Source organism: Myxine glutinosa, chromosome 13 (genome assembly GCF_964187855.1).
Source record: "Myxine glutinosa chromosome 13, kmMyxGlut1.1, whole genome shotgun sequence".
NCBI classification, from domain to species: domain Eukaryota; kingdom Metazoa; phylum Chordata; class Myxini; order Myxiniformes; family Myxinidae; genus Myxine; species Myxine glutinosa.
The window spans coordinates 27645770-27717858 of record NC_136273.1 but is presented as its reverse complement, the minus strand read 5'-3'; the positions used below and the strand labels follow the sequence as shown (position 1 = coordinate 27717858).

The following is a 72089-nucleotide window of genomic DNA, read 5'->3' as shown; positions in this document are numbered from 1 at the left end:
CTCCCTTCCTCCCCTCCTCCCTCCCTTCCTCCCCTCCTCCCTCCCTTCCTCCCCTCCTCCCTCCCTTCCTCCCTTCCTCCATTCTCCTCCCCCCCTCCCTCCCTTCCTCCATTCTCCTCCCCCCCTCCCTCCCTTCCTCCATTCTCCTCCCCCCCTCCCTCCCTTCCTCCATTCTCCTCCCCCCCTCCCTCCCTTCCTCCATTCTCCTCCCCCCCTCCCTCCCTTCCTCCATTCTCCTCCCCCCCTCCCTCCCTTCCTCCATTCTCCTCCCCCCTCCCTCCCTGCCTCCATTCTCCTCCCCCCCTCCCCCCTCCCTTCCTCCATTCTCCTCCCTCCCTTCCTCCATTCTCCTCCCTCCCTTCCTCCAGTCTCCTCCCCCCCTTCCTCCAGTCTCCTCCCCCCCTTCCCCCCTTCCTCCAGTCTCCTCCCCCCCTCCCCCCCTTCCTCCAGTCTCCTCCCCCCCTTCCTCCAGTCTCCTCCCCCCCTTCCTCCCTTCCTCCAGTCTCCTCCCCCCTCCCTCCCTTCCTCCAGTCTCCTCCCCCCCTCCCCCCCTTCCTCCAGTCTCCTCCCCCCCTTCCTCCAGTCTCCTCCCCCCCTTCCTCCCTTCCTCCAGTCTCCTCCCCCCCCTTCCTCCCTTCCTCCATTCTCCTCCACTCCCTCCCTCCTTTCCTCCATTCTCCTCCCCTCCCTTCCTCCATTCTCCTCCCCTCCCATCTCCCTCCCTTCATCCATTCTCCTCCCCTCCCTCCCTCCCTTCATCCATTCTCCTCCTCCTCCCTCCGTCCCTCCCTTCATCCATTCTCCTCCCCTCCCTCCCTTCCTCCCTCCCTCCCTTCATCCATTCTCCTCCCCTCCCTTCATCCATTCTCCTCCCCTCCTCCATTCTCCTCCCCTCCTCCGTCTGCAGCTCCCTCTGTGCACACCTTACATTTGAATGTAGCTGCCACACTGGTTAATGACCCTCTCAGACCACTACATTTTTGATGAACCCACTCAGCGCAGATTGTACACTGAATGGAGTTCACTCCGACACCCTTCCTACACACAGCACAGGGCCACTTCCCAGTTCTTTCCACCTCACCACATGCTTTACCACTTGCCATCACCTTCGTCTTTCCGATATTCACCTTCAGACCTTTTGTCTCCATACATTCCTTCCACGTGTTCATATTTTCCTTCAGTCCATCCATACTTTCCGCAATCAACACCAGATCATCTGCATACAACAACTCCCACGGTAAACCCTCCTTTACGTTCTGAGCCAGCACCTCCATCACAGCTACAAATAGTAGTGGACTCAGTACCGACCCCTGATGCACTCCCACCTTCACCTCAAACTCACCACTGTTCCCGTCCTTCGTCCTTACAGCTGTGCGCGCTCTTTTGTACATTGCCATCACTACTCTGATCAACCATTCCTCCACTCCTAACTTCCTCAATGCCCATGTCAATACTTTGCGTGGAACCCGATCAAATGCTTTCTCCAGATCAACAAACCCAAGAAACAACTTCTTCCTCTTCTCCATGTACTTCTCCTGCAACTGCCTCACAATGAAAAGCGCGTGTGTCGTTCCTCTTCCTGGCATAAATCCAAACTGCATTTTGTCGATCTTCACTTTCTTCCTTATCCTCCTCTCCAACACCCTTTCCAATACCTTCATTCCATGCTCCAATAACTTTATCGCTCGGTACGAGCCACACTCCAGAGGGTCACCTTTCCCCTTGTATAGAGGGACGAGGGTACTCAGTTCCCAAGCCACTGGAATGCGGCCTTCTTTCACCACCAGATTACAGATCTCTGTCATTCTCTTCACACCCCAACTTCCTGCTGCCTTCAACATATCTCCCACAACTCCTGTCGGCCCTCCCGCTTTTCTACCCTTCATTGCTTTTATCGCTTCCTCAACTTCCTTCTCAGTTATCTTCTCTGCCGGTCCTAAAACTGGGTTACTCTCTATGTTGCCATCCCATTCATTCTCTGTATTCAACAGCATTTCCATATATCTTTTCCATCTTCCTTTAATTCCATCTGGTTCGACAACGATTTGTCCCACTTCATCCTTCAAGCAGCTCACCCCCATCACATCACACCTCTCTTTCGCTATCTGCTTTGCAATCCTGAATACCGCTCTCTGACCCTCTTCCGAATCCAAGCGTTCTCCGAACATTTTCCTACATGCCTCCTGCGCCTTTGCTACCTCTTTCTTTGCAGCCTTCCTGGCTGCCTTATAACTTTCATGCTCTGCTGTTTTTGCTCCCGTACCCTTCGCCTTCTGCCACTCCTTGAACTTCTTCCTCTTCTCGTCAATCCTCTTTCCAACTTCATCATCCCACCACCATGTTTCCGAGTGCCTCGGTGGTCCTTTTGTCCATCCACATACCTCACCAACGGCTCCCAACAGACTAGCTTTCATTGACATCCAACCACTTTCAAGCTCAACCACATCATCCTCGACCCTACTCAGCCTCTCTTTTAATGCCTCCCTTACTGTCACCTCTTTCAACCTCCACACCTTCATTCTCGTTTGGTACTTCACCCGCCGAGCTCTCCTCGCACCTTTCACCCTTACGTCGCAGACAACCAAGTGGTGCTGTGAAACAGCCTCCTCCCCCGGGATCACCTTTGTGTCTCGGAGGTGCCCCCTATCTCGCCTACGCACCATCAGGTAGTCAACGGTTTTCGTCGACCCACCTGACGTGTATGTAACAAGCTTATTATCCTCTTTCTGGAACTGAGTATTACAAATCAACAAATCAGCTCCATCAGCAAACTCCAAAATCCTTTCACCTTCTCCATTTCTCACACCATATCCGTAACCCCCATGAACTCAGTCAAAACCATCCATACTCCTTCCCACATGTCCATTTAGGTCTCCTCCTACCACAACAACTTCCTCATCTTTCACGTTTTCCATCAGCTTCTCTATCGCACACCAGAACTTTTCCTTCTCTTCATCGCTCCGACCAACCTGCGGAGCATATCCCGAGATGACGTTCACCAAGAGCTTTCCAATCATCATTTTCACCATCATCAACCTATCACTCACTCTAGTCACACTCACCACACTGTCTACAAACTCCTCAGAAAACAGGACACCAACACCATTCACGCCCTCCAGGCACCCTTGCCACACAAACTTGTATTTCTGTCCCTGCCTACCCTTCACCATTCTCACACCACTTCCCTTCCATCTCGTCTCTTGCACACAACATATGTCCACTCTTCTTCTGACCAATACTTCCACCACTTCTCCTGATCTCCCTGTCATTGTCCCTACATTCCATGTCCCAAACCTCAGAAACCGATCTCCACTTCGGGCTGTACCCTGCCCACATGTAGTTGTAATTGTTATGGTTCTCTTTTTGAGGCAATGTTTTTTATGGCCGGATGCCCTTCCTGATGCCAACCCTCTTAGTCGCCTCCTACGACACGCAGGGATACGGCGTACCTATTCTTATCCAGGGTAGACACTGGGAAACGTTTAAAACATCGAAATCCTGGGAGGGGGGGAGTAGGGGGGGGAGTGGGGGGGGGGGGGATCACCGCTGCAGTTTAAACATATTTAAATAAATATTTAACCAAAACCATGAAAACAATCTGGGAAAAGTCTCTAAGTGAGAACGTGGATTTGAGAAAGCAGGAGCAGAGGTGAAAGAACACGAGAATATAGGGGGCGGGGCACAAGTCGAGACGAGGAGGCCGCACGAGACACCAGGCCGCACGAGGCGCGGACAAAGAAACGACTAATTACACACAAATTTGCAACAACTACAAAACCAAAACCAAATAGAAACACACAATAACACATACACAACAAAATACGCAGCGGAAATTTGACAAAGAAACGAACGGGAAAACACTCAAACTTTGATGCCGTGGAGAGATAAAAGCAAGCCCCGTCGCTCGAGGGACCGGACCGGAACACAACATGCAATCATTGTGGTAAAATTAATTACTGGGAACACAGATAAAACCTTTAAGTTATAAAACTCTGTGCTCCATTAAATAAATAATTACAGTAGTAATATGTACATTGTACATACACAATATATGTTATAATAAAAGAGTAAAATGTTCGTTGAGCTAGAGTCTGCTAGACAATAAATGCTAAAATGAGATGTATCGCTGACCTGGGAACGCTTATCACCATAGTATCTAAAAGTAAACACTGTACATAGGTGTATCACAGAACACTATTTGAAAATAAAAACGAAGTTATCTCAGGCTTTGCAGAGAATCACAGACACAATGGGTGTACAAACATGGTATAATATTATCAGATTATAGAAGCATAATCATTGTGGTTCAACTGGTTCATATCTATTAATCCAACCAATCATCCGAATCCCATTGTTTTGCTGATAAATTGATAATGCAAATTTTCCATGAATTTATATTCCAGACATGTTCAGACTTGTTTACTGTTTGGACTCGCTTAGTCAGCATAGTCAGTCCATTAACAGCTGCAACACTGTTGCAGCAGTATGTTTGTGTAATTGCTTGAGGCATTGTGCTCACTGCTCAGTTATTAATAGAACTGTTTGAATTTTCTTGATTCTTAATTTCTTAATGCTATGTTCTACTTCTTTCAGATTCATATCTGATTGAAAATGTCATCTGTGGAAAAAGCAACAAGATCTCAAACCAAGTTGTATCTCCTTGGCGACTCTGTGACTGAATTAAGTGGCAGCAAGTTGCCATCATTGCGTATGGCTCTTGGATTCTTCCTACATCACCATCTCGATCTGAAGGAGACCGTAAGACAATCGTCGGATGTTACCATCATGGAAATAGCTAACTTTTGGAAGAAAGCTAGAATCCCGATGAGAGCTCATCCAAACTGCCAAACCAAGCTTGAGCAGACATTTGAAGAATGGCGTCTTCTGAAAAAGAACAAAGCGCGAACGTCACCAACTCAACTCGCGAGAGAGTCGGCTTTTGTTTCCAGGCTTGAAGACCTTTTTGATGTCGCTCACGCTGATGCTCTGACCAATACGTCAGTATTACAAGAAGACAACGATTTCTTGTTAGCCCAGCGAGAAAAGGGAAGAAGGGGGTCGCTGGCTGGAGTAGATGTAAAGCTTGCTGCAAAGGAGAAAACGGCGTCCAAAAGAGAGGAGGAAATGCTTGCCAGGCGACAGCGAATGGAGCAAATGAAACAGTTAGCAGCTTCTACAGCTGAACTGATTTCATCTGGTTCTGAATCTGAAAACAGCTCAGCAGAAGATAGTGAAAAGATGGAAACTGGAGACAATGCAAGTGAGGGAGCTGCTGGACGCATCACATTTCAGACACGAAAAAGAAAGAGGGGGCGAAAAACTGTCGTTACTGAAGAACTCGCAACCGCTCTAGATCGCACAAAAGTGTCAGACCGCAAAGCCGTTTTTGTTATAGCAGAAACTGCCAAAAGCTTGGGACAGAACATTGATGAACTTGCTCTAAACAGAGACTCAATTCGCCGACAAAGAGTACAACACCGAGTCCAGAGATCTGCAAATATAAAGGCGGAGTTTCAGGGTAACGTTCCCCTTGTTGTTCACTGGGACGGCAAACTGATCCTTGATCTAATTGGAAAAGAGGTTGATCGCCTGCCAGTATTGGTTTCAGGGAAAGGAGTTTCTCAGCTACTCACAGTTGCCAAGCTTCCATCTGGAACAGGCGAGGCTCAGGCTGCTGCTGTCTTTGGAGCCATTGAAGACTGGGGCGTAGCCGACAGCATCCGGGCTATGTGTTTTGACACGACCAGCTCAAACACTGGTCGGATTGCTGGTGCCTGTGTCCTAGAGCAGAAGCTTGAGAAGGAGCTCTTGTCACCAGCTTGCAGGCATCACATTATGGAATTGATAATTGGTGCAGTGTTCCAAGTGTGTATGGGATTGGGAGCCAAATCTTCTCCCGAGGTTCCACTCTTCAAACGCTTCCAGGAATACTGGGGATTCATAGACACGGCCAAGTATGAACCAGGGATTGCAGCTGATGACGTTGCAAGTCTAGTGGAAGACATAAAGCAAGGCACTATCGATTATGCCAACAAGCATCTTGAACAGAGTCAGCCGAGAGATGATTATAAAGAATTCTTGGAACTTGTGATTGTCTTTCTCGGTGCTGCTCCTGCCAGAGGAGTGCGATTCATGTCACCCGGAGCAATGCACCACGCCCGCTGGATGTCCAAAGTAATATACTGTTGCGGATATGGGATTTGGCCTCCATATCCGCTTGTAAATATTCCCCTATTTCCCCAATACTCCCCAACTATCCCCAATCCCCCATTCCCTAGTCCCATTGTCTGTAAACAACACTCTGTAGAACCGACCTTCCCCTTTTTCCCCCATTAACTGTCGTGCCCAGGTTCACCGCATCTCACGTAGACAACTATAGGACCTCTTGCTAGTTATTCTTAGTCTATGTCAGTTAAGGACTCGTTTCCATTAATTCTGACTCTTCGTTGCACCAGAATGTGATTGTATGGCACCAGTAGTGAGTTTAGGACCTCCCCATACCTCCTCCCATCTTCCTCATGAAACAATAACAACAACAACAACTACAACCATAGCGGGGGCGGCGCGGCCGCGGTGCGGGGAGTGTGCGTCCTCACACCGGCTTGGTTAGCCGCCATTGCCATGTGCGCCCACGGGGTTACCACGAAGGGGCTGGCTGTCAGCTCCTCGTCAAGGGCGGAGCCCGGTAACCCCCGCACCCAATAAGAAGCAACGGGCCGATTCCATCTGGGGCGGAGCTAACGAGCCGAGGGCGTGTCACTCCCCGCCGGATATACGCAGCGACTGACCGGACGTGACGTCAGATGCGCCCCGAGCTTGAAGAAGAACCAGTCGCCACCTCCGAGCGCTGAGAGACCTCCCTGCATCTTTCGGACCGTGTGGATCCTGTCCCTGAGCCAAGAGTGCACCTTGAGCCTCGACTACCTGCCTTTCCTTGCCATCAATCCCCGTGTGAGTCAGTCTTGTCCCGTTTATCTGTCGTCTGTCGGGGTTACTATAAGACCGTGATTAAGTGCCTACCTTACTATGCTGTCTCTCTTGTCCTTGTAATCTAACGTTCCGCAATATTATAACCTCCTCCGGAGGTCTTGAGAACTGTACCCCTGGTGTCGTGTCATTTTAACCCAGCCGCTGTGTCCTTTCCTCAATTGATTTAGCGTAGCGCGACTCGGCCAACGTTCGAGTATAATCGGGTAAACTGTGCAGACGCGGTCATACCAAACCGCTTGGTAAACCAACATCCACAACCGCGTCTGTAACATTTGGTGTCGAGGAGTTGGATTCGGACCTGGGACTAAATTCAGTTAGGCCCAAATTTTGGAACACCAATTGTACCATTAGGGTAACATTTTGGTGTCGGGAAGTGGAATTCGATCCGGAGCGCGTTTCACGCGCTCGAAATTATAACGGCGAAATTTGATTTTGTTTTACGAAAATAAAAACCCGAATTTTGAAAGTCGCGCTATGGCAGACCAAGACGGCTGGGTTCCGGTAGTAGGGAGTGAGGCAGGGTCGATCCAGGACCAAAATGAGGGACAAGAGGGGAGCGAAGCAGTGAGGGTAGCAGACGCACGAAATGGCGCCTCGCACATGGCCACGGCGACCACGCCCGCGACCGTGGTAGCGCCGCTGGTGGATTCGAACCTTTTCCTCCTGCAAATGAGGGCCCTTATGGAACAAATGGGTGAGCGATTGGAGGGCCAAATGGGGGTAATGGGAAACCAAATGGGGGTAATGGGGAACCGGATGGATGCTCAGGGTGAGCGATTGGAGGGCCAAATGGGGGCCCAGATCGGAGGGTTAGGGAGTAGAATAGAGGGATTAGACAATAGATTAGGGGAAATACAGGAGGGGCTAATGGGGGTGGAAAATAGAATGGCTGCCCAGGAGAATCAAATGGAAGGGATGCAAAAGGGGTTAGAAAACAGGATGGAAGGCAAATTGAGGGACATGAGGGACCAAGCGGAAAGGGAAGTTAAACAAATGGGGCAGCAGATAGAGGGGGTCAGAATGGGGGTAGAAACCAAACTGGATGCTCACAGGGAGGAAATGGAGCAGATGAGGGTGGCATCTGGGCAGGAGATGCAAGTGATGGGAGAGGAGATCAGAAGAGGTGTGAGTGAGGAGGTCGGAGGAGTGCGCGAGGAGGTGAGGCACTGTAAGGAGCACATGGAGAAGGAGGTGAGAAAGGGGACTGTAAAGTTACAAGGGGGCATAGAGGACCTGACGCAGGAGGTGGAACAGCTGACGGAGGGACAAAAAGGACTAACGGAGCAGGTTCAAAGGAACACTGCGGTATTAGGAGGGTTAAAGGCGACACAGAAAGAACTAAAAGATGACTTGATAGCGACGAAGAGGGAATGTCAGATGGTACGTGAGGGACTGACAACGAGGTTGGACGAGGTGACAGAGGTAATGGAGACGAAGGACCGGCAGGTGAGGATGCACATGGAAACGGTCAAGGTAGCCTTAGAGGACGAACTTGAGGAGACGTACCGGGACATAAAAGAGGTGAAGCAGAAATTAGAAGAAGTGGAAGAAGGGGTGAGCGAAATTAAGAAGCGACGGAGAGGGGATAAGAAAGAGATAAAAGAGGAGATAAAAGAATTGGTCCAAAGTCTGTGTTTGGATCGTGATGATGTGCTCATTAACCGGATGAGGGATTCGCAGGTGATGGAGGAGAAGCGAAGAGGAAGAGGACCCGGTGTAAGTGGTGACCAATATGGTCGTGCGTATGATGCGCCAGGGGATTTAAGAAGCTTGGGGGTCAAGATGGACCCGGGTGTTCGTGAGAGGCCGTTGGTAAAGTGTGCGACAGGTCTGGGGTGCGAAAAAGGAGGTGTGCGAGAAAGTCCGACTCTGGGGTGTGTGAGGAAAAAGTGTGTGCCAAGGAGTGAGGGTGCTGGCGAGAGTGAGTCGGTCGTAGCGTGTGTGCGAGGGAGCACATGGAAGCGCGGTGTGGTGAGTGTTACAGAGGGTGTGACGGGAGAGTGTGCGCGAGAAAGGTGTGTGACGGACAGGTGCATGGGGAAAGAGTGCGCTGTCAAAGGCAAGGAAGAATGCACACCTGTGGTGAGTGTTACAGAGGGTGTAACGGGAGAGTGTGCGCGAGAAAGGTGTGTGACGGACAGGTGCATGAGGAAAGAGTGCGCTGTCAAGAGTAAGGGTGAGTGCGCTGTCAAGAATGGAGGTGAGAGTAGTAAGTGTGACACGGAGCGTGAGTTGGTTGTGACAGGTGAGAAAGGAAGCACACCTGGAATGGTAGAGCGTGAGTGGGAATGCACGCTGGAATTGGTCCTGGCACGTGGTTGGGTGTGCGAATGAGAGCACACCTGTGATTGTCACAGAGGAGGTGACAGAGGAGGGGGCGCGAAGAGGTGTGTTGGTGAGGTGTGCGACCAACGAATGTGTGCCAAAGTGTTCGGTGGTCAGGTGTGTGACCAAGGCTGTGAGTGGAATGAGGGTACCTGGGTGTGTAAGGAAAGGTACGAGGAGCATGGGAACGGCTGGATGTGTGAGCAAGGAACGGGCTGCGGGGTGTAAGCATGCAGGTGAAGCATCGACGTTAAACGGGTTAGCGGTTAGAGCGACTTTTAGCCGAATCGGGCCCTCGGTGCGTGCCGGGCCTCGCTTTGAACGGCCGCGTCCGTGCTCCACTAGGCGGAGCAGGCAGCCCGATAGAAAGGGTCGTCATGGCGACCACTTTTTGTTGAGGCATTCCGGCAGGTCGAGATCGGGACATTGGATGGCTCCACGCCGAGATGGTGCGTGGGATCTCGGCCCGGGTAAGCCCCCGTCCCTGCACCGAGTGCCGGACGCATCCAGCCGCTGGCACAGAACAACCCGCATTCATGGCTTGGCTTTACGAAGCCGGGCTTTGGACAGGAATTGGCGCACCGAGAGGCATTAGTGAGTAGACTGGGTGATGAGGTTAGTGTTTTGGACCCAAAATTAGAGAAAAACAAAATTTGATGATTGGCAAGGGATTGGCAGTAGTGATTGGCAGATGATGGGTAGTGATTGGCAAATTTTTAATTTGTTGAAATTTGATGTGCAACATTGGTAGTGAGCGATGGGCCCGGTGGGTAAGGGTGGCATCCCTGCCACCCTTCCCATAGTGGTGGGGCAAAGGAGCTATAGTTTATGGGGTGTATGGCAGTGAAAACTAGCCCGGGTGGGTTAGGATATTGATAGGGCCCTAGAAGATGACATTAGGTGACGATAAGTTTAGTTAGTGACTGATACCTGTAGTGGGGACGCAGGTAGATTAGAATGGATGATAATGACGTGGGAGCGCAATAGTTTAAAGGGACGACTGGGAAGCGCAAGTTTCAGAAGGGAGTAGTTAGCTGAGATGATGCCGTGTGTGTGAGAATTGAACAGGTGTGATTGCACAGGTGTGCAACTGGACAGGTGTGTGGAGCAGTGTATGAGTAGTGAGTGTTGTGGATCAGCGCGAATGCGCTTGGGGAGAGAAGGGTGCAGGTGGCACCAGGTGTGAGAGCACAGGTGTGTGGAATATATGGAGCAGAGAATGAGTGGTGTGGAGAGAGTTGGAGTAAGTGGTACGGAGTGGTGTGCATGGTGCGAAGGGGTGGATGGGGGAAGAGTGGACCCCTTTCACGAGTACCCGGGGCGGGTAGTGTAAGTGTTAGGTAGAGGGTATAGGTAAATTGTGGTTGGATATTGGCATTTGTGGTGCGGTTGCAGAATGGTATTGTGGATGGGTGCATTAGTGTTGTGGAAATGGCTGGGCGTGTAGCCTGTTAGTGTGTGTAGTTGGTTGGGCACTCCACCACTGTGAGGATGTCGGCCAGGTGAGGCCGCAGGTGGGCTCTGGGAGCCGGTAGTTGTGAGTGGGTGCCTGAGGATCCCGGGTGTGGATCGGGCAGCCCAGTGCCAGAGAGGGCACCGAGTGGGGAGAGCGCCAGAGGGCCTTCCCCAGGTAGTTAGGTTAGGGTAAGGAGCAGGTAAGCTCGGAGGCAACTGCAGTGGTGGAGGTGTGCAGGTGGGTAGACCCGCTGGGAGAGGTACACGCCACAGCCCAGAAATTGTGCGAGGGCACCGGGAGATGAATCGGGGGAGTGAGACCCCAAATTGAAAAGCACCACAGTTTGGTCAATGGGAATTGGTTTTTAGAACCCATCGTGTAAGTTGGCCAATGGATTGGCAGGGAAAGACCCCGGGTAATGTAAAGTTGTTAAAGTCATTTAGGAAATAGTTAGGATTGATGAACCTGTCGCACCATACGCAGCCACTTGCCTGTGGTGATGATGATGACTCCACACCTGTGTTTTCTTTGTTCTGTGTGCAGGAAATGAGAATTGCTGTGTGGATTGGTGAGACGCATCACGACGTGGATGAGACATTGGGGTGATTCCATCTCTCCCTCCTTAGGAGGGACTGATGATGAATTGGTAATGGCAAATTATGATGTTGAGTTGGAGATGGCAAATTTTGATGAGAGTTGAAAATGGCAAATTTGATTGGTTAGGAGGGAGAGAAGACGAATTTGGTTTATGGGAGGAACGGGGAAGACAGTAGGGACGTTTGTTGATTTGTAAAGTAGATGTTTATGGGTAGTGTTGTGTTTTGTGGATACAGTAAGGGGTAAGGGAGGGGCCATGTAGGTTACCTGGTGGGGGGGGGGGGGTGTACGGTAGGAACGTACCTGTCTCACCTGGTTCCCATGTGCCCCCAGTGTGCATTACCTTACATTGCGTGCACTTTTGCGCCCTTACCACCTGACTCACTTGTCTGCTTCTTTTGTCTCCCACCTCCGAGGATTTGGCTTTGGGGCAGAGAGAGAGGAGAGAGAGGTGCTGGCTCCGCAGTTGTGGGCCTGCACTTTCGCTGCTTGCTGCCTGGATCGATACACCATATGGACCGCAATTTTGGTGGCCACCCACAATGGACCGCAGTTCTTTTGCGGCCAAGCACCACCCGTGGATGGACCTATGGGTCAACGTGGCACCTATGCCATACAGGTGAACCACTTTTAGTTGGCCCCCTGACGGCCACAATACAGAAATGGACGCGGTTGGCGCCTTTCTTTATTTTTAAAGAAGCCAGAAGGCCAAGTGCACCACATGAAGGCAAGACCAGCGGCAGAACATCGGCCGGCTGCGACACCACACCATGATTATTAAACATTTTATTGGTGCACCGGATGGTGCTGACTGTGTGATGGGGTGGTGCTTTTGGTGCTTGGAAGGGGTGCTCTGCACATTATTAAAGGCCGTAAGGCCACAGAGCACTCGTGGGTTGGTGTATCGATGCTGGCATGCGTGCTCTCTCTATGCATAACATCTGCATGTGTTCCTCCAAAAACAGGTCCTGGATCGTAGTGTAAATATCAGCGTAGTCTTGTAAATAATGCTCCCTACCGGCTGTATGTTTAGTTTGAGAATTCTTTCCGCGATTCGGTTATCCTGTGGGTGTGTTTCTGTGAGGAGAAGGGTGCAACGTCGCAGGGGGACATATTTACTCATTTGTGAACATCTGTAAAACTGTCGCACTCAGGGTAGAGTTCATAGTAGAGGGAACTACATCTGAGTGCCACACTAAAGTAGGTAAAAATTTATCGGGTCGGGACGCCCCGAGGGTAGAGAAGGGTGCAATGTTGCGGATATGGGATTTGGCCTCCATATCCGCTTGTAAATATTCCCCTATTTCCCCAATACTCCCCAACTATCCCCAATCCCCCATTCCCTAGTCCCATTGTCTGTAAACAACACTCTGTAGAACCGACCTTCCCCTTTTTCCCCCATTAACTGTCGTGCCCAGGTTCACCGCATCTCACGTAGACAACTATAGGACCTCTTGCTAGTTATTCTTAGTCTTTGTCAATTAAGGACTCGTTTCCATTAATTCTGACTCTTCGTTGCACCAGAATGTGATTGTATGGCACCAGTAGTGAGTTTAGGACCTCCCCATACCTCCTCCCATCTTCCTCATGAAACAATAACAACAACAACAACTACAACCATAGCGGGGGCGGCGCGGCCGCGGTGCGGGGAGTGTGCGTCCTCACACCGGCTTGGTTAGCCGCCATTGCCATGTGCGCCCACGGGGTTACCACGAAGGGGCTGGCTGTCAGCTCCTCGTCAAGGGCGGAGCCCGGTAACCCCCGCACCCAATAAGAAGCAACGGGCCGATTCCATCTGGGGCGGAGCTAACGAGCCGAGGGCGTGTCACTCCCCGCCGGATATACGCAGCGACTGACCGGACGTGACGTCAGATGCGCCCCGAGCTTGAAGAAGAACCAGTCGCCACCTCCGAGCGCTGAGAGACCTCCCTGCATCTTTCGGACCGTGTGGATCCTGTCCCTGAGCCAAGAGTGCACCTTGAGCCTCGACTACCTGCCTTTCCTTGCCATCAATCCCCGTGTGAGTCAGTCTTGTCCCGTTTATCTGTCGTCTGTCGGGGTTACTATAAGACCGTGATTAAGTGCCTACCTTACTATGCTGTCTCTCTTGTCCTTGTAATCTAACGTTCCGCAATATTATAACCTCCTCCGGAGGTCTTGAGAACTGTACCCCTGGTGTCGTGTCATTTTAACCCAGCCGCTGTGTCCTTTCCTCAATTGATTTAGCGTAGCGCGACTCGGCCAACGTTCGAGTATAATCGGGTAAACTGTGCAGACGCGGTCATACCAAACCGCTCGGTAAACCAACATCCACAACCGCGTCTGTAACAATACTGTCTCAGGATCTGGATGTTCAAGGCTCAATTCAAACTGACTTCTGCAGAAAAGAGAGGATTACGTGATGTGTGTGTATTCACAGTACGTGTCTACCTGACAGCCTGGATCTCTGCACCTCAAGCATCAGGTGCTCCTTACAGTGACCTGCTGCTGCTGAAGTCACTGCTTGAATACTCATCAATCCATCCAGCCATCTGAAAGTCAACATCACGCAAGTTTTCCAATCACGTGTGGTACTTGTCACAGGAACTTGTTAGCTTGGCTTTCTTCGACAGTCGGGTCAGTTCGTCAACCAAGAGACTGATGGTGAGTGCCATGAAGAATGAAGAAGACCAAGATCAGGATCATTCCAAGCGAATCACTGTTGCTCTTGATTCATTCAAGGACAAGAACTTGGAAGATTTCGTCACAGCAAGGTCAATGAAACTTCTGCGAATGATGGAACTTCCAGATGGATTTCTCGTGGTTGATCCGGACTTGTGGGATGACAGAGACGACTACAAGCAGGCTGCAGAAACAGTCAACTCTCTAAAAGTTGTCAATGACTACGCTGAACGTGGAGTGGCACTCATTCAGGAGTACAGTGGGTTGATAACCCGCGATGAAACGCAGCTGCAATTCCTGCTGCAAGTTGTCGAGGACCATCGCAGAATGTACCCTGATAGCAGAAAACATACACTGTCCGGGATGCCATGAAAATAATAAATTTGGGGTTTGCTGGACATTGTCAGGCTGATACTATGAACTCTGTCAGAAACTGAACAAAGAATTCACTATTCGTGTTCAAAAATAAATACTGTGTTCAAGTGTGTTGTTTAAAATAAATTAAGATATAGTCTGATATACTCGTAATTCGTTGAATTTTTATAATTTTCATAATCTTTGAGGCCCTTGAGCTACCCCTAAACATAATAATGTAGTGCTCAATGTTTCTATATATTATATGGAACAGATTAAAGGGGTAAGACTTCCAAAAATAAAAATTTAGTTTTTTAAAATTTTTAAAGCTCCACCCTGCTCCTCCCCTCCCTTCCTCCATTCTCCTCCCCTCCATCCCTTCCTCCTCCTTTCCTCCCCCTCCCTTCCTGCCTCACCCCTCCCTCCCCCTTCCTCCCTCCCTCCCCCCTTCCTCCCTCCCTCCCCCCTTCCTCCCTTCCTCCCTCCCTCCCTTCCTCCCTCCCTCCCTCCACCTCCCTCTCCCTCCCCCCTCCCACTCCCTCCCCCCTCCCACTCCCTCCCTCCTCCCACTCCCTCCCTTCCTCCCTCCATTCTCCTCCCCTCCCTCCCTCGCTTCCTCCATTCTCCTCCCCTCTCCCTTCCCCTCCCTCCATTCTCCTCCCCTCCCTCCCTCGCTTCCTCCATTCTCCTCCCCTCCCTCCCTTCCCCTCCCTCCTTCCCTTCCCCTCCCTCCCCCTCCTGCCTTTCCTCCTCCCCTCCCTCCCCCTCTCCCCCCTCCCTCCTTCCTTTTCTCCTCCTCCTCCCTCCTTCCTTCCTCCTTTCCTCACCTGCCTCCCCCTGATCTTGGTTGTTGTTTGCTGTGATTATTTTTTTTGTTACCCCCACCTTATTCCCTTTACTCCGATTTACCACATTGCAGGACTGTTAACAGTTGTGGCCTGTACTGGGCGACACTAGCCAGTGTACTGGGGTCGTTGTCCTTTGGTTTGGTGCTGGGTTATAGTTCACCTGCCCTCCCACAGTTGCAGGCGTTGAACTCCGCAGTACACCTTGATGCCACGCAGGCCTCCTGGTTTGGCGTACGTCCCTTCACTTTGCCTTCCACCAAAGCATCCTGTCCCGCATTTACACGCTATTCCTTTTCTTTTCTTTCAGTACCTCAGACAGTAACTTTACCTTTTCTTCCCTTCATCTCACAAATTCTCTACCATTCTGTGTGTTTGGACCTTGCGTTTCAGAGTCGATGCAAAATGCCAAGAGGGATTCAAATTGGTGTTCCACTCGATAGGCACTGATGATGTCGTGTTGTATTGATCAGGAGGGGAGGGATGTGTTTAACATTAACGGAGTCAAACTTCTTATACAAATCTATTTTAGTGTTTTATTTCTTTATAATTCTTTAACTGTTTATTCCCCAAACCACCCACCCTTTCCCCATCCCTCCACCCCCTCCAACGACACCTGCAACCCTCTCAGTCCTTGGTGACCGTGGGGGCCATGTTTGGTGCCCTCTTTGGCGGGATTCTGCTCGGTGTCTTTGGCCGTAAGACTTGCCTTCTAACATCTGTCCCGCTGTTCATGCTGGGGCAGCTGGTGGTGTGCGTGGCCACGTCTCCAGCGATGCTCTACACCGGGCGCCTCGTCCTGGGCATCGCGACGGGTTTTAGCTCCGTCACTGTACCAGTGGGTTTGATCACGTGATTTCCTCTGTTGCTTCATGTGCTTCCAACTCTGAACAATGACCACGCTTTCATGAGTTAAACCTTTGCTGTTATAACCGCGTCGTCGATACCTTTCCTTAATTGATTACTCTGGTGATTCCATCATTCTGGAGCCAGATCTGATGCTTCATGCTGTCTGTGACTGTTTTCCCCCCCCATGATTTCCAGGTGTACCTGTCAGAAGTGGCCCACCCGCCTGTCCGTGGTATACTCGGCTCCTGTATGCAGCTGATGGTTGTAACAGGAATCTTTTCGGCTTTTGTAGTCGGTATGCAACACAACACTCGCTTCCTACCGAACTCTCCGGGATTAATTTGTTGGGCATTTCCATTTACGCTGTTTCGGGAAAAGATGAACCCGCCCGGCTCCAGGACATCTCTTGCTTGCGTTCTCGGACTGACGAGAGCCAGAGGATACATCGTCAATCAATCGGTTTTTTACATGGCTCGTTTGGCATTTTCAAAATAGAAAATCGATCAAACAGGATAGTTACTGTTTTAAGGACGTTATAAAGGACACAAACAACAGGTACGAATAACTAATGCAGCGTGGTAAGGTGGTGTAAAAGACGCTGCATCAACGGCAGTACATTTCCGGAATTTGTTTTCTACGACCTTTAAAACCCTTATTTTATTTCAACCCTCTCACCTCGTTCTATCGTGGTGGCAGGAAATGTCGTGGTATTTTCCGTGTGTGTGTGTGTGTGTGTGTGTGTGTGTGTGTGTGTGTGTGTGTGTGTGTGTGTGTGTGTGTGTGTGTGTGTGTGTGTGTGTGTGTGTGTGTGTGTGTGTGTGTGTGTGCGCGTGTGTCAGTCACAGTAGATCTTGGCTCGGGCCCGTTGGTCTGCGATGGACGTGAGAAGCATACAAGGCCTCGGGTTTCCTTCCTTTCAGTTTAGTGTTAAATAGCAGACGGACTGTTGTAAACACAATTAAATTATTTATATACGTTAACACACCGTTTGTCCAAGGAGAATGAGTATGCCTTTCTGTGCAACCATTGGTCCGATTGCCAATAAATTGCCACCATAGGAGCGCCACCACCTGTATAATTTTTAATAATTGTGATGTCATATGTCACATGGTACAGGCGCCATCTTGGAAAAACCGAAAAACTTTGCACCTCTATATCTCCGAAACCACTCCATGGAAAACTAGAACAATGTTACTGTCACCAATATGCCTCCGCGTAGTCCCATAACGGGTAGATGCCATCACTCTGCCTATGTATGGGTAGTGGATCACGTTTGTGAAGTTTCGTGTTGATCGGATAAGGTTCGTTTTTCTATCCAAAATGGCTGCTAAACCACGTGACCTCTTTTGTATACAAGATCGAGGCTCGTGTCAGAGCATTGATCACAAACTGACATAAAATATAAAACATATGATAAAGGGAGCGGGATAACAAGATGGAGAGCAGGGGCATCGGGAGATCTGTAGGAGGGGGAGGGCTTGAGGGAGAGAAGGGATTGGAAGGGGGGGGGGGGTGACCTCTGACATCATCATTTTCAAACTATATGCAACAGTGCGGTTAGATGATATTTGTAAAATTTTGCATCGATACGGTGAGCGGTTTCAGAGATAGAATTATTTAATAGTCTCCTTCAATCCAAGATGGCTGCCAAACCATGTGACCTATGATGTCATAAATTTAATATTTCAATACTAATGGGTCATAGATCATGTGCATGCAATTTCAGATTTTTAGGATAAGGAATTAGATTAAAACATTTTTGGCTGGTATACCACTTCACCTACGATGTCATCATTATCATGCTTTTCTTCCCCATTGGGAGTACTTGACAATGTGGCAAGTTTCAAATTTTTCCATTTAGCGGTTTCTGAGAAATAAAATTTTAATTATTTGCTTTTAATCCAAGATGGCAGCCTTATCATGTGACCTATGACGTCACAATTATCACAAAATCATTCTGCATGGTTGTCACTCCTACCCTGAAAGTTTCGTCTCAATTGAATATATGGTTTTTGAGAAAAACTAGGTTTAGCCAGGAGGGAAGGACGGACGGACAACCTGAAAACATAATGCCTCTGGCGACTTTGTCAGTGAAGGCATAAAAATGAAACGTGGATCATTGTGAAGTACTTACTCCCCATGGGGAACACTATATATTCATGATGTCAAAGGTGCCTTCATTATGATGTCATAATTAGACAAATAGAACGCTTGATCCAATCGGTTTGAAAATTCTTGAGCATAATCTACACAAAAATATGGGAGAATTTAATTGATTATGTCATTGGTCACGTGTTTTGGCAGCCATATTGGATCGAACATAAATCTACATCTATCTATAATTCCAGTAATGTGTGTGTGTGTGTGTGTGTGTGTATGTGTGTGTATGTGTGTGTGTGTGTGTGTGTGTGTGTGTGTGTGTGTGTGTGTGTGTGTGTGTGTGTGTGTGTGTGTGTGTGTGTGTGTGTGTGTGTGTGTGTGTGTGTGTGTCTGTGTGTGTCTGTGACCGCTGTTTCTCGACAACTACCGGTCCGATATACTTGAAACTTGCCAGGTATATTGCTGGGGACCCGAGGATGTGCCTTTTCAAGGTTTCATATTAATCGGAGAAGTAGTTACCGAGCTATGGCGATTTCTTTACCAAACTCCGCAAGCCGTTCGCTTTGGACCAAACCATTTCATGTAAATAGAGGGGGGGGGGGGGGGGGGTTCTGTGGTCGTTGCGAATGGACCAAACCATTTCATGTAAATAGAGGGGGGGGGTTCTGTGGTCGTTACTGCCACGTGGTTTCAAAGTTTTTTTTTGTTGTTGTTGTTTGCACGCATGCTTTTTTGCACCCACGTACGGGCACCCACGTACGGGCACGTCCTAGTAATCGATAAACCACGCAAACACAGCAGCTAATGAACACCCCACAAAATGCACCACGCAAACACGTCCTGGTGAGGATCTGCAATCTCTGATTGTTCTTCCTTGTTACTGTTGTTGTCAGAAGCGGCCTTGGAAAAACACCACGATTAGCTGTCTTAACACAGATATTACTGCATTGCACCTCACGACCAATCAAATTTGGCGCTCGAGAAAACCGCAAATGTCCTTGTTTCCAAGACAACACTGGGTAATGTGTTCTATTAACTCTGTCGTTGTCGTTTTTGAGTGGAATCACAATCATAACCTCTCAAGTTGTCAGGAAAACTACTTTTTCATTTCGAATCGATAGACACCTGATACCCTCTGCAGCGTAGTCATCCGCCGTGATGACGCAACCAGCAAAGCAAACTATTACATTTCATACTTTAAGATGTTTGTGCTTGTCAGGACGTACAATTTACATCCAACATTTGTTATTGTTTTCCACCTCCAACATGAAAAAGGTGTGATTGATTTTTGATGAAACACGAGGCCACCTTTTAAATATCGTTTGTGGCTTTCAGGAAGTTTAAACCTTGTTGCTGGAACATTCCAGCAAGATCTTGACGCTCACATCCCTGGTCTCTTCTGCCTTGCTCTCACACCTTGCCAAGGAGGCTGGCTGCCCTGGCGATGGTTGGCCGCAGCCAGTGCCACCCCACCGATGTTGCAGTTCGTGATGCTGCTCATCGCCGCTCCCGAGTCTCCTCGTTGGCTCCTCGCAGCCGGTCGTGAGTCGGAAGCTTTAAGAGCGCTCCAGTACCTGCGCGGCAAAAACGCCAACGTCGCGCTCGAGGTTCGGGCTCTGCAGCGAGCCCAACAGGGGGAGCGGGTGAGTGTGAACCTTGCTTACTTTTGTGCCACTGCTCTTGGTTAACGCGCTACAGTTGTCCACTTTTGCCCAGTCCCGCGAGTGGAGTGCATTTATCAAACTTTTACAATGCGACTCGTGTTGTGCCAGCACACACCACCTGTGTGTTTACATTGGTGTTGCAGTCGATGTCTGTGATGGAGGTGATGCGAGGTGGACTCATGTGCCCCTTGTCCATGGCTGTTATTGTCATGGTTCTGCAACAAGCCACGGGGGTCAACGCCATCCTCTTCTACGCACAGAATATATTTGACAAGGCCAAGGTCACGGTAATGAACGACGGAAATCACTTTGCCCTGCTTACGCTCACTTTTGTAATCACCTTTGCTGTTTATCTCGTTCCTGCTTATTACTTCCACCACCGAAGGTTGACAGAGGTTGTGTTTTCACATCTGTCTGTCTGTGAGCAGGATATCTCAAAAGGTTGTAGCTGGAATCAGGTGAAATTTGGTGACAGAATCGGTGCGTGACTCTGATTTTTGTAATAATTCGATTTTTGGTGAAGATCTGGATCCGGATACAAGAATCTTTCAATTCCTAAGTGATTATTCACCATTGAGAGATGGGGCCAAAAACGATGTATAACATGATGGTTGGTGACCAAAAACGAGGTTACTGGTGACACCTCGTCTACTCTTCGTTAAGGACACAATGGGATCTTTAACGTCCACCAACTAATGCTGGAAGATGGGTCCTCCGGTTTAACGTCCTTCTGCCGGACGGCACACACACACACACATAGAGGCCTCGCCTTGCATGTGAAACACCAGGATGGAAATTTTTAGCTGGGTCGAGATTCAAACCCAGGATAGACGGCTCAGAGGTGAGTGTGCAATTGTGCATACCTGCAGACTGTCGTACTGAACCTCAAATTTGCATTACAGTTAAACAAGAAAATGTAGTTGCACGTATGTAGCCAACAAGTGGCATGAGTATATAACTTCCCATGCCACTGATAGCACAGTGGGATTCCAAAGAACTCTTTAATAAGGCCTAAATGGTTCTGTGTAAGCATATGGGGGAAAAGAAGGATCAAAGAAGGAATAAAATTACAGGAACGCCGGATTTTATTGGAAAATTGGTGCTCGGAGGTTGACGTGTCCTCAAATGATGAATCCCTGTGAGGTGAAGTGGACATGGAACCATCATCTTTATGTCAGACTGTGTCGAAAGATTGGCCCAAGAATGATTCGCTCATAGCATGCAGGAAAAGTGTGACGTTGCGAGTAGGGGATAAATGTTAGTTCTGGACCACCTCAAAAACCTTTCCGGGGGTGGGATTAAACTGGATTAAATTGGATTAAACTCCATACCTGGATGACCTGGAGATGACCTTTATTGAGTTTTCCCCATTAACTTGGCTTGGGTTCTGGCTCACCTTAAAATTTCACATTAAAGTCAATGGGGAAAGAGCTTTAAAAAACGTAACTCACTGGATTTTCAACCAGATTTCGCCATCTTTTGGGACAACCTATTTACAAATATTAAATCCTCAATAGACCTACTACTCAGGTTCTGGCTCACCTTAAAATTTAACATTGAACTCAATGGGTCAAATTAAGGTAACTTATTGACCACTCACTCTTGAGCACCCCCAAAAAAACCAAAAACCTTTTTTCTCCCCACTTTTTACTCCCCACTAAAACACATTTAACATTGGAGTCAATGGGGAAAGATCTAAAATAACTTAACTCCCCATTTTTCATTATACTCATACAGAGAACTCAATGGGTGCTGGAAGATGGGTCCCCCTTTTGGCTAACCCCCGCTCTAGCAGGGAAAATGGCCTTTAAAATGCATGTTGTTGTGGTGTGTGTGTGTGTCATTCAGAGACCCAACGAATATTTGTTTCATTTTTAGGTAATAATTTAATTCTCTTAAAAGAACAATCACCATCTAAAATATTGATAAATATTACATTCGAATTTGCCTGTAGATGTCGCTGTTGAGCTAATATGAAATGATATACTTTTCTTAATGATCTCATCTGACCCCCTCCCAAACCACATATCATTTTAAGATTATAGTAAATTATTTTCCCTTCAATCTCTTGGCAACAATCAAAGTTTTCAGTCCACTGAAGGATGTTGCCTCTTAGAGTCTCTAACTTATTCGTATTTAAATTTATTCGCTTATTTGTTTTAACTACTTTTACCCCTGTTATTTTTTTTCAATAAGACTTATTTGATATTTTTCACATTCATGATGTTTTCCATTTAAATACCAAGGTTGTTGTTTTCTCCACTCTTTGGTTTGGTTATTGCTTGGTTCTATCATTTATATATTAGTAAAAAAGGCAGCGGTAGCCCGTTAAAATCCCTAACCCCCCTTTTTATCTTATCACATATATTTATTTATCTTATCATTATCACTTATACTTATATATTTATCTTATCACTTATACTTATATATTTATCTTATCACTTATACTTATATATTTATCTTATCACTTATATTTATCTTATCACTTATATATTTATCTTATCACTTATACTTATATATTTATCTTATCACTTATACTTATATATTTATCTTATCACTTATATTTATCTTATCACTTATATATTTATCTTATCACTTATACTTATATATTTTATCAACTATATATTTATCTTATGCGACTACAAAAGATCGTTCTATTTATATGGATAAGCCTATTCATATTGGAACATCAATTCCTGACTTGTCAAAGTCATTAATGTATGATTACTTTTACAATAACTTAAGGAAGAAACATCAAAATGATGTCAATCTACTTTATATGGATACAGATAGTTTTGTTTTGAAAATTGATACAGAAGATGTTTATTCAGATATGATTGATGATATTGATATATACGATACAAGTAATTACAGGCCGGTGATAAGTTGTTTTCTTCAAAGAATAAAAAGGTTATCGGAAAGTTTAAGGATGAATTGGGGGGGGTAAGGTAATGAGTGAATTTGTGGGATTGAGAGCAAGGGCTAATGCTCATAAATATATTGATAGTAATATTGAAAAGAGTGATAAAAAGTTGAAAGGAACTAGAGGTTCCAGGGAACCTGAACTCAACTGGTCTATATCAATATGGTTAGAATATGCATAAATAGAACCACAAACTATATAGTTTATATGTGCTGAAGAGGTACAGTAACGTTGAAGGTATCTCATGTTTAAACAGGAAACTAGAAAAATTCGAGTTTTAAGTGAGGCATGAAAAGTAAAACTACAATTACTTTTCTCAGATTTCAGACTTGAATTTATTTAGAAAGACTTGGTCAAGACTTAGTCTTGGTCTTGGTTGGAAAGTTTCAGCCTTCTAGCTACATTAGGAAGTACCAGATTGACAAAAATTGATTTTTCAATATGGCCGCCCTGCCGCGCCCATTTTTGGGCGTGCAATGCCCAAATGCAATCCCAAACTAGTTTATGTCTTAAAGATGCTGTATAACAAGTTTCATCAAATTTAATCAATATTTGTGACTTAGAGCCTAGACGTCATTGTTTACAGACGACAGACGGACGACGGACACTGGGTGTCGACAAAAACTCAGCTGGACATAGTCCAGTTTAGTTAATAAAGAAAAATGTTATTAAAGAAACAATAAACTTTGAAAATTATTATAATTGTTTAACTTTAAAGAAAAAAGAGTTTAGAAAAATGTATACAATAAGAAGTTGTAAGCATCAATTATATACAGAGGAGGTGAATAAGAAGGCATTAGGAGCTTTTGATAAGAGGTTTATTTTGGAAAATGGAATTGATGGTGTCCCTTATGGGTATAAGTGTTAAGATAAATACTAGAGGTTCCAGGGAACCTGAACTCAACTGGTCTATATCAATATGGTTAGAATATGCCGAATAGAAGCACAAACTATATAGTTTATATGTGCTAAAAATATATGACAAAAATTGATTTTTCAATATGGCCGCCCTGCCGGTTTATGTCTTATCCCAAACTAATGCAATCCCAAACTAGTTTATGTCTTAAAGATGCTGCATAACAAGTTTCATCAAATTTTATCAATATTTGTGACTTTTAGAGCGTAGACGTCGAATTGTAGACACAGACAGACAGATGACAGACGGACGACGGATGACGGACACTGGGTGACGACAAAAACTCAGCTGGACATAGTCCAGTTGAGTTAATAAGTGATGAGATAAATATATGTGATAAGATAAAAAGGGGGGTTAGGGATTTTAACGGGCTACCGCTGCCTTTTTTACTAATATATAAATGATAGAACCAAGCAATAACCAAACCAAAGAGTGGAGAAAACAACAACCTTGGTATTTAAATGGAAAACATCATGAATGTGAAAAAATCAAATAAGTCTTATTGAAAAAAATAACAGGGGTAAAAGTAGTTAAAACAAATAAGCGAATAAATTTAAATACAAATAAGTTAGAGGCTCGAAGAGGCAACATCCTTCAGTGGACTGAAAACTTTGATTGTTGCCAAGAGATTGAGGGGAAAATAATTTACTATAATCTTAAAATGATATGTGGTTTGGGAGGAGGTCAGATGAGATCATTAAGAAAAGTATATCATTTCATATTAGCTCAACAGCGACATCTACAGGCAAATTCGAATGTAATATTTATCAATATTTTAGATGGTGATTGTTCTTTTAAGAGAATTAAATTATTACCTAAAAATGAAACACAAATATTAGTTGGGTTTCTGTATGAGTATAATGAAAAATGGGGGGAGTTAATAAGTTTTTTTAGCTCTTTCCCCATTGACTCCAATGTTAAATGTGTGTTTTAGTGGGGAGAAAAAAGTGGGCGGGACTTAGTAAAAAGGGTTGGTTTTTTTTTTGTATTTTTGGGGGTGCTCTAGAGACGTTCCACAACCTATGGGTCGCGAAGGAAGATACCCAAACATAGGGTCGCGAAGGATTTTCAATGGGTCGCACGATCGTTTCAGAAATCGAGGGAAAAAAAACTTTATCGACGATTTACTTCTCCCGACTGAACAGAACAGAGATCAAACGAACGCCGACACAAACTTTATAGTGTGTACTCTTCTACTGCGATGTACCGTGCGTGCATCGGGTCAGTCAGATCATACGTTTAGTTTCCGACACGCAAATGTCCATTGCTTTTCATTCGAAAGATTGAGCTGTGAGCGTAAGGTACTCGCCATGGCTAGAAAGTATCAGCCTGTGTTCCTGAACTATGGGTTCACCTTGAATATCGATAAGCACAATGTTCATCGACAACAGTGTGTGATATGCCTTGACGTGTTGGCCAACGAGTCCCTCGGGCCCCAAAAGCTGAAACGGCACCTCGAGAAGAAACATGGAGATCATGTCAACAAGTCGTGGGAGTTTTTTCTCCGGAAAGAACGCGAGATGAACAACAGCAAGGCAGTAATGAGTTCGGCTGTTTTTCCGTCGAAGGGACTGACCAAAGCCAGCTACCTGGTGGCGGAGAAGATAGCCAAAGAAAAGAAATTGTACACTCAATGGTGTACAACGTTTCTCAACGTTTCTCAACGGTGACATATCTGAAGTCCAAGTATCGAAACAAACTGGAGACAGTGGCCCTGTGCGCCAACCTGAAAATCGCATTGTCGCCGCTTCAAAGCCGAATCGATGATCTCGCAGCCAATATGCAAAGTCAACCATCGCACTGATGTGGATAATCCACATCTACAATGTTGCTAACGGAACATTTGAATTAGGCTTGTAAGTTTCACTTTCGGGTTTAATCAGTGAAAGTTGTTTATTTAACGTTGTTCATGATAACGGAACATTGAACCTGGATATAAGTTCAGATGCATATCGGGTTTTTTCAGTTAAAGTTGTTCTTGTTTTGTTTATCAGTTCATGTTACATTTTAAGTTCATCATCTATTCACGATGAAGATTAAAATAAAGTTCAAACACCTTATCTTGGCGTGTCACTTTAATAATTAAAGTTTTGTTCTATTTCACAAAAGATACACCGCCAATGAATGTTGTGAGATTAATCTTCATCTTCATCATCTTCTTCATCTTCATCATCATCTTCTTCATTAAATCTTCATCCGGATTCATCGTAGGGGCGGATTCATCTCTTCCGAAGCAGCTAACAAGGCAGGGAGGTTACGCCTGATTGGCTGACAATAACATCAAGTGGGCGGTGTCTGTGATCTAAGTCGCTGGTCATTCTCAAGGGGGGCGTGGTCTCTCGCTCTCTCTCTCCTCATGGTCGTGGAGATCCGAACAAAATAACAACAAAATAAGGACAGTGTTTGGTATGATTGTCGTCACTTTGCTTTATTGTTCAATTACGAATTGTACTACTGTACAAAGATGATGAACCGAACCCTTACCAAGATATTAACGTCATAAGCAATCGATATTTCCATGACGGTTTGTGGGGGGGAGGGGGGATTCGATGGGTTGCGCCTGGATGCCTGGGTTTTTTATTGGGGCTTGGGCTAAAAAGGTTGCGGAACGCAGCTCTAGAGTGAGTGGTCAATAAGTTTCCTTAATTTTCCCCATTGACTTCAATGTTAAATTTTAAGGTGAGCCAGAACCTGAGTAGTGGGTATATTGAGGATTTAATATTTGTAAATAGGTTGTCCCAAAAGATAGTGAAATCTGGTTGAAAATCCAGTGAGTTAAGTTTTTTTTCGCTCTTTCCCCATTGACTTCAATGTTTAATTTTAAGGTGAGCCAGAATCCAAGCCAAGTTAATGGGGAAAACTCAATAAAGGTCATCTCTAGGTCATCCAGGTATGGAGTTTAATCCAGTTTAATCCCACCCCCGGGAAGGTTTTTGATGTGGTCCAGAACCAACATTTATCCCCTACTGTTGTGCCCTGGACCAGGCCTGGCCATAGTGCCTCCCTCATTTTGCTTCATTTTTCTCTTGCCAGAAAATCTGCATCGCTGGTTTGGTGTCAAGCTAGTGTTCATTCATTTGTTAATTCATGTTCACTGCGTGACTGCTGGCTTGCATCCCCGCCGGGAGTATTGCTGTGCCGCTGATGCGATACACCGTGCAATTTAAGGCAGCGATTTTGTGATTGGTCAGGGTGTCGCGATCGCTTGTCTAATCTTTGTCAAAGCACACCCTGGGATTTTGAAGGTCCACCGACTAATGCGAGCAGAAGGGACACCCGGCTTAACATGCATTTGATGGTAGGAGTAGTTTTTATTATTATTATTATTTTTTTGTATACAGAATCGAGGCTCGTGAAAGAGCACACAAAACATTTATCACACAAAAAATCAAACAGACACAAAACATATAATAAGGGTAGCGGTAGACAAGATGGGGAGAGAAGGGGAAGCACAAACACAACATTTAAGAGCAGGGATATTGGGAGATCTGTGGGAGGGAGAGGGCTTGGGGGGGTGGAGGCGTGGGAAGGGGAGAGGGAGAAGTATAAAACACAAGGACACTGCAAGGACTTCCAGGAAAGAAGTTGGTATTTCAAAAAAGTGAATCTGGGGTGAAATTAGTGGGGGTAGAACAGATCAAGGTTTTGGATGGGGGAAGATAAGAGATGGTGGTGAACAGCTGTTTTAAAGACCTGGAGGGAGGAGTGGGATTGAAGGGAGTGTGGGAGTTTGTTCCAGAGGCGGGAGAAAAGAGGAATGAAAGAGTGAAGGTGAGTAGAGAGCCTATATTTTGGCAGTTTAACCATAAGAGGGTTGCAGGCAAATCTTGTGCGACCTGTAGGAATATTTGGGGGGCAGAGCCCAGAGAGCTGGGGGAGCAAGGCCGGAGAGGAATCTGTCGAAGACAGAAAGACCACCAACCTGCCTGCGGTGAGTAAGTGGAAGGCCCTCGGAGTTAGCTTCATAGCGGGAGATTCCAATGATTCTGAAAGCTTTGGTTTCAACAGCGTGAAGCCGAGCTCGGTGTGAGGCAGGAGCACCGGCCCAGAGGGGGTGAATAGTATTCCATTGAGCTGCGGATGAAAGCCTTGTATGTGGTGAGGAGCTCAGGTGTGCCAAGGAAGGACTTTGCACGACGGAGGATTCCCAGTCGGCGACTGGCTTTGGAGGCCAGCTTGGAAATGTGGTTTTCCCAGGAAAGATCATGGCAGATAGTGAGACCCAAAAGCTTGAGTGACAGAATTTATTGGAGAGGATTATTCAGAAAGTAGATGGGAGGGTTGGAATCTTGATTGCAATGCCCTGTCTATGTTTATTGCTGGGTCGGGAATCGAGCCCAGACTCGACAGCTTGCTTTTTCTCCAAACTACCGTTCACGATGGGGGTGTGCGGGGGGCGGCCAGAGGGAATGCTCCCTTTTGTATTATGTGTAATTTGATTCCACCGATTTTTCCATTAACAGGGAAATTATATTTGTTTTGCTGCAAATTATTCCTCTTCACTCCATGTTTATGCTTGCTTGGCCTCAGCCTCCAACCCTAGGTCCATTGTTGATTGCTGCAGTCCAAGTTGTAGCCACAGGACTGGCAGTATCCCTGGCTGACCGAGCAGGCCGCAAGACCCTTCTGGCTATATCAGGTACTTCACGAAAGTGTTATTGTCTTTGCAAAAAATTTATGTCATGTGGATTTAGCAGGCCGGGTGGAGAGGGAGGTTGTCGTCTGGTATGTCATCCAATGCACTGTTTACCAAATCATCGATGCATCACAATCTTATTTCTGGCCTTCACATTAAGCTTTTATTATTTCCTCCTTCATGCCACGGCTTCCCATCCCAGGTCTGACAATGACTATCAGCCTCATTACTTTTGGAGGTTACTTTCACCTGCAGGCTGCTGGGCATCCTGCTAATTTGACATTTGGACTTGCAGCACCTTCTCCAAGCATGGCGTTTGGCTTAGGTCATGGATCATTTACCTGGCTGGCCCTGTGCAGCATGATGACTTACATTGTTGGTGAGTTTTCTGTTCTCGTGAAGTCTAATAAAGGCGACGATGCTTTCTCCCGATAAGGTGTCAGGATCTCTTATGTTCCATAGAACCCGGTTGCTTGTTGGCGGAGAGCACTAGTGTTGCACCCGGAGCACTCGCTGTGAACTCCATTAGGTCTAAAGACAGCTTGAGCACGTGATGCAACAAACACAACAACAGGCAGTTTAAGGCCATTTTCCCTGCAAGAGCAGGGGTTAGCCTGCATGTGTACCAATGTGTTTTAACCTGCAAGTTTAAAGTTTGCCGGTGGATACCGAGTGGCACTTTGATACATTTTTGTGCTGTCTGCCTAGGTTTCTCGCTGGGCTGGGGACCTCTGCCCTGGGTTATCGTGGTGGAGTTGGCTCCGAATGCGGCACGTGGTGTAGTCGGTGCCGTGGGTACTTTATTCAACTGGCTTACTGCCTTTCTCGTCACCAAGGAGTTTTCAGACCTTACGGTAATGCCTGCTGGACCTATTGTCTTTCTTGCTTACGCTTTGACACTATCTAGATAGAATGGCATTCTGGGAATCTGGACTGTCGAGGCCATCCAGCAAGTGGGATAAACTAGTGTGCCTTGTTAGTTACTTGGCATGCCTACCTTGGCAAACTGGATTTTGATTAATGTCCCCTTTTTATTTTAAATACAAGGTCTAGGCTCATGCATGAGCTATGGCAAAGAACAGATCAGGACACAACATAAAGGGAACAGCAGGAGACGAGGGAGAGTGGGGGGTGGGGGGGGGTGGGGGGGGGGGGGAAATAGCACGGCGGAGGGAGAATGTAGATTGAACGGATAATGATAATAATGGGTAGGAGAGAACGCAAGGGTTAGACAAAATGGATACAGAAGCAAAATTTTGGGAGGGGTGGGGAAGGTGGTTCCACAGGTGGGAAATGGTTTAGCAGCCGTATTGGATTGAAGGAAAATATTAAATAATTATATCTCAGAAACCACTTACCATATCGATGTGAATCTTTATAAATGTTATCTAACACCATTGCTGTATATAGTTTGAAAATGATGATGTCGTATGTCAAGTGGTTTGGCAGCCACCTTGGATAGAAAAAGAACCTTAACCGATCAACACGAAACTTCACAAATGTGATCCCCTACCCATGCATATGCAGAGTGTACATTTTTGATGTCAAATGTCACGTGGTTTAGCAGCCATATTGGCTTGAAAGCCAATATTTTTAAAAATCCCTTCTCCGAAACTGCTTCACCGATCGATGTGAAACCTGTCATGTGGTAAAAATTTGATACTTGAGAACAGCAGAAGGGATTTACATCAAACTTGTATATTTTTAGGACAGTAAACGAGGGCATCTACCCATTGTCATGGGCACGGACTATGCGAGGGCATATGGGCAACGCAGTCAAATTGCTAGAGTTGTTAATTTTTCAAGTGATTCTTCACCATTGAGAGATGGGCCAAAAATTGATTAAATGCCACTTAGCCTTGATTTACTGGTTTTTTTTGTTTGTTTGTTTTTAATGTTGTGAAGAGATTTCAAGGAAGAGAAACGTTTTATTCAGTTTGGGAATATTGTGAAGAAGGTAAAGGAAAATGAGATAAGAGTTTGGTTAAACCCACCCCTTCCCCCTCTGCGCCCCCCCCCCCCCTTCCGATGCTGTTGTTTTTTGGGGGTTTTTTCCGACTGATTACTTTTGTTTTCCGAGTGAAGAAGAGATATTTTGTTAGAATTTTTGAGGAAAATGGGGAAATTGATTGAGCTGAGAGATCACTAGTAACAATAAATGGAATAAAAAGAGGAAAACGAAGTAAAGAACAGAGGGCAAGCACACTCGACTATCTCGGCACATAGGCCCCGACTAAACTCGAGAGGCAAATTGAATGATTCACCACAGCAGGATACAGTTTGGGACAGAATAATTGATGAAAAACAGGAGAAGCTTGGTAACATGGGGGTTGCAGTAAAAAAAGGGCCAGGGACTGAATAACGGGCCCTTAAATGATAAACTCTTTCAATCCAAGGAACTAATCGACCGAAAATATAAAGACATGATTTTGATTGGAATGGTGAGCACATCCAATTTGCACTTCACTGGCGGCATTCCATTTGACCCTGCGGTCTGAGGATCTTCACAGGGTCCAGAAGGGACATGAAAATTCCGCCTGCTCTGGAGGTATCATAAGGGCGGCAGAATCTTTAGGAGTGGGAGGGGATAATTTGAGGGTTGCCATCCATGGATGCATGATTAATGGTGCCAGATGTATTTTATTTCAGATGCAAATGTGGATTCATTTACTGTAAGTGCAACATTTTTTTTTTTTTTTTTTTTTTTTTTTTTTTTTGTATACAAGATCGAGGCTCGTGAAAGAGCGAACATTAATCACACAGAAAGACAAACCGACACATAAAACATATAACATCGGGAGCGGTAGACAAGATGGGGAGAGAGGGGGAAGGACACAAACACAACATTTGAGAGCAGGGACCGAGAGACATGGAGACATCGAGAGATCTGAGAGAGGGCGAGGGCTTTGAGGGGGGGGCATGGGAAGGGGGCGGTGGGAGAGGTATAAAGCATATGGACACTGCCAGGACTTCCAGGAAAGAAGTTGGAATTTCAAACAAGGTGGATCTGGGGTGAATTAGCGGGGGTAGAAAAGATCAAGGTTTTGGATGGGGGAAGATAAGAGATGGTGGTGAACAGCTGTTTTAAAGACCTGGAGGGAGGAGTGGGATTGAAGGGAGTGTGGGAGTTTGTTCCAGAGGCGGGAGAAAAGAGGAATGAAGGAGTGAAGGTGAGCAGAGAGTCGAGATTTTGCCAGTTTAACCATCAGAGGCTTGCTGGCAGATCTTGTGCGACCTGTAGGAATATTTGGGGGACAGAGCACAGAGAGAGCTGGGGGAGCAAGGCCGGAGAGGAGTCGGTAGAAGACAGAAAGACCACCTACCTGCCTGCGGTGAGTGAGTGAAAGGCCCTCAGAGATAGCTTCATCGCGGGAGATTCCAATGATTCTGAAAGCTTTGGTTTCAACAGCGTGAAGCCGAGCTAGGTGTGAGGCAGGAGCACCAGCCCATAGGGGAGAACAGTATTCCATTGAGCTGCGGATGAAAGCCTTGTATGTGGTGAGGAGCTCAGGTGTGCCTAGGAAGGACTTCGCACGACGGAGGATGCCCAGTCGGCGACTGGCTTTGCAGGCCAGCTTGGAAATGTGGTTCTCCCAAGAAAGATCATGGCAGATAGTGAGACCCAAAAGCTTGAGCGACAGAACTTCTTGGAGAGGATTGTTGAGAAAGTAGATGGGAGGGTTGTCCAGTCGATCTTTTCGGAGAGACATAGTAAGAGTGTGAGATTTGTCAGGATTGAAAGACATGTTCCACTTGTTTGACCAGTCTGTGATTTTGTCCAGGTCTTCAGAGAGTGAGGAGGCTGCAGACTGCCGATCTGAGGGAAGAGGAATGGAGCGGCAGAGAGTGGAGTCATCAGCAAAGAGATAGAGAGGATTTTCCAGAGAGTCGGAGAGATCGTTGATAAAGACCAGAAAAAGCACAGGGCCCAGCACACTGCCTTGGGGAACTCCAGCCTGAACAGGAAGGGGAGATGAGAGAAATCCATTCAGGGCCACACGTTGACTACGACCAGAGAGGAAGTCCGCAAGCCATGCATGGAGATTTCCATGGATACCATAGGAGTAGAGTTTGGTGAGCAGAGCTGGGTGCCAGACCGTATCGAAGGCACGTGATATGTCGAGGGAGACAGCTCTAATTTCCTGTTTGGCATTGAGGACCTCCATCCATTGTTGAGGCAGGAGAAGCAGCATGTCCAGAGTAGAGTGACCTGGTCTGAATCCAAATTGATGATCAGAGATCAAGCCATTGGAGAAGAGGAAAGATTTCATATCCGAAGCAATGATGGATTCCATGACTTTGCTGATAATTGGGAGCAGGCTGATTGGTCTGTAGTTAAAAGGATCTGTTTTTGCACCTTTTTTGTGTAAAGCGGTAATGTTTGCTGATTTCCAGGATGCTGGCAGATGACCTTGAGCAAAAGATAGGGTGAAAAGAACAGAGAGAGGGTGAGATAGAATGGCAGAGCAGGATTTTAGGACCCGTGGGCTGATGCCGTCTGGTCCAGTTGCAGAATCAGAGTCGAGGTTAGACAAAAACTCCTCCACCTTGTCAGGAGAGAAGGACACAGAGTTCAGGAGCAGTTGGGTTCGACTGGGAAAGGTGGGAACAGAGAGAGATGGGTTTGGGACTAAAGATTTTGAGGCAAACACAGAGTTGAGGCATTCGGCTTTGTCACGTGCGATGTCAACTGTGTGGCCATTTGAGGTAAGGGAGGGGATGGAGGGGGAACAAACACCAGAAACGGATTTGACCAGACGCCACCAGGATTTGGAGAGAGGAGACAGGTTTGAGAGTTCGTTCTTGAGTGAGGAGAGATAGTGCTTCCTGGCACTCCTGAGGGTAGACACACACTTGTTCCGAGCTTGGTGGAAGGAACTGAGATTGCCTTCAGTTGGATTAGCCTTCCAAGAGGCAAAGGCAAGTTGTTTCAGGGCAACTGCCTCACCACAAGATTCGGTGTACCATGGACGGGAGGAAGGGTAAGACAACTGAAGACGAGATGGGATAAATCTGTGCATGAGAGAGATCAGTTTGCTTTGGAAGAATTCCCAGGAAGAATTGATGTCAGAGGCAGTGGAGATGGGAGACCAATCCAGACGATTGATGGCTGCTTGAAGCCCGTCCCAGTCGGCCTGAGTGAAATGCCAGACTCTTCGACGCTGAGGAGGCTCTCTGAGAATGGCCAGAGAGATGTCCACTTTGACAAGCACATGATCAGAAGAACCGATTGGAGCAGAAGAAGAGCAGCAGACATTAGCAGGGAAGTTTGTCATAACCAAGTCTAGAAGAGAAGAAACTCCATTGGCTGAGATCCGGGTCGGGAAATTTACAGATTGTGTCAATCCCAGTGAGTCACAGAAGTCATTTGCTGAGGTGCCATGACTGGTGAGAGAGGAACCCACACCCAACCAGGTGGCATGATGAGAGTTGAAGTCACCACATATGAGGAAGAGAGAGTTGGGATGAGTGGATAGAAGTTGGTCCATGTTGTCAGAGAGTGAAATGTAAATTGAGTCATCACTGTTTGGGGGACGGTACAGAACACATATGAACAAAAGGTGGGAGCGGAGAGGAAGCCGTAGCCAGAGGTACTCCTGGGGGTGAGGAGGAGAGAGGGCAGTGCAAGGAGAATGAGGAAGAGAGTTTTTGATAAAGATAGCCACCCCACCACCAGGACGAGGCTCAGGTCTATCATACCGGAAGAGGGAGTAACCAGGAAGAGATATTGAGGAATCAGAGACATCTTGAAGGAGGAAAGTCTCTGTTCAGCAGATCAAGTCTGGATTGTCAGAAGCAACCTGTATGGAGAGATCAGTCAGGTTTGAGCGAAGGCCCCGGATGTTTGAGGTCCATACCGTTAAAGAAGAGAGAGGGGGAGCATCGGGTACAGGACAGGGGAGGGGAGGAGTAGGGTAAGATGAAGGATGAGAGGGGGAGGTAGGGAGAGCAGTTGATAGTGTGTCAGAGATTACAGAAGAGTTCCAAGAAAAGGAAGGATGAGGAGGATGAAAGGTTTGGTGGTGAAGGGATGAGGCAGAGTGAGGGGTTGTTTGAGGGGGGGCATGGGACAGTAGAAGGTTGGGGGGGGTGGAGGCATGAGATAGAAGGGAGACTAGGTGGGGAGGAGGAAACTTTGAGGAGGGAGAATTTGAGAGGAATGGTATGGGGGGAGATTTGAATGGGAGGAGTTGGGGGGGAGTTTTGAAGGGGAGGAGTGAGGCGGGAGTTTAGGAGGGGAGGGCCAAGGGGGGAGTTTAGGAGGGGAGGGGCAAGGGGGGAGTCTAGTAGTGGAGGGGCAAGGGGGGAGTTTAGGAGTGTAGGGGCAAGGGGGGGGATTTGGAGGGGAGGGGCAAGGGAGGAGTTTATGAGGGGAAGGGCAGGGGGGGAGTTCAGGAGTGGAGGGGCAAGGGGGGAGTTTAAGAGTGGAGGGGAAAGGGGGGAGTTTAGGAGTGTAGGTGCAAGGGGGGGGATTTGGAGGGGAGGGGCAAGAGGGGAGTTTAGAAAGTGGATGATTAATGAAAGACGAACATTGATAACAAATTGGGTTTGTTGTGATTTTCAAGTTAGCAATCCGATTCAGAACGATGGAGGAGGGATGGAATGAATGTGAATTTAGACCATGTAGTGAGGGAGACGTATAAGATATTGAATTTCTTTTTTTTGACGTGGAATGAGTTGGAGAGGAAATTGAGAAAAGCCTTTTAAATAGGAAGAAAAACAGCGTGTTGTAATATACCACTGAATAAACCACTGAAGGGGAAAGGTTAAACATATTTAAAATAATATTTAAACAGAACCGTGAACAATCTTATATGCACAAAATACCAACGGGGGGAGGGCCGAGAGGGACCACCACGAGTCACGTAAACAGGGCAAAAGGTGGATGGCAAGGAGATAATGGGGGCGGGGCGAAAAGCACCGCGATACACCTGGACAGAAAGTACAGGATGAGACAATGGCACACGTGGAGAAAGGAAAAATAAATGTTTTTTTGTTTTTTTGGTTTGTTTTTTGGGGGGGGGGGAGGGGTGGGGTGGGGATTTAAAACGTTAGACAGAGAGTATTACGTTCGGTGTAGAAGGGAAAAACTGAGAGCCAAGCAAAACACGATGTAGGGGACTTAAGTTAACAAACACCGACAGGGGTACAAGGCCGCACACGAGGCGCAGAACAGGATTAATTAATTACGAGTTACAGGAAATTCAAACCAAAACTAACTATAAACAAACAATAAAGCATGGACGATAAAGTAACGAGTTGAAATTTGACAAACACACGAATGAAAAAATAACCACTTTGGATGCCCGGAGAGAAACCAAGCCTCCAGGTCGGAAGCTTCAACAACTAGGCCGCGTGGCCGCGCGCGGCACGAGATACTCGACTATTTTTTACAGGTATGAAAGATTAACCCCGATAAAACTACCGAGGGACACTTAAAAGGTACACACACGTAAGATAAACAGTTTAGACAAGAATACAAATGTGACAATGACTTAGCTTCGAGCGTGCGTGAAGATCGTGGAACAGCTTCGAAAATCCGTGACCGCCCCGATCGAGCAAACTTGTTCTTTCGTTCTTCGTTCTTTTGCTCTTTCGTTCTTCGTTATTTGTTCTTTCGTTCTTCGACCACGTTGTTCGAGATCACGTGATCAAGTTGTTAATACATGTTTCATCTGTCCCCTGAAGAACTTTATTATTATCTATATTATAATAGCCGTAGATGATTCTGTCTGTCTGTCTGTCTATCTGTTGGGTGTCTGTCCGGGGTGTGGCTTACTCGGTTTGCAGAGTAGCTCCACCCATAGCTCCACCCATTCTGGGAGTGGCTTCATATAATTATAAACAAATATCCACCATTTTATTAACTCGCATAGCTTTGAGTCCTGTTTTGTAGGCCCGTGGTGTCTTGCTCTCCCCCAGTTTTATTTCAAATCAAATTCGATAAATCATTTCATTTTTCACAGTCGCTAACATAGTTTTAGACTCGGTTGAAAAAAAACGGGAAGAAAATCCGATGAAAGTTGCCGTTTATAGAACGAAATGAATTCTCAAAGGCCTGTAACTTCAAGGCCATTGAGTCTCTCTCACGCCTTTATCTCCAATCTAACTCACCATATGATTTCATTTTTATCGATGGTTTTACTTTTAGACTCGGTGTCAGCAATAATTGAGAACAATCCACACACGCGGGAAAATGCAGAGATATATTTTTTAAAATCGCGTCATGGTGTATCATACACCGTATACACCCAACATGACACCGCCGGCAATGTGTCGATATATATTAAAAATTCGCTTTTGCTTTTCCGTTATGATATATTACTATTTCGTTTGATGATAGTCGTCACAAAAACGTCAACAATGATGCCGACATATATTTCTTCGTTTTTATTTCATTCAACATATTAGCCGGAAGTAAAATATGTTTCAGGAAATTACCGAGAGATATTTCTTCGTTTTTTTTATTAGTTATGTGCGCATACACTTTAAATAGGTTTATTTGAAATCTTTAATTTTCCACAAACATTCCACACACGCGGGAAAATGCAGAGATATATTTTTTAAAATCGCGTCATGGTGTATCATACACCGCCCAACATGACACCGACGGCAATGTGTCGATATCTATTTTAAATTCGATATATCATTTCATTTTTCACAGTCGCTAACATAGTTTTAGACTCGGTTGAAAAAAAACGAGAAGAAAATCCGATGAAAGTTGCCGTTTATAGAACGAAATGAATTCTCAAATGCCTGTAACTTCAAGGCCATTGAGTCTCTCTCACGCCTTTATCTCCAATCTAACTCACCATATGATTTCATTTTTATCGATGGTTTTAGAGTCGGTGTCAGCAATAATTGAGAACATTCCACACACGCGGGAAAATGCAGATATATTTTTTAAAATCGCGTCATGGTGTATCATACACCGCCTAACATGACACCGACGGCAACGTGTCGATACATATTAAAAATTCGATATATCATTTCATTTTTCACAGTCGCTAACATAGTTTTCGACTCGGTTGAAAAAAAACGGGAAGGAAATCCAATGAAAGTTGCCGTTTATAGAACGAAATGAATTCTCAAACGCCTGTAACTTCAACTTCAAGGCCATTGAGTCTCTCTCACGCCTTTATCTCCAATCTAACTCACCATATGATTTCATTTTTATCGATGGTTTTGGACTCGGTGTCAGCAATAATTGAGAACATTCCACACACGCGGGAAAATGCAGAGATATATTTTTTAAAATCGCGTCATGGTGTATCATACACTGCCCAACATGACACCGACGGCAACGTGTCGATATATATTAAAAATTCGCTTTTGCTTTTCCGTTAAGATATATTACTTTTTCGTTTGATGACAGTCGTCACAAAAACGTCAACAATGATGCCGACATATATTTCTTCGTTTTTATTTAATTCAACATTATTAGCCGGAAGTAAAATATGTTTCAGGAAATTACCGAGAGATATTTCTTCGTTTTTTAAAATTAGTTATGTGCGAATACACTTTAAATAGGTTTATTTGAAATCTTTAATTTTCCACAATATAATTTACTTGCCATTTATCATTTGATGATTACGAGACAAATTCCTCTTGAGGATCGTGACAATTCATGCGCTGCGTGGAAACTTCTATTTCCAAAATGAATGAGACGATCGATGAAGAACGCAGACTTGAACAGGATGCAGCAAGAAAACGAATGAGACGGGCGAACGAGTCCATCGACGAACGTCAATGCAAACTTGCGGGGTCACCCGTGGGAATCCCACGGGCATGGATGTGTGTGACATTTCGACATATTGAGTTAGATGCTGCACATTCATTTTTACAAAATGGTTACTGGCAAGTCATCAGATCCAGAAATGGTGTAAAAACCACCGTTTAGAGGCCATTTTTCCCCGCAAAGCGGGGGTTGGCCTTTTCGGGGACCGTGGTAGTTGTTGTTTTTTTGTCCCCTTTTTGAAGCAATGTTTTACGGCCGGATGCCCTTCCTGACGCCAACCCTTTTTGCCGCCTTCAACGACAAACAGGGAATTACCAGTGAACTGGTACTCAATTAGCCGACCTCGGAAGGATGACAGGCTGAGTCAACCCCCCTGGCATTAATTCGGCGATCGACCGAGATTCGAACCCAGGATCCTAAGCCGGCACCCTAGCCGCTAGCCCAACACCAGAAATGGTGTCATGAACACAATTTATTTACGCACAAGCACAAAAGCAAGACGGGCCGATTTCCGATTCCGACGGGCCGACGGGCGAGACGGGCCGATTTCCGATTCCGACGGGCCGATTTGGAGCAAGAAAAAGAACGAGACGGGAGAAAAAGGAGAGAAACGAGACGGGGAAAGCCGATTGGAGAGGCGAGTGAGGCGCGATTGGAGAGGAGTGTGAGGCGCGATTGGAGAGGAGTGTGAGGCACGATTGGAGAGGAGTGTGAGGCGTGATTGGAGGGGAGTGTGAGGCACGATTGGAGAGGAGTGTGAGGCACGATTGGAGAGGAGTGTGAGGCGCGATTGGAGAGGAGTGTGAGGCGCGATTGGAGAGGAGTGTGAGGCGCGATTGGAGAGGCGTGTGAAGGATTGGAGAGGAGAGGAGTGTGAGGGATTGGAGAGGTGAGGGATTGGAAAGGAGAGGGATGTGAGGGTTTGGAGAGGAGAGGAGTGCTAGGTGGAGAGAGGAGAGTGTCAGGTGGAGACAGGAGAGTGTCAGGTGGAGACAGGAGAGTGTCAGGTGGAGACAGGAGAGTGTCAGGTGGAGAGGAGTGAGGGGTCACATATTATGTGAAATAAATAAATTGTGTTCATCACACCATTTCTGGATCTGATGACTTGCCAGTAACCATTTTGTAAAAATGAATGTGCAGCATATAACTCAATATGTCGAAATGTCACACACATCCATGCCCGTGGGATTCCCACGGGTGACCCCGCTAGTTATGTCATATTCTATAACACTTTTTTCTACTTCTTCTATAAAAGGATGCTTTCGACTTGCTCACCAATTCTATTCATTCAAAAAAAAAATTCCATCTCTTACAGTGCATCTTTCATTCATTCCCTAAACTCTCCAGAACTCCACCCATCCTTCAGCGTCCTCAAACGTATTTTTGACTCGAATGTCTCAAGAAACTCATTTTGCAATAAATGTTCGTTTCCCATAAATCGTACACTTTTCAAAATCCAATCTCACCCCTCCCCTCCAAATCTTCCCCATCACCCATCTCTGTCAAATCTTCCCCCTTGCCCCTCCCCCCCAAATCTTCCCAAACACCCATCCCTTTCAAATCTCCCCCCCTGCCCCTTCCCTCCTAAACTCCCCCCACACCCCTCCCCTCTGAGACTCTCCCTCACTCCTCCCCTTCTAGACTCCCCTCTCACCCCTCCTCCTCAAAGCGTCCTCCCCGCTTCTTCCCCCTTCCAACCTTCACCTTCATCTTCCTCAACCTTCTGCCTCACTCTTCCCCCTCCTCAAATAACACCTCACTGCGCCTCACCCAAACACCATCAAACCTTTTGTCCGCCCCATTCTTCCCTTTCTCCAAGCTATTCTGTAATCTCTGACACACCTGCAACAGCTCTCCCTACCTCTTCCTCCTCTTCCACATCCTGCCCTACCGCTCCCCCCCCCCCCCCCCTGTTCTGTATCCGATGCTCCCCCTTCCTCTTCCTTAACAGTATGGACCTCAAACATCCGGGGCCTTCGCTCAAACTTAACTGATCTCTCCATACAGGTTGCTTCTGACAAACCAGACGTGATCTGCTTAACAGAAACCTTCCTCCTTCATGATGTCTCTGATTCCTTGGTATCTCTCCCAGGTTACTCCCTCCTCCGGTATGATAGACCTGAGCTTGTTCTGGAGGTGGGGTTGCTATCTTTATAAAAAAAACTCTCTTCCTCACTCGCCCTGCACTGCCCTCTCTCCACCTCACCCCCAGGAATACCTTTGGCTACGGCTTCCCCTTCGCTCCCACCTTTTGTTCATATGCGTGTTGTACCGTCCACCAAACAGTGATGACTCCATCTACATCTCGCTGTCTGATAATATGGACCAACTTCTATCTACCTATCCCAACTCTCTCTTCCTCATATGTGGTGATTTCAACTGTCACCATGCCAGTTGGCTGGGGGTGGGTACCTCTCTCACCAGCCATGGCTCTTCAGCAAAGGACTTCTGTGACACACTGGGACTGACACAATCTGTCAATTTCCCAACCCGGATCTCAGTCAACGGAGAATCTTCTCTTCTGGACTTGGTTATGACTAACTTCCCTGAAAATGTCTGCTGCTCTTCTTCTGCTCCAATCGGCTCTTCTGATCATGTGCTTGTTAAAGTGGACATCTCTCTGACCATTTTCAGAGAGCCTCCTCAGCGTCGACGAGTCTGGCATTTCACTCAGGCCAACTGGCACGGTCTTCAAGCAGCCATCAATCATCTGGACTGGTCTCCCATCTCTACTGCCTCTGACATCAACTCATCCTGGGAATTCTTCCAAAGTAAATTGCTCTCTCTCATGCACAGTTTTATCCCTTCTCGTCTTCAGTTGTCATACCCTTCCTCCCGTCCATGGTACACGGAATATTGTGGTGAGGCTGTTGCCCAGAAACAACTTGCTTTCGTCTCCTGGAAAGCAAATCCAACGGAAGGAAATCTCATTTCCTTTCACAAAGCCCGAAACAAGTGTGTGTCCACCCTCAGGAGAGCCAGGAAACAATATCTCTCCATCCTCAGGACCGAACTCTCTTATCTGTCTCCCTCTTCCAAATCCTGGTGGCGTCTGGTAAAATCTGTTTCTGGTGTTTGTTCCCCCTCCATCCCCTCCCTCACCTTAAATGGCCACACGGCTGACTCCGCACGTGAAAAAGCCGAATGCCTCAACTCTGTGTTTGCCTCTAAATCTTGTGTCCCAAACCCATCCCTCTCTGTACCCACCGTACCCAGTCGTACCCAGCTGCTCCTGGACTCTGTGTCCTTTCCTCCTGACAAGGTGGAAAAGTGTCTGTCAACCCTCGACTCTGATTCTGCAACTGGACCTGACGGCATCAGCCCACGGGTCCTAAAATCATGTTCTTCCGCTCTTTCACTCCCTCTCTCTGTTCTCTTCACCCTCTCTTTTGCTCAAGGTCATCTTCCATCTGCTTGGAAATCTGCCAACATCACCGCTTTGCACAAAAAAGGTGCAAAAACAGATCCCAGCAACTACAGACCAATCAGCCTTCTCCCAATTATCAGCAAGGTCATGGAATCCATCATTGCTTCAGATATGAAATCTTTCCTCTTCTCCAATGGCTTGATCTCTGATCATCAATTTGGTTTCAGACCTGGACACTCCACTCTGGACATGCTGCTTCTGCTTTCTCAACAATGGATGGAGGTCCTCAATGCCAAACACGAAATTAAAGCAGTCTCCCTTGACATATCACGTGCCTTCGATACAGTCTGGCACCCCGCTCTGCTCACCAAACTCTCCTCTTTTGGTATCTATGGAAATCTCCACGCATGGCTGGTGGACTTCCTCTCTAGTCGTAGTCAACGTGTGGCCCTGAATGGGTTTCTCTCATCTCCTCTTCCTGTTCAGGCTGGAGTTCCCCAAGGCAGTGTTCTGGGCCCTGTGCTTTTTCTGGTCTTCATCAATGATCTCTCTGATCAAAGCGCTGGTGATGGGCTAGCGGCTAGGGTGCCGGCTTAGGATCCAAGGATCCTGGGTTCGAATCCCGGTCGATCGCTGAATTAACGCCAGGGGGGTTGACTCAGCCTGTCATCCTTCCGAGGTCGGCTAATTGAGTACCAGTTCACTGGTAATTCCCTGTTTGTCGTTAAAGGCGGCAAAACGGGTTGGCGTCAGGAAGGGCATCCGGCCGTAAAACATTGCTTCAAGAAGGGGACCGAAAAACAACAACAACCACGGTTCCCGAAAAAGGCCAACCCCCGCTTTGCGGGGAAAAATGGCCTCTAAAGGTGGTTATTTTTTTTTATATCAATGATCTCTCTGACTCTCTTGAAAATCCTCTCTATCTCTTTGCTGACGACTCTACTCTCTGTCGCTCCATTCTTCATCCCTCAGATCGGCAGTCTGCAGCCTCCTCACTCTCTGCAGACCTTGACAAAATCACAGACTGGGCAAACAAGTGGAACATGTCTTTCAATCCTGACAAATCTCACACTCTTACGATGTCTCTCCGAAAAGACCGACTGGACAACCCTCCCATCCACTTTCTGAATAATCCTCTCCAAGAAGTTCTGTCACTCAAGCTGTTGGGTCTCACTATCTGCCATGATCTTTCCTGGAAAAACCACATTTCAAATCTGGCCTCCAAAGCCAGTCGCCGACTGGGCATCCTCCGTCGTGCGAAGTCCTTCCTTGGCACACCTGAGCTCCTCACCACATACAAGGCTTTCATCCGCAGCTCAATGGAATACTGCTCTCCCCTCTGGGCTGGTGCTCCTGCCTCACACCTAGCTCGCCTTCGCGCTGTTGAAACCAAAGCATTCAGAATCATTGGAATCTCCCGCGATGAAGCTAACTCCAAGGGCCTCTCACTCACTCACCGCAGGCAGGTTGGTGGTCTTTCCGTCTTCTACCGACTCCTCTCTGGCCTTGCCCCCCCCCCCCCCCCCCCAGCTCTCTCTCTGGGCTCTGTCCCGCAAATATTCCTACAGGTCGCACAAGATCTGCCTGCAACCCTCTTTTGGTTAAACTGCCAAAATCAAGACTCTCTGCTCACCTTCACTCCTTCATTCCTCTTTTCTCCCGCCTCTGGAACAAACTCCCTCACTCTCTTCAATCCCACTCCACCCTCCAAGTCTTTAAAACAGCTGTTCACCACCATCTCTTATCTTCCCCCATCCAAAACCTTGATCTTTTCTACCCCCGCTAATTTCACCCCAATTCCCCTTTTTGAAATACCAACTTCTGTCCTGGAAGTCCTTGGTGTCCCTGTGCTTTATACTTCTCCCTCCCCCCCCCCCCCCTTCCCATGCCTCCTCCCCCCGGGCCCTCTCCCTTCCACACATCTCCCTGCTCTCGGATGTTGTGTTTATGTGCTTCCCCTTTTCTCCCCATCTTGTCTTCCGCTCCCTCTTTTTGTGTATTTTGTTTGTCTGGTCGATTTGTTTGTGAAGTAAATGTTAGCTCTTTCACGAGCCTCGATTCAGTATACAAAAAAAAAAAATAATAATCTTCGACGCACTCAATCATCTCAATTGCCAGATGCAGGATGGTGGAGTGAATGTCATCGAATCTGAAGAAAAGCTGAGCGCTTTGGAAAGACGTTACCGTTGTGGAGGTGGCGAACAGAGAACGACAACTTCGCAAACTTTTCCCTACTGGACGAGTGCGTGAGCGGGATCGAAGACGAGTCTGAAGTTGGAGGCACTGCTGTACCGGAGGAGCTGAAGCAAGCGATTGCCACGCACTTGGATGAGCTGGGAAAGTCATTCGTCGGCTACTTCCCCGACCAAGAGCAATACCCAGCATGGGTGCGGCAGCCGTTTACTTTCGACATTGCAACGGCAGATGTCAACGACCAATACCTCCACGACCTCATCAAACTTCAGCAGAGCCAGACTCAACAACAACTCTTCGGCACAACAACGCTCTCAACATTTTGGTGCCGCCAAATGGAAGGGTATCCTCACATCGCTAGAATTGCCCTTGAGATCCTCATGCCGTTCGTTACAACGTATCTCTGCGAGCATGCGTTTTCGAAACTGGTGGACATTAAAACAAAGAAAAGGAGCAGGCTTGCATGCAAAAATGATTTGAGGGTGGCCCTTGCCAAAACAAAACCATGCATTTCCCAGATCGCCTCCCGAAAAGAAGAACAGAAAACGCATTAAAATGCAATTCTTTTTTTTTTTTGGTCAAATTTGAGGGGTGCCGCGAGTGTTCGGTGGGTTTCGTTCGGCTTTGGCGCCTTTAAAAAGGTTAAGAACCACTGGCCTATATAAATAGGCTTATCCATTTCAATACTTTCTTTAACCAAATGGATAGCACAAAAATTCTCTGAAAACACCTCTACTCTTTGAAAACTGGGTCTATTAATTAATTTAGATGCTTGCTTCCAAGATGTAGCAAGTTTTATATTTTGTCTGTTTCTAACATTCTCCATTGTCTTTCCAAACAGCATTGTTCATCAATTTATAAAAGTCCTTCTCAAAATCTGTCTTTGCCTCTGTTCTTGTCTTTGTATTAAAATCAACGAGCAACAGTACCCGCCCTACAGGCGGGGCTTCAATTGGGAAGCCCAAATGAAAAGGTAAAATTTCAGAAATTAAAGGCTTTTTTATTTTAAACGATTCATATAAACATCCGTTGAATCATATCACACGCAAATCATCAAAATCTAAACAGTACATGGCTAAACAGTACATGGACGATCACATACCACGTACGCCTCGCGTCTCGCCCGCTCTCATGTTGTCCCGATAATGATCCTTCCGCAGGTACACCGACAGAAACCTTGTTACGACTTTTACTTCCTCTCGACAGTCAAGTTCGCTCATATTTTCGGTGCACCAGCACGAGCCGAGAACGGCCCGTGCAGGGGCTGATCCAAGGATCTCATCAAACCGTCCGATCGGTAGTAGCGACGGGCTGTGTGTACAAAGGGCAAGGACTTGATCAACGCGAGCTGATGACTCGCGCTTACTGGGAATTCCTCGTTCGTGCGACACTGTCTCAAGCCCCAGTCCCCATCACGGATGGGGCTCAGCGGTTTTCCCGAGCCTGACGGCGAAGGGCAAGGTACACACTGGCCCGTCCAGTGTAGCGCGCGTGCGGCCCCGGACATCGAAGGGCATTAAACGTTCATTAAACATTAAACGTTCATTAAACATTAAACGTTCATTAAAGGATTACGAAACGAAAAACATTACGAAATTACGTTCACACCGTCACGTCAAACACTACCGTGAACACATACATCATCACAACATCGTCACAATGAGAACATCGTCACAATGAACGTTATGTGAATGCGAATGTTATGCGGGTGTCCAAACCTGAGAATGCTGGAGACCAAAGCTGAAATTGGGAAAACTAAATAGCCTATTTTACTCCCAGGGGTCCCAGGATTACCCACCCAAAATATATTTGCGATCGGTTCAGCAGTTTTTACGGTACCTTCGAACAGACACGGACATTTGGTGAATTATAGTAAGATGATTGAATTGTATACTTGAAGGTTGTAGAACACAAATTAGTCAGGTTCACTATGTCAATAAATTATATTTCGTTCAAAATCATGGTACATTAGCAAACCTATACATTTTTGGAAAGGTTATAGCATAAGGAAACTAAAAATCAATGTTTACATTTGGAGAGATACCTGTATGTCGGCCATTTTGGATTTTCAAAATGGCCACTGTAAAATACATATTTTGTTCTATTTCTGCCTCTAATTACCCTAAAAACTTTTTAAAATATACTAAACCTATATTTTCAGGGACAAGGAATCCAATGAAAGTATCAAATTAGTGCTATGGGGAATGGTAAGACACGAATCAAAGGTTTTGAATTGCAAAATACTGTCTTTATATTCGCGATAAGTTGCATAATCAAATACATGTTATCATTTTGTACAGGCAGTTAATAACATCAAAATGTGTCACAATAATTCATATCACCAAACATACACAGGCAGTCAGCAAAATCATATATACACATGCAGTCAGTATAACTTCACATCTACACAGGCAGTCAATGACAAAATATACACAGGCAGTCAATGACAAAATATACACAGGCAGTCAATGGCATCAAACATACACGATTACAGAATATGCCATTTAGAGTTCGTCATCACTGTCCTGTGTGTCGTATCCGACAATATAGTCCGCATTGTTTTCACAGTCTGTTCCACACAAGCAAAGGTCGGTCAAATTGATTGGCAAATCGAATTGGTCGAATGGTCGATCGAATCGAATTCGATGAATCGAATCGAATTGGTCGAATGGTCGAATGGTCGATCGAAGCGATTGGTCGAATGGTCGAATTGGTCGAATGGAATTGGTCGAATTGGTCGAATCGAATTGGTCGGAATTGGCAAATGTAAACATTGATTTTCAGATTTTCCATGTAATAACGTTTCCAAAAATGTATAGGTTTGCTAATCTACCATGATTTTGAATGAAAAAACATAGTGAACCTGACTAAATCGCCTTCTTTGACTTTCAAAACTCTTCCGTTCAGCCATACTTTAACATGTTAGACGTGTGTATAAGGGTGGTGTATAAGACAGCTTCAATCGCGCTAAACGTTTGGATTTATTTTAATATCATTATTTTATTTAAATTGACTTGTACACTTGAACACTGACTGCATGGTGTGATGTGTTCTCTCAACTCTCTAGTTGTTGGTGTTGGTGTTGTTGTTATTGCTGTCGTTGTGATCTTTGAAAACTAGTTTCAAAATACCTGACCATGCCTCGAGTAAAGCTCTCCTAATGTGAATCTACCTTTTGGAGACATTGATATGCTAACAGAAGCTGTCGGCGTGAGTGTGTGATTTATTCATGAGCTTCTTTTTTTTTTCTTGTAGAAATATATTCAATCAGGACATTAACTTCTCGTAAGGTCCACTTTTCAAACATATCGATGAAACTTTTGTCATATCGATCGACGGAGCTATGTGTACTACAGATGGAGGCACGAGCAGGGTTTGAGGTAATGTGTTTTGATGGTGCTGGTGGTGGTGTCTTCCAGCATGCGTTGGGTGAAGCTGGCACGTTCTGGTTGTTTGCGGGTGCCTGTGTGGCCGGCCTGATATTTGTGGCCGTCGTACTACCGGAGACGAAAGGTCAGAGTTTGGAGCAGATCCAGGCACTGATTTCCTCCAAGAAACCACAGTGACGAGCGGACTCCAAACATAAAGCCCCTGAAATTCCTCGACCCTCAAATGGCCTCTCGTCATTATCTACAATCCGGAATGTTTACAGTTGCGTTTGAGGTATGATGTTACAATTGCGTGATCATGTGAGGCCTTTCCATTGTATGGCATCACCATGCACCAGTGCAGGTTGCTTTCTCAGAAATTATCTGATCTTTTCTCACCATTTTGTGGGTATCCTTATTTAGTGTGTTTTTATGAATACTGTATGATTATATTTGTCGGTACAATTACACTAAAGGTGTGTGCTCGATTGGTTAGCGGTGTTACTTGGGACAGGTTGCCACTTGCTGTTGAAGGCAAGGCTCTGTGTGGTTTGTGTGAATTTTTTAGAATTTATAAACTTGTTCAAAGCGAGTTTTCTTCCCTCACACCCTGACGGCACATTTGTTTTCTACCTCTGGGATCCACTTTGGCTTACATTGCTTACCTGGTGTTACAAGCATTCTTTTACCTTTTTATAATGTTATTTAATTACTTTTTTAACATTTCTAGCTTCTTGTCCACCAATCCTTTTTGGCAATGGTCAGCTTCGCCAGTCCACAAAGGGGTGGGAGAGGCTATTGAGATTGAGTTTGTGTGGGTGTCCATGCACATATCAACTTTAATATGGATGGCTCGGTGTCAGATCTACTGTAATCTACATACCATGGTGAGGCTCAGCATTATTACTTTGTTTTCGATTCTTTATAATACTCTTTCCGTTGTTTGAATTAGGGGGAATTTGGCATTTGTGAATTGTGCAATATACGTTCATATACGTCGTCGATTATCCTTGGGAACACGTACTACGTCAATGGCGGCGCAACTGTTACCGACAACGGGCAGTCACTGTGCAAGGAGGTTCTGCATCGGCCGTCCCAGTCGTAGATCTTGGATGAACCTCTTGTGATAATCTGCAATAATAAAGCATTTGCGGTGTTGCAATACATGGACCGACAGCAGTATCTACCGAAAGAGACCTTTCACGCTTGGAAAAAGGCCGAAGTGCTCCAAACCGTCTTATTTTGATTGTGTTTCGTGTCGAGCCACAACTCGTTGATTTGCGATTGGATGATTGTTCTCATGAATCCAAAACTATTGTTTCCATTTATTTTATTTTTATTATAAATTTTCCCCATCTAAACACCGTTCAATCTGCAATCCTTCGATTTATACATATCAATCAAATGTTTTACGACAAACTGTTATCGTAAATCAACCAGCAAAGTAAATTTGCACATCATTTGTTTCACTAAAATCACCTCTTCATTCTTGAAATATCTTGATGTAACTGTTTAAGCCTTTTGATTGTTGTTATTTCATTTACTCACAAACTTTAAATGTAACATAAGGCGTGCACTCGAGTCCTCCTCTTGTTACGTCTCTGTGACCATACTACAAAGAAAATAAACGTTTGATTGTCATCATTTTTGGACAATTTATATATTTTTACCTGCCAAGATGTACTTGAACCCATCTTCATTTTACGTATGTGAAATGTTTGACCCTGATCCACAAACTATCGTGGGGGTTACGATCCTGGAAAATGCCTTGATATTAAAAACGATGATAATTAAAACCCAGGGCTTATGAGAAAAAGGGGGTTAGGTTCCTGGATTTGGAGGAAATGTAGAGGAAGGTGGGTGGCAGCTAAAAATGTACACATCACAATTGGCATAAACATGTAAAATAAATATAAATTAGCTTTACCATGAGGTGTGGTGCTGCATTGAAGCAGATAAAACATGACCCCTCCATTCTGTAATGTGTCAATCCCACGCCACTCTTCCCCTATTAATCCTTTAAATCGGACACGCAACCACATGCGCACACACAAGTTCCCTACTCCAGAGCACATGTATATACAATAACACATCACCAACAGACTTCAATACAATGTGCAATATTCAATATAACGGGCACAGAACCAGAGTCTATTAGTAATGGAACCGAGACTGCAGGCAGATAACATCCGAGAATCGGAGGGAGTCTATTCTCGAAAATGCATGTATAGAATCACCCAAGCCTAACTTGGAGATATCTGATTACCCTGACCTGAGGATACTGCATTGGGTGTTTGTTTCTGTCCACACATAATGTGCCAACATAGGCCACAAATGCCACCTGGTGGTAGTAGCCAGTATTACCTTTTCTTTTCTTTATTTCTACTAGTCCCTTTATAAAAGATGTACAATTAAGAACGTGAGTACATGTATTAAGTACGTGAGTTCATCTGTAAAGTATACTATTTGAATGTGTATACATTGAGAAAGTACATATGCCATTGCAACATGAATTGGACAGTACGCTAGTACTCTCTGTAGGGATGGTGCAGAAAAAAAATGTCGCTCCCATCTGCTAGACAAAACTAAAGTTGGAGTATCTTCTTTAAAAACTCGCTTAGGCTACATATGAGAGCCTACCTGGTCTGGTCAGTTAATTGTCTCGGCAGGGATCACTTTTCAGTTCTCCAGACCAAGGCAAAAGCAAAAAAACGAGATCAGTCAAACCCGGGAATTCATCATCTTGTTCATAATAATAATAATAATCTTCTTCAAACGGCATATTTCCGAGCTGCCTCTATCAATGGCAATGCTTCTGCTACCATCCGACAGTTTTACTTCTTGCAACATCCTTTGGTATTATAATTCTCGTAGCTTGAAAGGATTCCACGAAAAGTACGTAACTACATTCCTATGTAAAAGAATAGGACTGGGGAAGGCGTGGCTTTGACGGTCAATCAGCTTGATGGGGGGCGGAGCCGCTAGACACATTTGCCTCGGCATCGGCGTTATGCATGATATGTGGCATCAAATAATATCAGCAGAAATATCATGTCTTGGGAAATGCCTTGTTTTTCATTGTTACATTTATGAAAATAAAATAATAGTGAGGTACCAGTGCTATACACCGCACACGGGACACGTGATCACGAAGTACGAACCCTCCAGTCACAGGTTCTCGGCAGCAGATTCGCTACGTCAGCGCATCACTGGGGCCGTCGTATAGAACATTGTTTTGGCATACTACATCGACTGCCGTGGTCAATGGTCCATTAATCAGAGTACGCTAGTACTATCCATGTAGGGATAGTGCGAATAAAAATGTCGGTCCCATCTGCTACATACAAAACTAAAGTTGGATTATCTTCTTTAAAAAGTCGCTTGGGCTACATATGAAAGCCCACCTGGTCTGTTCAGCTGATTGTTGAGGTAGGGATCTCTTTTCAGTTCTCCAGACCATGGAAATGGCAAAATAAAGCGAAAAAACGAGATCGGTCAAACTCGGGAATTCATCTTGTTGTTCATAATAATAATAATAATAATAATAATCTTTTTCAGACGGCATATTTCCGAGCTGCCTCCATCAATGGCAATGATTCTGCTACCATTCAAGAGTTTTACTTCCTGCAACATCCTTTGGTATTATAATTGTAATAGCTTGAAAGGATTCCACGAAAAGTACGTAAAACTACGTTCCTTTGTCAAAGAATATGACCGGGGTAGGCGTGGCTAAGACTTAATCAGCTTGATAGGGGCGGAGCCGCTAGACACATTTGCCTCGGTGTCGGTGTTATGGGTGATAATGTTATGTGGGATCAAATAATATCAGCAGAAATATCCTGCCTTGGGAAATGCCTTGTTTTTCAGTGTTACAGTTATGAAAATAAAATCATAGCGAGGTACCAGTGCTACACACCGCACATGGGACACCTGATCATGAACCCTCTAGTCACGGGTCAAGGTAAAAGCAAACCACGTGAACAATAAACCTTCTCGGCGCCAGATTTGCTACGTCGGCGCATCACTGATGCGGTCGTATAAAACAGCCTGAACAAGGAATCCACGCGAAGTGTGTGTGTGTGTGCATGCCAGTCATACTTTTTCACGTCAATTAATTACGTACTATTCAAATGTGCCTTTTTTGTAGACTGCTGAGACCCCTTAGACCTTGGAAGACACTTTAACACTTCACCCAAAAGACCCCCGAGGACCCAAAAAATCCAGATGACCCAAAAGTCCCCGATAACCCAAATCACCCAAAAGACCCAGATCACCAAAAAGTCCCAGATGACCCAAACGTCCCCAAGTACCCAAAAAACCCAGATGACCCAAAAGTCCCCAAAGATCCAAAAGTCCCAAATTAAAATTTGATCCAATGGACCAACGGGCCCCCTACTTTAATAAATATTTGAACTGACATTTCGTGTTCCTTTCATCTTTGTTTTGGCATACTGCATCGACTGGAGTGGTCAATGGTCAATTCATTGATATTTAAATATAAAGATCCTAGTTTCCTTATGTCTATGCCCTATTGGTATTACCTATGGCTACTGGGGTTGGGGATTTGGGAGAGGGAGGTGGAAGAGTGTTGGGGGAACAATTAAATTATGTTATTAGAAAAAAAAAAAAAATTATGCCGCAAGGTTATAAAGTTTGTACGACAACATTTGTAAATCGGTAGAACATAATCTACTCAAATATTATAATAATTATTCAGACGGTGTATTTCTGAGCTGGGCCTCTCTCTGGCAATGACTTGAGTTTTAATTGGTGCAGAATCCTTTGTTATACTTTGTTTCTCCAGTTCATTTCTGCAATTAAATATTTACAGATACTCTCTGATGTGTTCTCGTACTCAACCGACACCATCATCGTTTGGCAAGGCCACACCCTTCCCCATGTCTATTCGATCAACCCTGAACCTTGCTATGCACATGCGCAGATAACAAAGTGTCACGTTTTCAGTATGTTTGACTAACGTCTTTCTGATGATTTATCGTGACTATTTTTGTCTGGGGAGAATCTACTTAAGTATTGCCGAAGTCTTCTGATTTCCCAAAACCAGGATTTGGATACTACACATAAGTACTTATATATTGTCTTGATAAAGTTCATCATTGTAGTTAATTTTATAAAACGATTATCAGAGAGTGCGCTGGCACGGTCGACTCTACGTACCAACGTAGGGCTGACGCGGATAAAAAAAAAAATGTCGGCCCCACCCACTGATACAAAACAAAGGTTGGATTATGTTTTTGTATTCACAGTAGTTTATCGAGGACATTTGCAGTTCGAGTGTATAATTTTTTATTGACACCAAGTAAGCAAAACAGTAACAAGTACAAAAAGTTTTAATTAAAACAAAACCCGCGTCGATGTTACACAATGCCTAGATGCAGCTGTGCCTATAACGTCGATGTTATAGGCACAGGACATTCCTATTGATTCGATTACTTGATGTTATTTTTGTGCAAAGTGAAAATATATCTCGGCAATTTCCCGTGTGTGGCGACGAATTTTTAATATATCTCGGCATTTTCCCGTCTGTTATTTCAGGCGGTGTATGACTGACCATGCCGCGATTTAAAAAAAAAAAAAATCTCGGCATTTTCCCGTCTGTTATTTCGGGCGGTGTATGACTGAGCATGCCGCGATTTAAACAAAATATATATATCTCGGCATTTTCCCGTCTGTTATTTTAGGCGGTGTATGACTGACCATGCCGCGATTTAAAAAATATATATCTCGGCAATTTCCCGTATGTGGCGACACGTGAACGAAGCTATGCTCCTCTCTCCACATTATTGTGACGACGTATAAATTAAATATTTCATCGTGACGATTGTCATCAAATGGACGAATTTTTAATGTATCTCGGCATTTTCCCGTCTGTTATTTCGGGCGGTGTATGACTGACCATGCCGCGATTTAAAAAAAAAATATCTCAATGGACTTGAAGTTACAGGCCTTTGAGAATTCATTTCGTTCTATAAAGGGCAACTTTCATCGGATTTTCTTCACGTTTTTTTTCAACCGAGTCTAAAACTATGTTAGCGACTGTGAAAAATGAAATGATATATCGAATTTGATTTGAAAGAAAACTGTGTGAGACAGCAAGACACCACGGGCCTACAAAACAGGCCTCAAAGCTATGCGAGTTAATAAAATGGTGGATATTTGTTTATATGAAGCCTCTCCCACAATGGGTGGAGCTATGGTTCCCAGAATGGGTGGAGCTTTGAGGTTTTGTCTTCTCTGCAAGAACAACAAGAAGAAGAAGAACAACAACAACAGCAGAGGGCACTCTATGAGCAGCGTCTGCGACGTGGCTAAAAACCACGAGAGTGACTTTCACGTGTACGGCCGTGCATAAATTCCTCGAGAGGCTCCGCCCCTCCCCTCTGTCCCCACCCTATTGGTTATAGGGAAACCTTCAAACCGCACCATTTATTTTGGGCATTTCCAAGTGCAGGATTGTGTGGCCTGAGGCTGAATGAAGACATTACTCTGAGAATACAAGCAATAAGACAGAGCTGCAAAATAGTCAGGGTTACATAAGACAATATAGGAACACGTGCAGTGTTTGACATTGCTGACTAAGATATGTTGCCACTTTTGCTCCAAGATTGGGTATCCTCTGAGTACCATATACCATTGTTATTCCACATTGTAAAAAAAATTAATGCTAAATTAAAGAGGCAATGTAGGGATGACAAATTACAGTGTAAAAAAAAAATGGTCCTAAACGAGATAGGGATGATGTTGGCTTAGACTTTAGAGAGTCGCTAAAAGTATTGCCATCACATAACAATCCCAACATAACAATCCCAAAATTGCCTATACTCATATACTGCTTATAATCCAAAACAGCTCACTGTACTGGAAAACGTGGGGACAGGAATCGACACTAATGAATACTACTGTAAATGGTGAGGACTTTTAATAACCTCTTCCACCCGGAGGCGGCCCTATACGATACACATTTACATGGAGAATTTGCATCCCCACCCACACCCTCCACCCCTATGCCACAAGCAAAGAAAAACACCCCTCTACACTAGTGTGTGTGTGTGTGTGTGTGTGTGTGTGTGTGTGTGTGTGTGTGTGTGTGTGTGTGTGTGTGTGTGAAACCATGACACCAAGTGGTCCCAAACTTTGCATGCATACTTATCACCTCCAAGGGAGTCCGTGAATGAAAACTGGATCTTTTGGATGTGTTAAAACACCTTTTGAAGATCATTTATGCTAAAATTTACACTACAACTAAAAGCAGGCTTAACTTTGGTCAGGCTGCGTTCAACTCGTGGTCTTAATTCCGCCATTTTGTCTGCTCAGCTCAAATATGACTTGCTTCAGACCAGGTCGGTTTCTGTATAGCTGATCTTCATACCTACGAATCGCTGTATTCCTGTATACATCGCAATACTTATAAACGCCAGTGTTTGTGCCTTTATTTAATTTCCGCACATACTTTGCATGTATCATGCGGAAGCTCGATAATCTTCACCTGAATCGAATTTCAAATTTTTAACTGCGGGATTGACTTTATCAGCAGTTCCAACTCATAAAAAAAAACTGTTCATTTGTCTAATTCGGACCAGGTTGGATGCTCCTGGCATCTCAACAGTTTCATTGGAGGTGCTTGCTTGAGTGATTCAGCCACTTAGTGAGTGCTCTACAAGCAGCTTGGTAATGGAGCTTGTACGCAGCAAACAACACAATCGTATTACACAAGAAACTCTTCATGCAAAAACACAAACTGAATCGAAGCGTTTTTTACACAAAAGCTTGTTGCTTGTGCACGTTTTTGTTGCAAGTCACTATTCTTGGGCAGAAACGTTTGTTTCATGAAATTGTGTGTGGTTAGCATGTACACAGCAAGCTCCCGCTCCTCCCTCCACCCCTCTCCCCTCCCTGTCCCTTTACCCTTTCTCCTCCCCATTCCTCTTTATCTACCCCCTCTGCTCCTACTGCCTCCTCCTTCCTCATTCCTCCTTTCCCTCCACTCCACCTCCCCTCACCTATGACCTCTCCTCCCCTCTCTCTCCCCCTCCAATTTCTGCCACCCCCCCCCCCCCCCCCACTCTTAATATTCCCATCACGAAGCGACTGTGAGGTGTTGCACGGCAACACCAGTTACCTTTGCTAGTTATTTAATAAAGACGAGCACTCAAAGTGCAACGATTCAGCCACTTTGGCTTCGTCAAGAGACTATGCAAGGTGTGTTTCCTCATGTTAATCCCACCCCCATCCGTGGAGGGGGCGGAGCTACAAGGCCTTCAGGCTCGATCCTTTAAATGTTGATTTTCCAAATAAAAAGCCTGTTACGTACATGTCGTTAGGGATTGCATATTCCAACTGGGATTCGATTACCCATTCCGTTCGCTGGTTGCATCATTTTTGAGGGTTGGCTGGCTGTTCTGATGACGCAATACTATTGTAAGGAAATTCTAGTTGGTTTGGAGTGCCGGCGATAACTCGCCGACTCTTCGTCGAAAGACACCGTGGGATCTTTATTTTTAATGTCCACAAACGAATTCTAACAGACGGGACATCCGGCTCAACGGATATCATCTATCGGGAATGTCCACCTCGATGAAACACCTTGCCAATGCAGACCAATCCGCCAAGTTTACCTGCAGCCTGGTCTGGAATCGAACCTGCACTCGACAGCTCAAGGATAAATGTTCTACCTGATCTGCACCTGACCTGTGGGAATTCTGGAACGTCTGAAATTTTGAAACTGAAAACAAACTTTTTGACTCTCCTCGGACATTATGCGCCGGGGTACGTGGCATCACGTGATCATACGGTGCCCCGTTTGCACGTTTTCACCTGGACGGGCATGGTTTGTCGAAGTTGGGCTCAAACCCAGGATTTGGAGCTCGATTCCGTATTCATAGCAACAAGTCGTAATTCGATCGTGATGACGTCGACCGAAATGTTTGCCCACAAGAGGGCGCTGTTATTTTGGAATTTTTCATCCAATAATTCCAGCGAGAATATTGAGCCATCTTTGTGTGAGTTCCCCCCCCCCCCCCCCCCATTCGTCCCCTTCCTGCCCCCTTTTTCCCCACGAGCGCAGGTCAGCACGTACCATGCCCTTTGACCTTCTAGTCTGGGTAATTGATTGGCTTTTTTAAGTGACAGATATAATACTGAACGTTTTTAGAGAACAACTTGGGTTTGGGAATGCTGTGGTTTTAATTCTTCCTCCCCCTCCCTCCCTTCCCCCCTTCCCCAAAAAGGGAAGGAAACAACAAAAGGAAGGAAACTGTTTTGATAACTAAGGATTCTTGCTTACTGACGTTGTTTTCACAGTTATTTGGGAATATTTGTGGAATTACACAGAACGATTTGGGATGTGCTTATTGGATGTTTTCATGGAAGTCGGAGCTCTTCCATTACAATGTAGCGATGAAGCCTCAAGGAGTCTGGTTGGAACGAAGTGATCAGAATTGCAATAAGCAGGAACTGCACCAGAAAGCTTATGTGTAAAGGTTAAAGGTCAAAGCTTCCTTCGCTGATTTCCACGTTGATATATTTATATATAAATAAATAAATAAATATAATGCATCAAACGCACGTGACGGACTGGAATACCACTTCGGAGACCAATTATGGGGGTGTTGGTTTAGGGGATGGAGAGGTGGAGGGGGCACTATTTTGGGCGATGGGTGTGGTGGATACACGTGCAGCATTTATCTCAGGCTCTAAACATCTCGCACAGCCATGATCCCAACCTCCCGAGTCGCCCCTCCCACCCAATTTCCACGCAGTCCTGATATTTAACCGATTCGCAGAGCCAGAGGGGAACGCGAGCACGATCGAGACATGAGCTCGTGCGAGAGCAAATGGTGCACCCTCTCACAACGGTAAGGTCGACCTTGCTCGTCTCTCGGTGTATATAGATATGTACCTCGACCTGAGATCCACCCCACCTTCCTCCTCCGATCTGCTCCTCCGTCGGCACCGTGATCCCTCTGCCTGCCTGGCAGAGCCTCCGCGATTCCACCGATGTGCACGATCGCATGCAACCTCGACGCGATACTCAGTGTTTTTCATTCTCACGATCGCATGCAACCTCGATCCGATCCCCCCCCCCCCCCCAATGTGTTTAATTCTCATGATCGCATGCAACCTCGATCCAATCCCCCCCCCCCCCCCCCCCCAATGTGTTTAATTCTCATGATCGCATGCAACCTCGATCCGATCCCTCCCAATGTGTTTAATTCTCATGATCGTATGCAACCTCGATCCGATCCCCCCCAATGTGTTTACTTCTCACAACCACATGCAACCTCGATCCGATCCCGCTAATGTGTTTAATTCTCATGATCGCATGCAACCTCGATACGATCCCTCCCAATGTGTTTAATTCTCATGATCGCATGCAACCTCGATCCGATCCCTCCCAATGTGTTTAATTCTCATGATCGTATGCAACCTCGATCCGATCCCCCCCAATGTGTTTACTTCTCACAACCACATGCAACCTCGATCCGATCCCGCTAATGTGTTTAATTCTCACGATCGCATGCAACCTCGATCCGTTCCCCCCAACGTGTTTAATTCTCACGATCGCATGCAACCTCGATCCGATCCCCCCAAATGTGTTTAATTCTCATGATCGCATGCAACCTCGTTCCGATTCCCCCCAATGTGTTTACTTCTCACAACCACATGCAACCTCGATCCGATCCCCCAAATGTGTTTAATTCTCACGATCGCATGCAACCTCGATCCGATCCCCCAAATGTGTTTAATTCTCACGATCGCATGCAACCTCGATCCGTTCCCCACAACGTGTTTGATTCTCACGATCGCATGCAACCTCGATCCGATCCCCCCCAATGTGTTTACTTCTCACAACCACATGCAACCTCGGTCCTATCCCCCCAATGTGTTTAATTCTTCACGATCGCATGCAACCTCGATCCGATCCCCCAAATGTGTTTAATTCTCACGATCGCATGCAACCTCGATCCGATCCCCCAAAATGTGTTTAATTCTCACGTTCGCATGCAACCTCGATCCGATCCCCCAAATGTTTAATTCTCACAACCACATGCAACCTCGATCCTATCCCCACAATGTGTTTAATTCTTCACAATCGCATGCAACCTCGATGCGATCCTTCCATCGCACTCTAAATTCCCACCACCCATAGGCCATAACCACACCTGCACCGGCTCTCACATTCAGCCTCATGCTCCCTCCTCCTCTGTCGACCATGCGTGCGCCCTTAATAACCCATTGCCTGCGATTGTTTTTGCTCAATTGCTGTTGCATTCGGACAAAAAGTCGATTTTTCGCGGCGTTGCCGCATGGAGAGTGCACTTCGGCGACTACTGGTGGTCCCTTCGGAGATCATACATCACGATATACTATTGGAACCCCTGCCCCCTGTACCCCCAGACCCCCCATACTCCTTGCCCCCCTAAACCCCAACGCCCCACCCCTGCCCCGTCTCCCATCCCATTCCGACCTATGACAAACACCTCTGCACCGTTAATAGTGCGCGAATATTGGGGGAAATTTTTTTGGTATTACCCACGTGATCTTTACCTATTATGTTTCTTACCTGACGATTTTAACATTTCCTCCTCTTTGGAAGAATTATGCAGCAACGTGGGGTCGACATTGGGTGAAAGAGGTTGTGTTGCTTGCGGTTGCATCACATGTCATGAGAACAGGTGAACTCTTGAGAGATGCCAATCACGTGATCACAATGCGAGCAGGCTCTTGCAATGGAAGGAAGAACTCCACTGTCAGCAGAGCAGAACTGAGAGCATCATTTCATTTCTCTGAACGACCAATCGAAGATCGTTGGAAACAAGTTTAGCCTGATCACGTGAACCCGACCCTGAGAGATTGGCTTGTAATAACCTGCCAGAGATAACCATATGGGCTTCTGTAACTTTACAGAAAGAATCGCAGTGCCCCTACCTGTGCGTACCTGTCCCACAATAATCAATCAGCGCGGTGTCTGCAGCAGACATGCCGTAATTGTGATTTAAACGGTCCTGTCGGAATGAAAATGGAGAGAATCGTGACTGTCGATGAAGCATCACCATGGTGATTGATTCCAGGTTTCCTGGCAGGTACCAGCCGTGTGATGATGTAAACGCAATGTCGCATCAAAAAATGTTTTCAGCAAAACGGAATAATATCTGCACACCTGGCTCGACAAATAATTTATTATTCCCTCTCGATTGGAACATTCTGGTCCGTCGACCCTTGAGCTAAGGTCTTGCGGTCAGGTGGTTTCAAGCTGTTTACTTCGGATATGAGGATCTGAGGTGGGGTCGGTGAGTGAAAAAAGGAAGATGCGAGGGAAGGGGAGGGTGCATAAAGATTGGGGAGAAAAGGGAAAGATGGTCTGGAGGTGAGGGAGGAGAGGAGGGAGAATTGCACAATTTTAAAGAAAATGAAAAAAGGAATAGGGGGGTTAAAAATAATCTGCTATTTTACTTAGTACGTCGTAAATAGACAGAGTCGCATTGGATTGAGAGTCACCGCTCATCTATCAAATCCATATTGTTTCATTGATCACGGAATTTGCACATCATCGCTAACGGCCCATGCCATGTGAAGTCTGGTTTATCATGATGCATCCGATACATCTCGCTGCGTAAATCAAAACACCTCACTGCACTGGAAAATGTGGGGGCCAGGAATACTGTGGGATGGGATTTCGGTAAAGGGTAAAGGATGGGTAAAGGGTGGCACTTGTAATACCCTCTCCCACCTGGAGTGGCGCTACACGATACACATTTACATAGAGAATCTGCTTTCCCCCCACATCCCCCAAGACAACCCGGAAAATATTGTTACAGACACGACTTTGATGTTAAGGTGGGCCGAGCGGAATGGCCGTCGTGTCCGCACAAATTACCCGATTGTACTCGAACGTTGACGAAGCCGCGCCACGCTGGCTCAATAAGGAAAAAGAAGACACACGGCTGAATTATAATGACAGACACCAATGTTTCGATTCTCAATTATATTCGTACGGAAAAGGTTAGATTACAGGGGCTAGAGGTATATCACAGGAAGACGGGCACTTAGACACACTCTTATATTGACCCCAACAGACGACAGGTAAACGGGACAAGGCTGACTCACACGGGGATTGATGGCTGGGAAAGGCAGATAGCGATGGCTCCAGGTGCGCCTGGGCTCGGGGCAGAATCCACACGGTTCGGTCCGGTCCAAAGATGCGGGGAGGTCACAGCGCTCGGAGGTAACGTTCTTTCTCAGGCGGGTCTTTCTCTCTCAGCGATCGCAGGCAACGTTCTTTCTCAGGCGGGGCACATCTGACTCAGCGCTCGCAGGTACCTCTTTCTCCAGCTGGGGGCGCATCTCTTCTTACTTCCGGTAAGTCGCCACGTATATCCGGCGGGGAGTGACACGCCCTCGGCTCGCTAGCGCCGCCCCAGATGGAATCGGTCCGCCCTTCTGATTGGGTGCGGGGGGTTACCAGGCTCCGCCCTTGAGGAGGAGCTGACAGCCAGCCCCTCCGTGGTAACCCCGTGGAGCGCGTGGTCAATGGCGCTAATCGAGCCGGTGTGAGGACGCATCCTCCCCCGCGCCGCCGCCATCTCCTCTGTTGTTGTTGTAATTGTTGGGGAAGAAGATGGAAGGAGGTATGGGAAAGGTCCTAAACTCACTACTGATGCCATATAATCACATTCTGGTGCAACGAAGAGTCAGAATTAATGGAAACGAGTCCTTAACTGACATAGATTAAGAATAACTAGGAAGACGTCCTATAGTTGTCTACGTGTGTTGCGGTGGGACCTGGGCACGACATTTAATGGGGGGAAAAAAGGGGAAGGTCGGTTCTACAGAGTGTTATTTACATGCAATGGGACTAGGGAATGGGGGATTGGGGAAAGTTGGGGAGTATTGGAGAAATAGGGGAATATTTACAAGCGGATATGGAGGCCAAATTCCATATTCGCAACAATATATTAAAAAACACCCTTGTACACTAATTGGGATCATGCGTCTGGATGTAATCGGCCCAGAACTGTTGGAGCAGTATCGTGACAAACACACACACACACAAGTCCATGAATTATCGTAACCTTCTCGGTCCGCCTTTGGTGTGAAATGTGCTGCCTCACAGTCTGGGAAATGCACTTCATAATTTTTTAATTTTTTTAAAAATTGATCACAACATTATTTTTAGAAGGTTCAATCAAAAAGGAAGAAGATAAAGGAAGATGTTGTGTAATACCAGCCACCACCAAAGGTGGCGTCATTTCTTCTGTATCGAACTATAAATTTGCAATTGGTCACTGACTCTGACACCAACTCAATTTTTTATTTTGGACCCTAAGCATCAAAAAACTACATATTGAACACAGTTTCAAATGGAGCACCTCGTCGATATTAGAGCATTTAAATTGCATCAGATGTGGCAATAAATGTGAATTGTTGCTCCCAGCTTGCTGGCTCAATGACAGAAGCCGCCATTTGCAATTTTGCCACAGGGATATGTATATATATATATATAAATATATATATATATATATATCAGTCACTATGCGACCTTCATATCATCAGTGGAGAACCGCCAGCAAGGTGTCCCATACAGCTGCTGCTGCACCTTGCTGGGAGCGATAAGCTCCGCCTGCCACGCGGTAACGTTATCTCTGGTATCCACTCATCATATGGGGTCGACCTGGTTGCGGTTGGGAGTTACTAATAATGGTATCTGTAATCTGGTTCTCCAACCTAATGAGCGGACAACATGACGTCATCGCCATGCACGTCCGCCTTGCCTGCAAAGTTCCAGAGGAACCATCTAGCGGTGCGTCATTACGTTCCTCTGGTTCCTTACCTTAGATGGTTCCTCTGGAACTTTGCAGGCAAGGCGGACGTGCATGGCGATGACGTCATGTTGTCCGCTCATTAGGTTGGAGAACCAGATTACAGATACCATTATATATATATATGTATATATATATATATCTGCTCCATTATAGATACATAGTTACAACATCACTGCCGAGGCAATTGGTGATCAAATGTAGCAAAGCTAACTCTCCATCTTGTCATACCGATGTAGAGGCTGCCCTTCATATCTGAAGAAGGTCATTCTCACAAAACATGAACCACCTGGTAAACATGTTTATTGTAAGTTACAACCTGCTGCTTAGAAACCAACCGCACACTGAGATGGCAAACAGTGTACCCTGGTGTGAAGAGACCAAATAACTTGCGACTCACTCCAGACAGGAATCTGTTCGGGGTGCTGGTGATAACTCTCATATTCTATGCGAAGGACACCGTGGGCTGTGAAACGCCAGGAAGACAGCTCAGTCGGGATTCGTATCCAGGCTAGACAGATCAGATGTCAGTGTGCATACCTCGACACCAACAATATATATATATACAGTCACGTGAAAAAGTAAGTACACCCCATGTAAAGTTTTGACTTTTCGAACATATTTCAACATACAGCTATTTGATCTTCATTTCAACAATATTGAAAGATAAAGGTGGTATAATATAACAAATATCATGAAACATTTACATTTTGTAGTCCATTGTATAATTTAAATAAACATAAATGCAAATTTCGCATGTGGAAAAAGTAAGTACACCCTTGGCTCGAATAGGTGGTATTGCCCCCTTTGTCAGAAACAACCTCAAGTAGGCAGTTCCTATAACTGTCTACCAGTCTCTGACATCGACTGGGAGAAATTTTTGCCCACTCCTCCATGCAGAATTCTTTCAGCTGTGCGATGTTTGAGGGGTTTCTTGCATGCACAGCTCGTTTCAAATCCCCCCACAACATCTCGATGGGATTTAGATCCGGGCTTTGACTTGGCCATTCCAGAACCCTCCATTTCTTTCTTTTCAGCCATTCCTTGGTGGATTTACTGGTATGTTTAGGATCATTGTCATGTTGCAAGGTCCACATTCGGTTGAGCTTCAAATTTCCGACAGATGGCCTCATATTATCCTCAAGCACCCTCTGGTACAATGAAGAATTCATAGTGGATTCTATGATGGTGAGCTGCCCAGGCCCCGATGCAGCAAAGCTGCCCCAAACCATAATATTTCCACCACCATGCTTTACAGTTGGTATCAGGTTCTTGTGGTCAAATGCTGTCTTTGGTTTTCGCCAAACATGTCTTCTGGTACTGTGGCCAAATAGCTCTACCTTTGACTCATCTGTCCAGAGCACATTGTTCGAGAAGTGCTGGTCTTTGCCGAGGTGTTCATTGGCAAACTTTAGTCTGCCCTGATGTTCTTTCTGGACAGCAAAGGTTTCCTCCAGGCACACCTCCCATGTAGATCAAATTTGTGCAGCCTCTTTCTCATGGTAGACTCGTGCACTTTTGACATCAACAGTGGCAAGAGCTACCTGTAGGTCCCGTGATGACATTCTGGGGTTCTTAGAGACTTCTTTCAGCATCTTGCGGTCCGCTCTCGGGCTGAACTTGCTGGGGCGGCCTGGCCTGAACAAGTTGGCAGTTGTTTGGAATCTTCTCCACTTGTCGATGATCTTCCGGACAGTCGAATGATTGATTTCAAATTGTTTGGAGATCTTTTTAAATCCCTTCCCAGACTCGTAGGCATCTATAACCTTCTTTCTGAAGGCCTCAGAGAGCTCTTTTGATCTAGGCATGGTGACGCCGCACACTTCAACAACAAAGAGCAAACCAAACTAAATGTCTGAGGTTTAAATAAGACAGGTTCCTCCAAGATCCTCTTTAACGATGTTCTAATCATTTGCACCTGAGCTGGTGCACCTGATTCTAATTTTAGGTATTTGAAGTAGTGATAAATGTAGGGGTGTACTTACTTTTTCCACATGCAAAATTTGCATTTATGTTCATTTAAATTATACAATGAACTACAAAATGTAAATGTTTCATGATATTTGTTATACTAGGACGTGCCCGTACGTGGGTGCCCGTTCCTTGGTGCGGCCCAGCATCTAGTCGAGACCCAGTCACCCAGGCCGATCACCCATTCCGACCCCAAATTCCTCATCGACGATAACTAAACAATATATTATATGAATCGCACCGTACATACCTCCTTCTAGATCTTGTTCTTGTCTTGATATACTCACTCAGGCTCACTCTATCACGACTGAGTCTTCCCAGCTCCTCCAAATGGCGCCCGCTATGCCTCGAATTCACATCGGCCACGCCTACGCAACAACGTGTTCTGTGATTGGCTGGCCTACCCCGCAACCTGTTCTGTGATTAGTTTGGTAAATAAATCGCCATCGCTCGGTAACTACTTCTCCGATTAATATGAAACCTTGAAAAGGCACATCCTCAGGTCCCCAGCAATATACCTGGCAAGTTTCAAGTATATCGGACCCGTGGTTGTCGAGAAACAGCGGTCACAGACAAACACACAGACAAACACACAGACACACACACATACACACACACATACACACACACATACACACACACATACACACACACACACAGAGATTACTGGAATTATAGATAGATTATATCACCTTTATCTATCAATATTGTTGAAATGAAGATCAAATAGCTGCATGTTGATATATGTTGAAAAAGTCAAAACTTTACATGGGGTGTACTTACTTTTTCACGTCACTGTATATATATATACTCGTATATACTAGCAGGAGTACCCGGTATTGCGGGGGGGGGGGGGCGGCTTTGACAGGCCCCCCTGCTTTGGGGGAGGGGGGGGGGGGAAGAGAAGGAGGAAATTTTTTCCCGTGCAAGGAGTGCTTCATAACCTCAGTGCTGCACAGGCAGAAAAAGGAAATTGTAATACCGTCTGCCATCATCACCAGGTGGTGCTACATGGTACACATTTACATAGAGAATTGATGCCGCCCTCCTGGTTCCCCACACCCCTGAATGAGGCAGCGACCCCTGAATGAGCTATAAAGGTGTTTATAGCTGGAGTACCCAGCGTTGCTCAAGCGAAAAAGAAACATTAACATCTATCTATAATTCCAGCAATCTCTGTATGTATGTGTGTGTGTGTGTGTGTGTGTGTGTGTGTGTGTGTGTGTGTGTGTGTGTGTGTGTGTGTGTGTGTGTGTGTGTGTGTTTGTTTGTCTGTGACCGCTGTTTCTCGACAACCACGGGTCCGATATACTTGAAACTTGCCAGGTATATTGCTGGGGACCCGAGGATGTGCCTTTTCAAGGTTTTAAATTAATCACAGAAGTAGTTACCGAGCTATGTCCAAAAAACGATTCAACCAATCAGAGAGCAGCGAGCTATCACGTGTGCCGAACGTGGCGAACAGACTCTGCCTCGGATGGCACATTTGAGAGCGTATTCATTTATTTCCCGTCGGCAAACTATGTTGGCGCTATGTTGGCGTTAAACTATGTTTTAAAACTAATTAAAACTAATTTGCGATTCTTTCGCTTTCCTGCGATATGCGACCTTCCGGACAGTCAAATGAGGACGTCACTTCCGGACTTACGTAGCGGCTAGCGGGCGCCATTTGGAGGAGCTGGGAGGACTCAGTCGTGATAGAGTGAGCCTGAGTGAGTATATCAAGACAAGAACAAGATCTAGAAGGAGGTATGTACGGTGCGATTCATATAATATATTGTTTAGTTATCGTCGATGAGGAATTTGGGGGCCCGATTAACTGCAGCGCCATCCGAGCTGCGGCGTCGGGACGATACATTCATTGTACGGTCACATCACGCACTTACGGGCACGCCCATGGGCCCATGGGCACGCCCATGCATGCATGGGCGAAGACATTTTTTTTTTTTTTTTGGCAAGGAACGGGCACCCACGGGCACGGGCACGTCCTATATATATAGTACGGGCATGCCCTAGTATTTGAAATGAGGGCAAATATAATGGAAAAGCAATTGCATCCAATCAGAATCCATCACAAATGTCAAATCATCATTTCACCTTTTCGTTGAATATATTCTGGTGAATGTGCCGTTCATCACGTTTCTGAGTTAAGTATGATGATGTGCAGGAAGAAGAAGAAGCCTTAACACCAACTTCGACCGCTTCTGGAATTGTTTTATTATTTGTGTTCAAATGTTTGGTGATTGATTTGTGTTTATTTATGCGAATGTGTAATTGTATATAACTGTCATTAATCAAAAAGGCTTAAGCACTACAGAGCGATTTATTAATTTTTTTAATCCAATAAACGAATTTTTTTTTTTTTTTTTTTTTTGCCTAAAACACTCCCAAGCAGTAACTGATTAACCTCTGAAAGTTTGACGATGATCCATTCAGCCATCTCTGAGAAAAATGATTTCATACAGATAGACAAACAGACCAACGGCTCTCTTATACAAATTACTGTATATATGTATATATTGTTACGGATCTCGGCCGTCGGCGCTCCCCTTATCAGGGGGGAATGGGGGGGGGGGGGTTAATCCCCTTGTCTTCTTAGCTGGCCGACCCGAGTCCTGGAAGTTATACGCTCCTTCCGGTCGGTATTAGGTAGGGTGATTGGTCAATTTAGTCCCAAATACCTAATTACTAACCTGACCGTAAAGCAGGGAATTAACTCCCGCCGAACCACCGCTATTGGTGGAAACGCCGAGCGGATAGTGAGCCGCGATCTGGGCCGTTAACAGGGACTAAACCCGATTCTAGCGGTTTCAATCGTGCCACGTTTACCCAATGACAGAAAGGACGGATGCGATCGGATGGAGAGGAAACCAGAAGGTAGGAAGAACAAAGATGGGTTTATTCACAAATGTACAGAGAGAAGAAGAGGAAACGAAAGAATGTACTGGATAGGAAGAGGAAGAAGCAGTTACACAGGGAAGTCTTAAAACAGTCTTATCCTTAAGACCCCAGACAAACATACACACTCACACGGGGATTGTAGCTGGTAGGGTGGAACAGGTAAAGGGTCCGGCGATGGGGTCCAGGCTCCAGTCGGCTCCAGTCCAGTGGGCGAAACCCAGCAGGCAGCTCCGTGCGTAGTTGGACGCGATCGGACAGTTTATATAATGGGGGAGGCTGGGACGCTGCGTACGTAATTCGTGCACACTTGTGCCAAACGCTCTCTCTCTCAAGTCCTCCTTTGATAAGGTGCGCTCTCCCAATTAGTTCTGTGATCGATGCCATGCGCATGCAAGTCCCGTGGTGAAGGTGAGCTCTCTCCCGCAGTAAGTCCGAGTCCGTCAAAGGGCTTTGCGTTCGTGCTTATATCATGTGAGCAAAGATTGCTCCGCGCGCCCCAAAAACCACGCCTGTCGGCGATCTCACCTCAGCCCTGTTTGGCTTAGTGAGGGCTCACCGGCCACGACCTTGATGGCTGGTTGACATGCCACACCTTCTTCTTGGCGTTCTGCCCCCTTTTTCCTGGCCTCACCGCGTGTCTTATGGCGGCGTTGAGCGAGCTCACGGGCAGCAGCGAAGGCTGCCGCTGCTGGCAGAAGCGCGTATCACTTTGGGAAAGCCATAGGGCAGACTGTAGGTGCGTAATGGCGTCACTTGGAGAGAGAGATTTGTAAAATGGACTGAATGGGGCCTACTTCTTATTTGATTGATGCAATGCAGATTCAACTATTGAGAACACGGCCTTATCTAAACACATACTAATGAGATAACTGAAGTCCTATGGTGGCCTACGTGTTGCTTGTGGCCTAACTAGGGGGTGCATCCTTAAACCTTTTAATAATGGGATATTTACAAGAGTGTGGGCTCTAAAACCGCAACACTGCACCACCCCCCCCCTTTTCCAGGCTCGTCCCGAGCCGAAACAAAAGGACTATCTTTTAACTTAGTGTGACACTTAGGTGTGGTTACCCTCTACTTTTAACCTCACCCTGAGTGCGACAGTTTTAACACTGGATATGTCCCACCTGCTGCGTTGCATCCTACCTAACTGACTCACGCCCACAATTTACTGAATTACGGAATGGTCTTCAAACTACACATGAAGTCGGTGGGGAGCATTATTTACAAGTCACTAATTATTAATTATAATTTACAACTATAACCCAGGACCTGTCTTTTGTGGGAAAAGAGAAGATGTTTTGAGAAGGGGGAAATGCCATTGCCATGCACTGCACCGATACACCATACCATATGTACCCATTAAATGAATGCACCATAATAAAGAAATGCACCAAAATGAAAATGCACGAAAAGCACCAAAAATTAAAAGGCACAAAAACACTTTAAAATAATAAATGGTGTCTTCTTCTTCTCTGCTGGGCCGATGTTTCTGGCTTGATCTTCTTGCTTGATGTTATTTATTCATTAATAAAAAGGGCACACACCGCGTCCGCTTTTTATTATTTATATGGCCAGCAGGGCCAACTCAGGTGGTCCACTGCCGCGCATAGATGCCACTTAAAACAGTGGTCCGCAAGCCAGATACCGCTGGCAACAATGGCCGGTCCCAGCAGATGTGCCAGGCCACAGAACGTGTGGTCCATAAGTGGTGCCAGGCCACAGAACGTGTGGTCCATAAGTGGTGCCAGGCCACAGAACATGTGGTCCATAAGTGGTGCCAGGCCACAGAACGTGTGGTCCATATGGTGCATCAGTGCAGGCAGGAGGCAGCAAGGGTGCAGGCAGCACAACCCGCGGCACCTGCACACTCCCCTCGGGCACAAAAGAACATGGTTCATGAATGGGGAAGGAAGACAAAGCAGATCAGCAGGGGCAAGGGCGCAAGGGTACACATCATACACGGCAATGCAAGATGAGGGGCGCGGGAGAGCGAGCCGAGAAAGCTCGTCCCTAGCGTTCGTCACCCCCCATGTCACCTACTCTACCCTTGCCCCTACCCCGTATTTACACAATTTACAAATTCGTCTCTACCGTCTTGTCTTTCCCATCCCCTCTAATACCAAATTCGTCATCAATCCCTCCTAAGGAGGGAGAGATGGAATAAACACAATGTCTCACCCACGTCAAGATGCGTCTTTCATTCCAAATATCTGCAAAACATGGTGTAGAGTCCTATCACCTTGGTGAGTGGATGCGGATGGTGCGAAGAGATTTTCTCCTATCTATCTTCTAAATGACATTAACACAGTTACTCTACCTGGGGTCTTGCCCTGCCAAACCATTGGCCATCTTTACTCTATGTGGTTCTAAAAACCAATTCCCATTGCACATACTGTGGTGCTCTCCCAATTTTGGGGTCTCACTCCCCCCGATTTTCTCCCTGCGCCCTCGCACAATTTCAGGGCTGGGTCGTGTGGCTCACCAGCAGGTCCGCTCACCTGCACACCTCCGCCACTGTAGTTGCCACCCGAGCTTACCTAGCTCCTCACCCTAACCTGGGGAAGGCCCTTTGGCTCCCTTACCCCACTAATGCCCCCTCTGGCATCGGGCTACCCGGGTCCTCTCTCGGGATGCACGGGCCCCAATGAACTCTACTACCTGGCTCACAGAGCCGACCTGCGGCCTCACCTGGCTGACAGACTACCAGTGGCGGAGTGCCCATTTAACCATTCTTACTAAAAGGCTCACACGCCCAGCCATTCCACTTCACTTACGCACCCAATCAAGCAATACTTTGCTACTTTCAGCACCACAGATGCCAATATCCAACCCAAGTTTACCTACTCCCTCTACCTAACTTTAACCAACCTTCCCCGGGTATTCGTGAAGAGGTCCATCCTTCCCCCATCCACTCCTTCGCACCATACACTCCACGCCACATATTCCACACTACCCACTCGACACCATTCATTCCACACCACCATGCTCTACTTGCACACCATGCAAGCCAATGCACACATCATCATTAACACACACACACATCCTTCACGAGCATTGCCCCTCAATTCCTCTTTTCACCAGCACTACCGGGAATCTCATTAACACTGCATCATTTAATCTACCTGCTTTTCCCCTAAAACTTGTGCTTCCCCGTCATCCCATTAAACTACTGCACACCCCTCGTCATTATCAACCACCTACTCTACTCTACGTCCCCACTACCAGTATCAAGTCACTACTTAATTTTCGGTCACCTATGGTCATCTCTAGGTCCATATACATTATCCTAACCCTCCCGGGCTAGTTTGCACTGCCACCCCATAATCTATTGCTCCTCTGCCCCAAAAGGATGTGAGGGATGGTAGAGCTACCATCCCTCTACATCACTATCACCATTACTACTAGTCCACTACTCTGAGCCTCTCGGTGCGGGAATGCATTTTCACTGCTCGGCTTCGAAAAGCCGGCAATGCGTGCGGATGGTCAGTCTCCTGAAGGTTGGGTCCGTCCGGCATTTTCGGTTCTGGGGAGGAGGCATACTCGGTCCGAGGTTCCATGGTCCATCCCGGCACGGACCCTTGCGGTCTCCGGCCCGATGACCCAACCGCACCTGGTCGGAACACTGCCCCCGCCAGGGGGCGAAGGTCCGACCTGGCCTTTCTCCCCCGGAATCGCGCCGTTCACCGCTATGACGCGGCACCGACCATACAGGGTGGAGCCCGGCCCGAATCGTGCACGGCGCTCCTTGCAGGAGCGATGCGGCAATGATCCCTGCCGGCCCCCACAGCACACAAAGAGCACCACGCCCCGAGAGCTCGCGTCGGCTATCCGTCAGCCTAAGTGCTGCCCCGGTCAGCGTCGATGCTTGAGTCGCATTCTCACATCCACACGCGACTCTTCCCATACTCACACATCCTATACACTCCGTCAATTCCGCCACCGCACTCTCTCGTGCACACCACCCAGGCACACTCACACACACCATTACACACCCCTCTCACGCACCTTCTTGCACACTCATCCTACTCGCACACTCCTTCATCACACACACCTCCGTTACACACTCCGTAACACTCCCGGGTGTGCACTTTTGCATCCACCCACTCAGCGCACCCTTACCCATGGGTGTGCAATCTCTTGTCACACACCCAATCACGAGCTCCGGTGTGCATCCCCACACACTCGCCACAACCAACTCAGGTGTGCATCCTCGCACATGCTCCTCATCCATCCCAGGTGTGCATTCTCGCACACGCTCCTCATCCATCTCACTCTCTGTATCACACTCACCCTCACACATACCCTCTGTTGTGCATTCACTCTCGCCCTCGGTAACACACTCGCGCTCTGGCGCCGTTCACTCACGCGCGCCATTTCCATTCACACAGCGCACCACGGACCTCCTACGAGCACCCTGGTGACGTCTGGATCCCAAGCGCGCGAAAAATCCTCTCGCGCCAAACCTTTTCGTGCCATACAGCACCCTACTCACCTTGGCGCTAGCTCTTCTTCGTTCCTCCACCACCTGCAAACTTTCCATTTGGTTATGCAGCACGACATCACGATGTGAACACAGACTTTGGGCATATTCCATTTCTTCCTTCAACAAGTGCTTTCCTAAGTCCACTGTCTCTTCAAACCCAATTTCCACTATTTCTTCGCTTTTATTTTCTTTATTCAACTTGACGACCGCTGGCGCTAATAAAATAAAATCTTTTAATTTGGCGGTCGTCGGCTTCTCTATACCCCGGGTCGCGATTTCTATACCCGTCCACGTGACTATGCCTTGCTCAGCCTCGCTTTCCCCGCGTTCCTCAAGCCGCGCTACCTCGTCGCGTACCCCCGCAACCTTTCCGCCCGATCTGCGGTCTCTGTCTCTCCCCAATGCTTTCATTGCATACCTGGCTTCTCCCCTCGCTAACCCCTCAGGCTTGACCACCCATGTCCTTCAATTTGCCCCCTACTATGTTTTCTAATCCTCCCAATTTGCTGTCTAATCCCTCAAATTTGCTGTCTAATCCCCCAATTTTTCTATCTAATCCCCCAATTTGGTTTCCCACTTGCTCATTATTGGCCCTCATTTCTCCCATCTTGTTCTCCAAATTATTTCACCCTTCTTTCATTTCTTCCCTGGATTTGTCCATCTTTTCATCTATTTCTTTACTTTGCACCACGAAGCATGCCTTGATTTGCGCCATGAAGGCTTCCATGTCGCCCACCCCCATTTGTGCAGTGGGCGCGGCCCTTGCCGCCATGTGCGAGGCGCCGCCATTTTGTGCGCCTGCAACCCCCACAACCGCACCTTCTTCACTTTCCTCCTCCATCTCTCCCACTTCTTCCCTGGCATCCTGGGTTGATTCTAACTCTTCTTCTATTTCCCCCACTGGCATCCGA

The 72089-nt window shown here is 46.3% G+C and overlaps 2 protein-coding genes across 2 annotated transcripts in view; both read left to right on the top strand.

The window, feature by feature from the left end:
* The first annotated feature begins 15301 nt into the window (after positions 1 to 15301).
* SLC2A8 (solute carrier family 2 member 8) lies at positions 15302 to 48627 on the top strand. The gene is made up of 9 exons (XM_078767200.1): positions 15302 to 15462; positions 15860 to 16066; positions 16273 to 16372; positions 19513 to 19820; positions 19985 to 20128; positions 28211 to 28319; positions 28519 to 28695; positions 29025 to 29170; positions 47035 to 48627. The coding sequence occupies exons 2-9, from the start codon at positions 15881 to 15883 to the stop codon at positions 47179 to 47181; spliced, it is 1317 nt and encodes a 438-aa protein (XP_078623326.1). The 5' UTR covers positions 15302 to 15462; positions 15860 to 15880; the 3' UTR covers positions 47182 to 48627.
* Positions 48628 to 56745: 8118 nt separating this feature from the next.
* GARNL3 (GTPase activating Rap/RanGAP domain like 3) overlaps positions 56746 to 72089 on the top strand; it is a 156175-nt gene continuing 140831 nt past the window's right edge. The window contains exon 1 of the mRNA XM_068134047.2: positions 56746 to 56858. Within this exon, the coding sequence (XP_067990148.2) occupies positions 56818 to 56858 (41 nt within the window). The 5' untranslated portion in view covers positions 56746 to 56817. The remainder of the gene's footprint in view (positions 56859 to 72089) is intronic.

Bases quoted from the DNA above. Each gene is read 5' to 3' on its own strand.
- SLC2A8 (XM_078767200.1), top strand. From the start codon at position 15,881: ATGTTTGGTGCCCTCTTTGGCGGGATTCTGCTCGGTGTCTTTGGCCGT. The intron at 19,821-19,984 runs GTGAGTGTGAAC...TTGGTGTTGCAG, and splicing joins GAGCCCAACAGGGGGAGCGG to TCGATGTCTGTGATGGAGGT. The intron at 29,171-47,034 runs GTAATGCCTGCT...GGTGTCTTCCAG, and splicing joins AGGAGTTTTCAGACCTTACG to CATGCGTTGGGTGAAGCTGG.